The sequence below is a fragment of the Salmo salar genome, chromosome ssa10, assembly GCF_905237065.1.
Source record: "Salmo salar chromosome ssa10, Ssal_v3.1, whole genome shotgun sequence".
NCBI classification, from domain to species: Eukaryota; Metazoa; Chordata; class Actinopteri; order Salmoniformes; family Salmonidae; genus Salmo; species Salmo salar.
Window position 1 is genome coordinate 26,570,668 of NC_059451.1, and position 70,833 is coordinate 26,641,500.

The following is a 70,833-nucleotide window of genomic DNA, read 5'->3' on the forward strand; positions in this document are numbered from 1 at the left end:
ATGATGCTCGGCCATCGCTCATCCATATATTTATATGTACATATTCCCATTCACCCCTTTTTAGATTTGTGTGTATTACGTAGTTGCTGGGGAACTGTTAGATTACTTGTTAGATATTACTGCACTGTCGGAACCAGAAGCACAAGCATGTCACTACACTCGCATTAACATCTGCTAACCATGTGTACTGTCTGTGACAAATACAATTGTATTTTATTTGAGTCGTTAGGGTTTGGCCGGGGTAGGCCGTCATTGTAAATAAGAATTTGTTCTTAACTGACTTGCCTAGTTAAATAAAGGTTAATTAAATTAAATTAAATACCAGCCGGCTCCTCAGGGTGTAGTTCCCTGCCAACAAACATCCCAGGAGGACTGAACTACAGACAGACAGAGAATATTACTAGGAATAAATTATAGCTATAATGTATACATTTATGCACGAAGTTGATCATTCATATTCTTTAATAAATTCAAATATATTACATTGTTGTGAAAGGCTGACATTTGATTCGATTCAAACCAGTGACTGTATTCACACACAGGATATCACAAGTAGGAACCATTCGGTTGGTAATTGTTCCCAGACGTCGTTAATTTAGCGGACAACTGCGCATGACTTTCCGACTGTTCTCTCTTTTATGTCTCTAAAAACTTAACAGCGAGATAACTAACATACAAAACAAATTGTATGTTCCGTTGATAAAAAAAAAAGCTAAACTCCGACATGGCCCTACTGAAAGTATGGACGTCGCCGAGACTTTTAAACAGGTAAATAAACTACGCGTTGGTTTCGAAGACATTCAATGGGACGCACGTTCGCTAACTAGCAGCTCTGGTCCTGGTTGTTACGTACGGCTTGAGCCTTCTTCAACGCCCGCATATTTCCACAGAGTGGTGATGATGAGAAGTATACCGTGTCCGGAAGCGACTTCACCATTCATTTTCTGTATTCAGTGTTCACTCAAACATCGTTCTAAGCTTTGTTTTCCTATTTCAGTTACAGCTGATTTGAGACGGGTGCAACTGCATCCCGCAATTCGGGGTGTTCCTCGGTGTAGGCATTCCGGGATCTGCAGGAACCCATCTTTATACTTCTATTGGCCCATTTTTGACTCCAGTATATAGGCAGGAGGCAGTGGCGCTCCAGTACAGTAGATGGCGATAATGCACCACAACGTTGGATGCCACCCGCCTATACACCCCACAGAAGAGCCGGGGGGACAAATATAGCTATTTTTTTATATCACCTTTATTTAACCAGGTTGGCCAGTTGAGAACTAGTTCATATTTAAACCAGCGACCTGGCCAAAATAAAGCAAAGCAGTGCGACAAAACAACAGAGTTACACATAAACAAACGTACAATCAATAACACAACATCAAAATCTATGTACAGTGTGTGCCAATGTAGAAGAGTAGGGAGTTAAGGCAATAAATAGGCCATGGAGGTGAAATAATTACAATTTAGCATTAACACTTGAGTGATAGATGTGCAGATGATGATGTGCAAGTAGAGATACTGGGTTGCAAGAGGAAGTAACAATATGGGGAGGAGATAGTCGGGTGTGCTATTTACAGATTGGCTGTGTACAGGTACAGTGATCGGTAAACTGCTCTGACAGCTGATGCTTAAAGTTAGAGAGGGAGATATGACTCCAGCTTCAGTGATTTTTTTTTTTGCAATTCATTCCAGTCATTGGCAGCAGAGAACTGGAAGGAAGTGTTGGCTTTGGGGGTGACCAGTGAAATATACCTGCTGGAGCGCGTGCTATGGGTGGGTGCTGCTATGGTGACCAGTGAGCTGAGATAAGGCGGGGCTTTACCTAGCATAGACTTATAGATGACCTGGAGCCAATGGGTTTGGCGACAAATATGTAGTGTGGGCCAGCCAACGAGAGCATACAGGTCGCAGTGGTGGGTAGTATATGGGGCTTTGGTGACAAAACAGATGGCACTGTGATAGACTGCATCCAATTTGCTGAGTAGTGTTGGAGGCTATTTTGTAAATGACAACGCTGAAGTCAAGGATCGGTAGGATAGTCAGTTTTACCAGGGTATGTTTGGCAGCATGAGTGAAGGAGGCTTTGTTGCGAAATAGGAAGCCGATTCTATATTTAATTTTGGATTGGAGATGCTTAATGTGAGTCTGGAAGGAGAGTTTACAGTCTAACCAGACACCTAGGTATTTGTAGTTGTCCACATATTCTAAGTCAGAACAGTCCAGGGTAGTGATGCTAGTCAGGCGGGAGGGTGCGGGCAGCAATCGGTTGAAGAGCATGCACTTAGTTTTACTTGCATTTAAAAGCAGTTGGAGGCCTCGGAAGGAGTGTTGTATAGCATTGAAGCTTGTTTGGAGGTTTGTTAGCACAGTGTCCAAAGAAGGGCCAAATGAATACAGAATGGTGTCATCTGCATAGAGGTGGATCAGAGAGTCACCAGCAGCAAGAGCGACATCATTGATATATACAGAGAAAAGAGTCAGCCTGAGAATTGAACCCTGTGGCACCCCCATAGAGACTGCCAGAGGTCCGGACAACAGGCCCTCCGATTTGACACACTAAACTCTATCTGAGAAGTAGTTGGTGAACCAGGCGAGGTAGTCATTTGAGAAACCATTGCTGTTAAGTCTGCCGATAAGAATGCGGTGATTGACAGAGTCAAAAGCCTTGGCCAGGTCGATGAAGACAGCTGCACAGTATTGTCTTTTATCGATGGCGGTTATGATATCGTTTAGGACCTTGAGCGTGGCTGAGGTGCACCCATGACCAGCTCGGAAACCAGATTGCATAGTGGAGAAGGTACGGTGGGATTCGAAATGGTCGGTGATCTGTTTGGTAACTTGGCTTTCGAAGATTTTAGAGTGGCAGGGCAGGATGGATATAACAGTTTGCGTCTAGAGTGTCTCCCCCTGTGAAGAGGGGGATGACCGCGGCAGCTTTCCAATCTTTGGGGATCTCAGACGATACAAAAGAGAGGTTGAATAGGTTAGTAATAGGGGTTGCAACAATTTCGGCAGATCATTTTAGAAAGAGAGGGTCCAGATTGTCTAGCCCAGCTGATTTGTAGGGATCCAGATTTTGCAGCTCTTATAGAACATCAGCTGTCTGGATTTGGGTGGGGGGGGGGGGTCTTGGGCAAGTTGCTTCAGGGGGTGCTGAGATGTTGGTAGGGGTAGCCAGGTGGAAAGTTAGGCCAACCGTAGAAAAATGCTTATTGAAATTAACGATTATTGTAGATTTATCGGGGTGACAATGTTTCCTATCCTCAGTGCAGTGGGCAGCTGGGAGGAGGTGCTCTTATTCTCCATGGACTTTAGTGTCCCAAAACCTTTGGGAATTAGTGCTACAGGATGCAAATTTCTGTTTGAAAAGGCTAGCCTTAGCTTTCCTAACTGACTGAGTATATTGGTTCCTGACTTTCCTGAAAAGTTGCATATCACGGGGGCTATTCGATGCTAATGCAGTACGCCACAGGATGTTTTTGTGCTGGTCAAGGGCAGTCAAGTCTAGGGTGAACCAAGGGCTATATCTGTTCTTAGTTCTACATTTTTTGAATGGGGCATGCTTATTTAAGATGGTGAGGAAAGCAACCTTTACAGAGCAACCAGGCATCCTCTACTGACGGGATGAGGTCAATATCCTTCCAGGATACCCGGGCCAGGTCGATTAGAAAGGCCTGCTCACTGAAAGGTTTTAGGGAGCGTTTGACAGTGATGAGGAGTGGTCGTTTGACCGCGGACCCATTACGTACGCAGGCAATGATCACTGAGATCCTGGTTGAAGACAGCAGAGGTGTATTTAGAAGGAAAGTTGGTCAGGATGATCTCTAAGAGGGTTCCCATGGTTACAGATTTAGGGTTGTACCTGGAAGGTTCCTTGATCATTTGTGTGAGATTGAGGGCATCTAGCTTAGATTGTAGGACAGCCGGGGTGTTAAGCATGTCCCAGTTTAGGTCACTTAACAGTAATTATAGTTAGTGATGGGAAATCGAGGCTTTCTGAAGGTAGCCTTATGCGCTTTCACCAAATTCTGCAGGAGAACGTTGCATTACTCAGAACTTCTTTATCTGTTCACAATGCACGTTGGTGACATCGGCTGTTCAGCAATAAATAGCAGCATGTGTTTCTCAGATATTTTTTCTCCACTGTTCATCAACACTCTGTGGCGCGCAGTAAGTCGTTGGTTTTAGAAGCCTATTTAGCTAGTACACGGTGTCGCTCCAGCCTCCCGCCTGTCGGGCACTGTTTTCACGTATTTTATCAAGGGTGAGGGCAGGTGTTTGGTAGGCGGTAGCGAAAGACACTGTCTACCAGTGACCAGATAATACTTTTATTTCCCTAATGACCTACATTCAAAAGTATAACACAAGCATGCAAATGTCATGCTCGAAGGTAGGCGTTTAGTTTATTAATTCGACCATTTAAAAAAAAACAAGCACAAATAAAACTTAAAAGCCATACATGCACATGAATAAAATCAGCGAGGATAACACACAAAGTCTGAGACTTATTTCCATTGTGGTCCTCTTGAGACAAGATGGCTAGACAAGATCCAACACAGTATGGCAGTGAAATAATAAAACAAAAACATAGAAGAAGAACATCTATCTCATCATTCCAGTTACATCATAGGGGTTATTCATATGGGCACAGAAGACATCAAACATATTTTTACTTTATTTTTAAAGCTGTCCAGAGAGGACGTTGTTTTTATAGGCAGAGGCAACTCATTCCATTCTGAGGCTCCGGTATACAAGAAAGTACCTTTCCCAGCATTACTCCTGAACCTGTATAAGCACACATCAGCAACACCTGATCTGGTGCTGTGATTGTGTGCATCCCTAACACGAGGAAAGTAATCACTTAGATATCTGTGCGCAGGACCATAAATACTCCTGTAAACCAAACCTAGTCTAATCTGGGACACCCTAGCCTCAACAGGCAGCCAGTTTAGTTCCTGAAAGCAGCTCCTGCCTATGTGAGTATGTGGACTCACCTTCAATACTACCCTGATCAGCTTATTCTGGGCTATCATAAGTTTAGATAAGCCCCCAAACCAGGAAGTACTAGCATAGTCAAAATGGCATTGAATGAGGGCAGTAGCTAGCACTTTCATGGAGTCCTTATCAAGCAGCTTGGACTTTCTAGCCAAAAACTTAGTCCTGGCATTAACCTTCCCTAGCACCTTATTGGCCATGCTCACATCTCCCAAGCTTCCATCAAGGATACATCCCAAGTAGCTAACAGAGGTTTTAGTAGTCAGCACCTCACCCCCTAACTCCACTCTGATTTCAGACGACCCACACAATTTAGGTCTGGATCCAAAAATAATTGCTTCAGTTTTCCCTAAGTGCAGAGATAGCTTATGATCTCCAAGCCATTTGCTAATGTTAGTAAGCTCTGTGCTAAGTATGCTCTCCAACATAGTTTTACTTTTGTGAGACACCACATTTACATTTTAGTCATTTAGCAGACGCTCTTATCCAGAGCGACTTACAGTAGTGAATGCATACATTTCATAAATTTTTTTCCGTACTGGTCCCACGTGGGAATTGAACCCACAACCCTGGCATTGCAAACACCATGCTCTACCAACTGAGCCACACGGGATACTGTGTCAGACTCTACCAGAAGTGTAGAGTCATCCGCATAAAGAAAAAGACGGCAAGAACAAGCATCTTTTATATCGTTAATATACAATAAAAACAGCAGAGGCCCAAGCATGCTCCCCCTGCGGAATGCCACAACTCATTGGTTTTGCCTGAGACAGTGAACCATAAACCTCTACTACTTGCTCCCTTCCTGATAAATAGGACTTTACCCAGCCTAGAGGGATACTGCTTAACCCCAGTGACTCCAGTTTGGAGATTAGGTTAACAGTGGTTAACTGTATCAAAGGCCTTCTGTAAAGTCAAGCAGTACCAGTACGTTCATGCAGGAACCAATGGGGTGCTAATAGATCTCCTTAAATATAAGTCATCTGATTTACTTGATTTAGTCTGCAGTTGCTTCCTCCATTTTAGGACTACTGATTTAATTAAATGTACCCATTAATTGTTGAATAATATAAATGTCTCATGAGCTTAGTTCAACTGTTGTACCCCATCAGAACCCAAAATATAAGCTTGTTTCACTCCAATGTTTGGAAACAAAGCAGATGTAAACAAACAATATATAGCCTCAACATGGTTAAAACTATAATTTTTATACCATGGATTGTCCATCCTTGGATCCATAGCTCTGTCTATGAATTTGAGAGCCCTATCCCTCAGATTTTTACTGAAATGGGTGGGAGGATGCTTTGTTATTGTTTCAAACGCTGATTGCCGCTTTATTCAAACTTTTCGCCGGCATCTCCTGATATCAGAGCATAAAAACTACAATCTGTCTCCTATATTAGCCTAGTGCGCATGGGCCAAGCACGTTTTCACCGGTTTTCCCTGGCTAAACTAGCTGGCTAGATGAACTATGCTAGTTTGTCCTCATTGCCAAACTTCATAAATACATTTATTGATTTAAATCTGCCTTTATTAATATAATGAGTAATTCAGGAATGACAGGAATGAATTGGCAGGAGAACTGGAGAAAATAGCAACTCAATAGAGAGCAATGACTACAATGAATAGCTAAATAACTTCTGGGCACAAAGGGTCCGCAGAGCTCCTCACCACCACTCTATTCTCCCCATCATACAATATTTTCTTCAGATTTTGTTTTGTGATTGGCTTAAGTATATTCACTGACGTAAAGACGGTACTAGTGACAAACCTTCTCTGTATGCGTTGTCCAGAACAAGTCTGGCGATAAGCAAAGTCCTCAAAAGTGGTTTATTTCGTATTTCGGAGAAACGACGGCTTGCGCTTAGAGAGAAATTGGCCAGCACGGACAAACGAAGGTAAACTAAATATACATAGTATGTGGACACCCCTTCAAATTAGTGTATTCAGCTATTTCAGTCACACCCGTTACTGACAGGTGTATAAAATCGAGCAGACAGCCCTGCAATCTCCATAGCTGAATATTGGCAGTAGAATGGCCGCAATGAAGAGCTCAGTGACTTTCCACGTGGCATCGTCATAGGATGCCACCTTTCCAACAAGTCAATTCATCAAATTTCTTCCCTGCTAGAGCTGCCCTGGTCAACTGTCAGTGCTGTTATTGTGAAGTGGAAACATCTAGGAGCAACAACGACTCAGCCACGAAGTGGTAGGCCACACAAGTTGGCAGAATGGGACCGCCAAGTGCTGAAGCGTCTATCCTCGGTTGCAACACTCACTACCCAGTTCCAAACTGCCTCTGGAAGCAACGTCAGCACAAGAACTGTTCGTCAGGAGCTTCATGAAATTAGTTTCCACAGCCGAGCAGCCGCACACAAGCCTAAGGTCACCATGCGCAATGCCAAGCATCGGCTGGAGTGGTGTAAAGCTTGCCGCCATTGGACTCTGGAGCAGTGGAAATGCACTCTCTGGAGTGCTTCTACATGCTTCACCATCTGGCAGTCCGACGGACGAATCTGGGTTTGGTGGATGCCAGGAGAACGCTACCTGCCCGAATGCATAGTGCCAACTGTAAAGTTTGGTGGAAGAGGAATAATGGTCTATGGCTGTTTTTCATGGTTTGGCCTAGGCCCCTTAGTTCCAGTGAAGTGAAATCTTAACGCTACAGCATACAATGACATTCTAGATGATTCTGTGCTTCCAACTTTGTGGCAACAGTTTGGGGAAGGCTCTTTCCTGTTTCAGCATGACAATGCCCCTGTGCACAAAGCTAGGTCCATACAGAAATAGTTTGTCGAGATCGGTGTGGAAGAACTTGGCTGGCCTGCATAGAGCCCTGACCCCATCAAACACCTTTGGGATGAATTGGAACACCGACTGCGAGCCAGGCCTAATCGCCCAACATCAGTGCCCGAGCTCATTAATGCTCTTATGGCTGAATGGAAGCAAGTCCCTGCAGCAATGTTCCAACATCTAGGGAAAGCCTTCCCAGAGAGTGGAGGCCTTTATAGCCGCAAAGGGGGACCAACTCCATATTAATGCCCATGATTTTGGAATGAGATGTTCGACGAGCAGGCATTGAAGGCTAAAGCTGCACGTAACGCCCTGGATCAGAGCTAGCCAGCTAACATGTATGACTGACAGCTTGGGATGAACTAGCTAGCTAGTTTCTGAGTACATTTGCATTACGCTTTTATATTAGTTTCTAAATCTTAATCATTTGAACATTGCCAATGTTTTGTCTTTTTAGATGTCTACAAGAGGTGGTTGCCCAGAGGCATTTCCTTGCTGCATCAACTCTACACACAGCGACCACCCAGCACAACTCCAACAAGACATCAATTGTACGATGCAGTCGACAGAAGTATGAAAGAATGTTTCCTGTGTTGCTCATACAACCGGACGGTTCCACAATTAACATTAGGTACAAGAAGCCCAAGAGGATACTCATGGTAAGCTTCCTTGAACTGGAGACAAATTGAGAGAATGCCTTTTTGGATTGATAAACTCAGCAAAAAAAGAAACGTCCTCTCACTGTCAACTGCATTTATTTTCAGCAAACTTAACGTGTAAATATTTATATGAACATAAGATTCAACAACTGAGACATGAACTGAACAAGTTCCACAGACATGTGACTAACAGAAATTGAATAGTGTGTCCCTGAACAAAGGGGGGGTCAAAATCAAAAGTAACAGTCAGTATCTGGTGTGGCCACTAGCTGCAGTACTACAGTGCATCTCCTCCTCATGGACTGCACCAGATTTGCCAGTTCTTGCTGTGAGATGTTACCCCACTCTTCCACCAAGGCACCTGCAAGTTCCTGGACATTTCTGGGGGGAATGCCCTAGCCCTCACCCTCTGATCCAACAGGTACCAGACGTGCTCAATGCTATTGAGATGCGGGCCCCTCACTGGCCTTGGCAGAACACTGACATCCCTGTCTTGCACGAAATCACTCACAGAACGAGCAGTATGGCTGGTGGCATTGTCATGGTGGAGGGTCATGTCAGGATGAGCCTGCAGGAAGGGTACCACATGAGGGAGGAGGATGTCTTCCCTGTAACGCACAGCGTTGAGATTGCCTGCAATGACATCAAGCTCAGTCCGAGGATGCTGTGACACACAGCCCCACACCATGACGGACCCTCCACCTCCGAATCGATCCCGCTCCAGAGTACAGGCCTCGGTGTAACGCTCATTACTTCGACGATAAATGTGAATCCGACTATCACCCCTGGTGAGACAAAACCGTGACTCGTCACTGAAGAGCACTTTTTACCAGTCTTGTCTGGTCCAGCGACGGTGGGTTTGTGCCCATAGGCAACACTGTTGCCGGTGATGTCTGGTGAGGACCTGCCTTACAACAGGCCTACAAGCCCTCAGTCCAGCCTTTCTTAGCCTATTGCGGACAGTTTGAGCACTGATGGAGGGATTGTGCATTCCTGGTGTAACTCGGGCAGTTGTTGTTGCCATCCTGTACCTGTCCCTCAGGTGTGATGTTCGGATGTACTGATCCTGTGCAGGTGTTGTTACACATGGTTTGTCACTGCGAGGACGATCAGCTGTCCGTCCTGTCTCCCTGTAGTAGCACTGTCTTCGGCGTCTCACAGTATGGACATTGCAATTTATTGCCCTGGCCACATCTGCAGTCCTCATGCCTCCTTGCAACATGCCTAAGGCACTTTCACACAGATGAGCAGGGACCCTGGGTATCTTTCTTTTGGTGTTTTTCAGAGTCAGTAGAAAGGCCTCTTTACTGTCCTAAGTTTTCAGAACTGTGACCTTAATTGCCTACCGTCTGTAAGCTGTTAGTGTCTTAACGACCGTTCCACAGGTGCATGTTCATTAATTGTTTATGGTTCATTGAACAAGCATGGAAAACAGTGTTTAAACTCTTTACAATGAAGTCTGAAGTTATTTGGATTTTTACGAATTATCTTTGAATGACAGGGTCCTGAAAAAGGGACGTTTCTTTTTTTGCTGAGTTTACATTTTTGCCCCTTTTGACTATTCAGGAATCCTACATTTGAATGCTAATCAGACAAATTCTGAGAGTGAATTTGATTATTTTGTGTTGTATCCCTTCAGATGCCTGTGGACATCAGTACACTCTCAGAGTAAGAAAGGAAAATCAGGATGCGGAAGCGGGATCCCAAGAAGGGAGTTGTTAAGCAGAGGACGGTGGAATTCAAAGACGATTTCAAAGTGGATGATTACAGCAAGTTTTGGAGAAGTTATAGAGCCTGTTGTAGTTATTTAACTTTACTGTTCTGCCTTGACTGTGTGTGTATATATAATATTATTTGTAGATGTACATCTTTATCCCATATTGGTAATAAAATAATAAATTTTATTCACTTAGCTACATATATAATTTTGTGACCATATGTTTTTTTATTTTTTTATTATGAACACAACAAATACAAATTACAGAAATATACCAACAAGAGTACATAAACCTAACAGACGGGTATTACATATCGAGATTAATTTTCAATTTCGCAAACACTTTTATGGTGCGTATTCTTTTTTTGTTTTTACATTTACTCTTCATTTCAAAATAATATTTAAAGTCTATCTTAAATAATGTGAAGAGGGGTTTGTTCTCTGCCCACTTCATTTTATGGATAAACAAATGAACACTGAAAGTTATGTCAGGTTCCATATCATTTGGATCAAAATAAAACCTTATCAGATTCTCTCAGATTAACATTAATAGTCGTTTCTTTTCAAATTAAATCTTCTAACTCACTCCAAAATCTTCTAACATAAGAACAGTCCCAAAATAAATGGTCAAGAGTTTCTGGGTCACAACCACAAAATACACATTTGTTATCAATAGCTATTTTAAATCTGTGTATAATAAAGGTCTTTACAGGTGTCACGTCCTGACCAGCAGAGGGCGTTTTGCTTAGTCTTGGTCAGGATGTGGCAGGGGGTTTGTGTTTGTTAAATGTTGGGTTGATGATTGGGACTTCCAATTGAAGGCAGGTGTGTATAGTTGCCTTTGATTGGAAGTCCTATATAGGTGTGTGTGTTTGTCTTTGGGGTTGTGGGGAATTGTTTTTGCACTGCGTTTTAGATAGCCTGCAAAACTGTTGTAAATCGTGAGTACCGTTCATTGTTTTGTTTTCCCTGTGGATGCTTTTTTTTCATTTACCAATTAAAAGAATGAGTGTCCACACTTCCGCTGCGCCTTGGTCCGCTTCTCTACACGACTTAATCTGTGACAACAGGGTAGATTCTATGAATGAGTTTGTATGATACTTCTTTCACCTTATTAGATATACAATATTTACCAGACAACAACGAAACTTTGTTCCAGTTCACTTGTCCTAGGGCTGCATTCCAGTACATTTTAGCAGAGGGAATAGTAACATATTGACATAGTTTCCTTATATACATGTTATTACATTTATAGTTTATAATGTCAATTCCTTCTAATTGTATTGAGGCTACAAAATCTTCAACAGTTCCACTTGGAGTATTATATTCTCCTAAAAGAATAATAGCACCTTTAGGGATAGCTCTAACAACAATTTGATACTTCTCAGGAGTGAATGTAACATTGTGTGTTCTCATGAAGTCTTGATAATCATATAGTTGGCCATCATTATTCAATAATTGTTTAACCCAGATAATGTTGTCAAACCAGTTCTGGAACATAATAGTCAGTATGTTTGTTAGCTGTCCAACAGAGCATACAGCACACACACATACACATCCTATGGATTTTAGGAAAATGTCACCACTGAAATCTTTCCAGGAAGCATCCTTTACAAGCTGATAGGTATTTCTGAAGACTTTCCGGTTTATATGTGACCAATGAATGGGGTTCCTTACTGTCTTGATAAGCTGATTAATTATTGACTTGCTTCATGCTAGCCTCAAAGTTCACATGGTTTTCTATGTTTTCGTCAAAATGACTTCAACACCTAGTCTTGCGACAACGACTTCTGTGCCTGAATTACATGAAAAGTTTGCGTTGGAAGCTCTTGATATTGTTGTGGTTGTGGTATACTTCGTCTTTGTTCTTGTTGTGGGAATATGGGTAAGTAATAAACACTCCTATTACCTGGTGGATGCTTTCATTGTATGAAGAGGGCAGACTGGTACAATGACCTAACACTGAAGTAGTACTGTGGAGATTAATTCATCAGAATTCTTCCTCTCACAAAATCTGTTGTTCAAATAAATGCAATATTGACTAAATAAGAAGTACAAAGCAATGTCATTGAGAAGGCTTTGCTGTAACTAATATCTACAGACAGTATAGTTTGATGTATGATGTAAATGAACTCTTTATTGCAGTCTTCTGTCAGGGCAAACCGTGGGACAGTGGGTGGATACTTCTTGGCTGGAAGATCCATGACATGGTGGCCTGTAAGTAGCCTGAGATTTTGATGGTACTGAACTCAAACTCTATGCATTGAACTGAACATTAGTGATGAAATTAGTATGTCAACTAGATAAAAAGTTAATCATGATCCAGACTATTAAGTATTATCTATTTTAAATTAGGATTTTATTTTTATAACAGTAAACAATTGGGTGAAAATAGTTGATACTGATAATAGCTATCTATATCCAAAGATAAAAATGTATTAAATGAAGTAAATTTTGTTCTGCTGTCTCAGATTGGGGCCTCTCTGATGTCCAGTAATGTTGGCAGTGGTTTGTTAATTGGACTAGCTGGCACTGGAGCAGCAGGAGGCATCGCTGTTGGAGGGTTTGAATGGAATGTAAGTAATATGTTAAGAGCATTGTGAAAAAACATCAAGATGATAAACAATGGAGAGGAAATCGAGTTATTACAGTTTGGCAATATTTCCATCAGGAGGTGGACACCCTTTATTTTGAAGACCTATCCACAGTATTTCAGCTTAGAATAAGCTTTCATGTTTCACAGGCAGCTTGGGTCCTCATTGCTCTTGGTTGGATCTTTGTGCCTGTTTACATCTCCGCTGGTGTGGTAACCATGCCAGAGTACCTGAAGAAGCGATTTGGGGGCCAGCGCATCAGAATCTACATGAGTGTTCTCTCCCTCATCCTCTATATTTTCACCAAGATATCAGTAAGATTCTCATATAAAAAAAAAAAAAATTCATAAGGCAATTCAGGGTGTTAGTTGAATATTCTTGTTACCTCTGCTGACAGACAGACATCTTCTCTGGCGCTCTGTTCATTCAAGTGTCCCTGGGCTGGGACCTCTATCTCTCCACAGTGGTGCTTCTTCTAGTAACTGCCCTCTACACTATAGCTGGTAACTTTTCAACATAATCTACCAGTCATTTATTAATTCATTACATGGCATTGTTTGTTATTGATTACCATTGGCTGTTAATTGATTCCAGGGGGGCTGACAGCAGTTATCTATACAGATGCTTTGCAGACGGTCATCATGGTGATAGGCGCATTCGTACTCATGTTCATAGGTACTGTTTTTGTTTTCTATAGTATAAGTTCAACGGTATACAGTATATACATCTACATTTGAATTTGTCTAAAACTACTTTAGTATCATAGTATATAATTATTTTATTAATTAATGATTGGATGATTTATTGTATTCATTTTCAAACTGACCCTTGAACTTTATCTTTAGCGTTTGACAAAGTGGGTTGGTATGAGGGTCTGCTGGAGCAGTACAAGGAGGCCATCCCCACATTGACTGTGCCCAACACTACATGTCACCTCCCCCGGTCCGATGCCTTCCACATCTTCAGAGACCCAGTGACGGGGGATCTGCCCTGGCCTGGTCTGCTGTTTGGCCTCACGGTGCTGGCCACCTGGGTGTGGTGCGCTGACCAGGTATGAGAAGGAACTTTTGTAGTTGACTTGCATTACAGTCAAGTCTAAGGTGTTATTTTGACTTGTTATTTAGGTATGTTACAGTAGACCATTACGAAGAATCCCACATTTTTGCTGAGGCGGGAGATTTCCTCACGTAAGTGACCTTGTCCTAACCTGCTCCAGGTGATAGTGCAGAGGTCTCTCTCAGCCAAGAACCTGTCCCATGCCAAAGGAGGCTCTGTGCTGGGAGGTTACCTGAAGGTCCTGCCCATGTTCTTTATCGTGATGCCTGGAATGATCAGCAGAGCACTTTACCCAAGTGAGTTCTCACTTTGTCTATACTAAATCCAATATACAGCAATGGTATTGCCCTTGTTCTGAAGTTGTATAGTATGTTAATGTGCTGTGTATTACTATATTGTCTCTTTATGTCTGCAGATGAGGTAGGATGTGTTGACCCCATTGAGTGCCAAAGAATCTGTGGAGCCACCGTGGGCTGCTCCAATATTGCCTACCCCAAACTAGTGGTAGAACTTATGCCTGTTGGTAAGACATCTGCACACACGCGTGAACACACTGAAAACACACTTACTATTGATCCTATTTTTGAAAAGGTTCAAATGTGTCATCACTGTATGTGTGTCTATGTAATTTTCTGAGGATGTTTGTATTTTAAATTTGACTCGCCCAATTTCACTCTTCAATCTGTTATATCTGTGTCTATCCTCTCCAGGCATGCGGGGGTTGATGATTGCAGTAATGATGGCTGCCCTCATGTCCTCTCTGACCTCCATCTTCAACAGCAGCAGCACCCTGTTCACCATGGACATCTGGCAGAGGGTCCGGCCACAGGCCTCCGAGCCAGAACTCATGGTAGTGGGCAGGTAGGTAACGCCATTAAAGAAATGTACAGCAATGTCTTCTAAACATGAGTCAAAGCCAGTTGTTTGACAATAGCTGTGTCTAAACATGCCCAACTTCCTCAGGTTCTGCTTTTGTTTACTCCAGGCACTGTTGTATTTTGTGCTACAATTCCTTTGAGTCCCCTGTGAATAATAAGCTTAGTATAAAATCGCATAACTAAACCTCAGAAGACATTATACAAAATCTATACAGCTTAATAAAAGTGTCAAGAATTTTCATTTTTACCCAAATAACAAGTGAAATCATTTTTTTCTCTAACAATAATACAAAATGGATAGAGCAAGCATTTTTTGTTTTGTGGGATTCCCTGTTGCAAACATTGCCTTGTTTTGAATGCAAGACTAAAGGTATATATCCCATTAAGATGTCTGTTTTATGGAGGCAATTTAAGTTTCCCTGCCCCATAATCCAAACCCATGACCTCTGGTCCAAAGTCCAATGCTGAATATACTCAATACGGTTACATTTACATACTAGAAAACTTGATCAGGATTTTTCTAAATTAAAACTATTTTAGTAAGGCAACGATTCCTAACAAAAGTAACCAATGCAGGATTCATTATACAATACTTTAAACTGAAAGAACCCTCACCTCCTGTCTGTGGTCATCACATGCAGGGTGTTCATCTTAGTAATGGTGGTGCTCAGCATCCTGTGGATCCCCATTATCCAGTCAGCCAACAGTGGACAGCTGTTTGACTACATCCAGGCCATCACCAGCTACCTGGCTCCTCCCATCACTGCTGTCTTCATCATGGCCATCTTCTGGAGGCGTGTCAATGAGCAGGTCAGATCAAGGGTTTCATGCCATTATTTGTTTGTATGTCATAAAGCACATTGTTGAGATTTGATATAAAACACTGTCCCTTTGTGTGTGCGTTCAATGTGGATGACCGTTAACACAGGGAGCCTTCTGGGGTCTGATCGTGGGCCTTGCTGTTGGCTTGGTGCAGATGGTGCTGGTGTTTGTGTATGGCACCCCATCTTGTGGAGAGATAGACATACGGCCAGCCTTCATCAGGGATGTCCACTACCTGTACTTTGCTCTTATCCTCCTGGCTCTCACTGGCCTGGTCATCACTGCTGTCAGCCTCTGCACTCCGGCCATTCCAGAGCACCATGTAAGAGTGCCACATGTACTAATCATAAACATTAAACTGACTTGCAAAATATATGCTGTTACTTATGAGATTCATTTCAGTTAAAAGAAAAGAACATGTACACATTTTGTTACATGTTATAACCTATTCATTCTTCCCCTCTTCAATCCCGCTGCAGCTCCATCGCCTGACATGGTGGACAAGACACAGCAAGGAGCCACGCATTGACTTCAATGACCCATGGACCACAAAGCCCAGGACACCACCCAGAACTCCTGACCCCACAGTTGGGGAGGAGGCAGCTGTGGAGGCCGGGCCATGCTGGAAGCGTACTGGAATGTGGCTGTGTGGGCTGTCTGGGCCTGAGAAGAAAAAGTTAACCCTGGAGGAGAAACATGCCTTGGAGTTAAAACTGACCAGCATTGAGGAAGAACCAATCTGGCGGAATGTGTGCAACGCTAACGCCCTCATACTACTCTCTATCAATATCTTTATGTGGGGCTACTTTGCCTGAGTTAATATAACTCTCCTTTTGATTATAGATATTCTTGAATCACATATTGTTTATTGAATTACTGATCACACTCAAAATGCTAATTAGTTTACAATTAGAATGTCAAACAATAATGGTAATGTTGTTTTTAGTTGTTGGGATTTAGACTTTTTATTGCCAAAACTGTCATCTGTATGTGTACTCCTTGATCAGGGTCAGTAGTTAGGTTTCCATTCAATTGGTGACAGATTTTCATGCGGATATTCTAAAATCCGCATAAAATCAAAATGCACATTTTCCTACCATAGATGCGTTTCCATCAAATGGACTTGTTGCACATAAAAGGCGGTGCGTGATGACGTATTGGACATAAAATACCTTTTGCGGTTAAATCCCCCATGTACTGAATAAAAAATACACGTTAAATGGGTTTCCATCACATTTTCCAAATATTGCATTAAATAGCGAGTGTGCACACTGGTATTGGCACGTGCGTCTAGCCAACAGTGCTATCTGTGTACAAAACATCACAACCGCAAGGCTCTCCAGAGGGTGGTGATGTCTGCACAACGCATCACCGGGGGCAAACTACCTGCCCTCCAAGACACCTACAACACCCGATGTCACAGAAAGGCAAGACAATAACCACCCGAGCCACTGCCTGTTCACCCCGCTTCCATCCAGAAGGCGAGGTCAGTACAGGTGCACCAAAGCTGGGACAGAGAGATTGAAAAACAGCTTCTTTATCAAGGCCATAAGATTGTTAAACAGCCACCACTAGCACAGAGAGGCGGCTGCCTACCTACATTCTTGATATCATTGGCCACTTTAATAAATGGAACACAAGTCACTTTTATAATGCCACTTTAAGAATGTTTACATGTCTCGCATTACTCATCTCATATGTATATAATGTATACTGTATCCTTCACTATCTTCTTTACTATCTATTGCATCTTAGCTGCTCTGTCACTGCTCATCCATATATTTTATACTTATATATTCTCATCCCATTCCTTTACTAGATTGTGTGTATTAGTTTTGTTGTGGAATTTGTTAGATATTACCTGTTAGATACTGTTGCACTGTCGGATCTAGAAGCATAAGCATTTCGCTACACTCGCAATAACGTCTGCTAACCATGTGTATGTGACCAATAAGATTTTATTTGAGTTGCAGACCCCCTTTTGCCCTCAAAATAGCCTCAATTTGTCTACAAGTTGTCACAAGCGTTCCACAGGGAAGCTGGCCCTTTAAGATACCTCAATAGAAAATGACTTGCGTAAAAGTAAGTCACCCAGTAAAATACGATTTGAGTAAAAGTCTAAAAGTATTTGGTTTTAAATATACTTAAGTATCAAAGTAAATGTAATTGCTATAATATATTTAAGTATCAAAAGTAAAAGTGTAGATCATTTCAAATTCCTTATATTTAGCAAACTAGACTGCACCAGTTTGTTTTTAATTTACGGATATCCAGGGGCACACTCCAACACATAATTTACAAACGAAGCATGTGTGTTTAGTGAGTCCGCCAGATCAGAGGCCGTAGATGACCTGGGATGTTCTCTTGCTAAGTGTGATAATTGGACAATTTCCTGCCCTGCTAAGAATTGAAAATGTAAAGACTACATTTGGGTGTCAGGGAAAATGTATGGGGTAACAAGTACATTATTTATTTGGGGATGTAGTGAAGTGGGCTCTCCTCCTTGGCAGATGTAAGGCGTTTAAGCATGTTAACCCTTGCAAGGCTGCCGGCCCAGATGGTATCCCTAGCCGCGGCCTCAGAGCATGCGCAGACCAGCTGGCTGGTGTGTTTACAGATATATTCAATCTCTCCCTATCCCAGTCTGTTGTCCCCACATGCTTCCAGATGTCCACCATTGTCCCTGTACATAAGAAAGCAAAGATAATTAAACTAAATGACTATCGCACAGTAGCACTCAACTCTGTCATCATGAAGTGCTTTGAGAGACTAGTCGAGGATCATATCACCTCCACCTTACCTGCCACCCTAGAATTTCTTCAATTTGCTTACCGCCCCAATAGATCCACAGACGATGCAATCGCCACACTGCCCACTGCCCTGTCCCATCTGGACAAGAAGCATGCATACCTATGTAAGAATGCTGTTCATTGACTATAGCTCAGCATTCAACACCATAGTACCCTCCAAGCTCATCATTAAGCTCGAGGCCCTGGGTCTGAACCCCACCCTGTGCAACTGGATCCTGGACTTCCTGACGGGTCGCCCCCAGGTGGTGAAGGTAGGAAACAACGCCTCTTCGCTGATCCTCAACATTGGGGCCCCACAAGGGTGTGTGCTCAGCCCCCTCCTGTACTCCCTGTTTACCCATGACTGCGTGGCCAAGCACGGCTCCAACTCAATCGTCAAGTTTGCAGACGACACAACAGTAGTAGGCTTGATTACCAACAATGATGAGACAGCGATAAAGGGAGGAGGTGAGGGCTCTGGGAGAGTGGTGCCAGGAAAATAACTTCTCACTCAATGTCAACAAAACTAAGGAGATGATCGTGGACTTCAAGAAACAGCAGAGGGAGCACCCCCCTATCCACATTGATGGGACCGCAGTAGAGAAGGGGGAAAGCTTAAAGTTCCTCGGTGTACACATCACTGACTAACTGAAATGATCCACCCACACAGACAGTGTGGTGAAGAAGGCACAACAGCGCCTCTTCAACCTCAGGACGCTAAAGAAATTTGGCTTAACACCTAAAATCCTCACAAAATTTTACAGATGCACAATCGAGAGCATCCTGTCAGGCTGTATCACCGCCTGGTACAGCAACTGCACCGCCCACAACCGCAAAGCTCTCCAGAGGGTGGTGCGGTCTGCCCAACACATCACTGGGGGAAAACTTCCCGCCCTCCTGGACACCTACAGCACCTGATGCCACACGAAGGCCAAAAAGATCATCAAGGACATCAACCACCCGAGCCACTGAGGTCTGTACAGGTGCATCAAACCTGAGACCAAGAGATTGAAAAACAGCTTCTATCTCAAGGCCATCAGACTGCTAAACAAACAGCCATCACTAGCATATGAGAGGTGGCTACCAATAAGACATAGATTAGGAATCACTGGCCACTTTTAGAAATGGATCACTAGCCACTTTAATAATGTTTCCGTATCTAGCATTACTCATCTCACATGTAGAAACTGCACTCCACACTATTCTACGGTATCTTAGTCACTTTTAAATTGTTTTTACATATTGCATTACCCATCTCATATGTACAGTTGAAGTCGGAAGTTTGCATACACCTTAGCCAAATACATTTAAATGCAGTTTTTCACAATTCCTGGCATTTAATCATAGTAAAAATTCACTGTTCAGTTAGGATCACCACTTTATTTTAAGAATGTGAAATGTCAGAATAAAAGTAGAGAGAATGATTTATTTCAGCTTTTATTTATTTCATCACATTCCCAGTGGGTCAGAGGTTTACATACACTCAATTAATATTTGGTAGCATTGCCTTTAAATTGTTTTAAATTGTCAAACGTTTCAGGTAGCCTTCCACAAGCTTCCCACAATAAGTTGGGTGAATCTTGGCCCATTTCTCCTGACAGAGCTGGTGTAACTGAGTCAGGTTTGTAGGCCTCCTTGCTCGCACACACTTTTTCAGCTCTGCCCACAAATGTTCTATGGGATTGAGGTCAGGGCTTTGTGATGGCCACTTCAATACCTTGACTTTGTTGTCCTTATGCCATTTTGCCACAACTTTGGAAGTACGCTTGGGGTCATTGTCCTTTTGGAAGACCCATTTGCGACCAAGCTTTAACTTCTTGACTGATGTCTTGAGATGTTTCTTCATTATATCCACATCATTTTCCTCCCTCATGATGCCATCTATTTTGTGAAGTGCACCAGTCCCTCCTGCAGCAAAGCACCCCCACAACATGATGCTGCCACCCCCGTCATCACGGTTGGGATGGTGTTCTTTGGCTTGCAAGCCTCCCCCTTTTTCCTCCAAACATAACGATGGTCATTTTGACCAAGCAGTTCTATATTTGTTTCGTCAGACCAGAGGACATTTCTCCAAAAAGTATGATTTTGTCCCCATGTGCAGTTGCAAACCGTAATCTGGCTTTTTTATGTTGGTTTTGAAGCATTGGCTTCTTCCTTGCTAAGCGGCCTTTCAGGTTATGTTGATATAGGACTCGTTTTACTGTGGATATAGATACTTTTGTACCTGTTTCCTCCAGCATCTTCACAAGGTCCTTTGCTGTTGTTCTGGGATTGATTTGCACTTTTCTCACTAAAGTACGTTCATCTTTAGGAGACAGAACGCGTCTTCTTCCTGAGTGGTATGACAGCTGCGTGGTCCCATGGTGTTTATACTTGTGTACTATTGTTTGTACAGATGAACATGGTACCTTCAGGCATTTGGAAATTGCTCCCAAGGATGAACCAGACCTGTGGAGTTCTACAATTTCTTTTCTGAGGTCTTGGCTGATTTCTTTTGATTTTCCCATGATGTCAAGCAAAGAGGCACTGAGTTTGCAGGTAGGCCTTGAAATACATCCACAGGTACACCTCCAATTGACTCAAATGATTTCAATTAGCCTAACAGAAGCTTCTAAAGCCATGACATTATTTTCTGGAATTTTCCAAGCTGTTTAAAGGCACAGCAAACTTAGTGTATGTAAACTTCTGACCCACTGGAATTGTGATAGAGTGAATTATAAGTGAAGTAATCTGTCTGTAAACAATTGTTGGAAAAATTACTTGTGTCATGCACAAAGTAGATGTCCTAACCGATTTGCCAAAACTATAGTTTATTAACAAGAAATTTGTGGAGTGGTTGAAAAACGAGTTTTAATGACTCCAACCTAAGTGTTAATGTAAACTTCCGACGTCAACTATACATGTTTTTTGGGTATATGTTAAATATTACTGCACTGTCAGAGCTAGAAGTGCAAGCATTTCGCTACACCCGCAATAACATCTGCTAAACACATGTATGTTACCAATACATTTGATTTTATTTTATTTTTATTTGAAGTAAAAGTCCCACGTAGTTTGGCGTATTTTTTTTTTTACAACATTTTGAACGTTTACCTAAAAATGTTATTTTTCCATCAGACCTGTCACATTTTTTACCCAACATGTATGTTACTAAGCATAAAAAGGTTGGATGGAAACCTGGTTACTGGTGGTGATATTCATGTTGAATTAAAAAGGAAAATGTCTCTCTTGAAACAAGCTGAGTCATGATTAATGTACATTACAAGTGTCAGTACAGTCCTGAACCGTAACAACATATTGGTCAAAAGGGTGCTAAATTCCACATAAATCCATGCCGGATTTTGCACACAACGCACCGTTATAAGGTGGGCGTGCTCATAGCTATAGTTTCCACCAGCAAAATAAACTACCGGTACTTATGCAATTCAGTAATTCACAGAGGTACTGTTTTTGAAACGCGGTGAGTCCTGTCGCTAGCTGCAGAATTAAATAACTGGACAAGTTACTGGATTGCTTAAAAGGGTGTTTTACTACGATATATTTACTGACAACCAAGGACACCACATGGAAACTCACACCACCGGTGCTAAGGTGCTTCTCAACCATGCTACGACATTGAATCTGCACACGGGAAATTTAGTAAACCGTAGCCGACTCAAGAAAAAATGTCCGTCTTCACCTAGTGAAGAGGTAAGACTGACCATTGACTCTGTCATAACTAGCTAGCTAATGTAAGACGTTTGAAACGAGTGCATCACGGCTGGTCAGCTAACTGGCTAGATAATGTTGTTGCTAACTAGCTTGAAAAACCATGGCCTCGACGTAAATTAGTGCGTTTGGTAGCTCAACAACCATGCGTTGTCTTTCCTATATCTATCCCCATTACGTCATTAGAAAACATCAGTTCGCGTTATGTAGTCTGACGTTTATGGCTGTATTGCAAGCCCTGTCAGGGTCATGAGTCACCTGATAGTCAGATTCAAAGATTCATGAGGACATTTTAAATGAACAAAGCCAGGATTTGGCAGGACCTGGTTTGACTTATCTTGTGTAGATTATAGAAGGCCAGCTTTAATTCGGCATGGAGAACAATCATAAAACGATTTCCTTGAAGCTGTGCCCAACTTGACTCGTAAGTGTAGCGAAGAATCTCCATTTAGCATTTAATAGTGTTGATGTTGTATAGTAAGCCATAGCTCTGGATCAGAACTTAATAATGCGCACATTTTCATACTGTCCAAGACACTAACTGCCAGCAGTGTACAAAATAATCCTATACTTTCCATGTCTGGCAATCTTTCACAGCATCATTGAGTGATCTGTAGGCATCATTGAAAGCCCTACCTAGTTACGAAGTGTTGTTTATAGCAAACATGTTAAAACTTCCATTAATTTACAGTCCACTCTTTTAATACTTTTTTTTTTACCATTACAGATTCAAGACTGTGTTCGAGCTACACTTAGTGAGTGGTTTGCCACGATACCACCACCAACTTCACCAACGGTTAGGCAGTTTCCTTTTATTTATTTGTTTATTTATTGATCTCTAGTTGCTATAAATGAATGGGCTGAAGCACGGGTTGCCTATCTGCATCTAACCTATTGGACTAATAATTAGCTAGATCCCAAATGTGATCTTTTAACTAGTTAGCATCCTATTGATTTATAAAAAAAAAAAAAAACTTGCATCAACACAGTACATCAACACGCCTTCCCTGTGGCTCAGTTGGTAGAGCATGGTGTGTGCAACGCCAGCATGGTGTGTGCAACGCCAGGGTTGTGGGTTTCGATTCCCACGGGGGGCCAGTACCAATTTATTTATTTTTTTATCATGTATTCATTACTGTAAGTCGCTCTGGATAAGAGCGTCTGCTAAATGACTAAAATGTAAATGTATAATGTAGGCCAACCTGTTAGGATAACTTGGGGTCACCTAGGGTAACAGAAATGACTTCATGTCACCATTTCCCCCCCTCCCCCCCCCCAAACACTTTCCCTGATTGCCACTACTCTTGTTCAACTAAGCATGTAATCTGTTACCACAATTTAAGTCGCTCCCCAACAAATAATTACAGGTATTGTGTTTTACCCCAAGTTACCCTACAATTGACCCATGTTACATTTAGTCCCACTCTCCCAATGCACTCACTGCAAACTCAGGGTTTAAAATGGTGCAGTTCACAGATATTTAGGAGTTGAGAAATAAAGTAGGAATGGAAAGCTGGGATCCCCCTCTTTTTAATAAAGGCCATTAAAACTGCTGTTTTCCTTGCGATTGCCAGAATTGTTGTGCATTGACTGCTTATCGGAATGCATGTTTTCCTCCCTATGGTACTCATAACTTGAACACACAACAGGCTGACCAGGGAACTAGAAACTATTATACTATGGGTTGTCTGATTTATCTATTCATTTGTTGTTTTGTTTGCAGAGGAAAACTACATCTGGACTGCTCTAGCATCTTCAGAGTGCTCCTCGGCAGAAATATTGTTCATGTTAAATATTTTTTTGGCCTGGTGGCAATGATTTTACCGTGGCGCAGCGCCACAGCTAAATGACTGCAGCGGAAAAACTGGAGAGGCATCACACTCCATCCACCCACTCAATACCACATACAGTGCATTTGGAAAGTATTCAGACCCCTTCCCTTTTTCCACATTTTGTTACATTACAGCCTTGTTCTAAAATGGATTAAACAAATGTTCCTCATCAATCTTTGTTGCTAGATTGAATCCCCGAGCTGACAAGGTAAAAATCTGTCGTTCTGCCCCTGAACAAAGCAGTTAACCCACTGTTCCTAGGCTGTCATTGTAAATAAGAATTTGTTCTTAACTGACTTGCCTAAAAGGAATCTACACGCAATACCACAAAGCAAAAACAGGTTTTTAGACATTTTTGAAAATCTATTTAAAAAAACGGATACCTTATTTACATAACAATTCAGACCCTTTGCTATGTGACTCTAATTTGAGCTCAGGTGCATCCTGTTTCCATTGATCATCCTTGACGTTTCTACAACTTGGAGTCAACCTGTGGTAAATGCAATTGATTGGACATTATTTGGAAAGGCACACACATGTCTATATAAGGTCCCACAGTTGACAGTGCATGTCAGAGCAAATACCAAGCCATGAGGTCGAAGGAATTGTTCGTAGAGCTCCGAGACAGGATTGTGTCGGCACAGATCTGGAGAAGGGTACCAAAAAATTTCTGCAACATTGAAGGTCCCCAAAAACACAGTGGCCTCCATCATTCTTAAATAGAAGAAGTTTGGAACCACCAAGACTCTTCCTAGAGCTGGCCAAACTGAGCAATCGGGAGAAGGGTCTTGGTCAAGGAGGTGACCAAGAACTCGATGGTCACTCTGACAGAGCTCTAGAGTTCCTCTGTGGAGATGGGAGAACCTTCCAGAAGGACAATGATCTCTGCAGCACTTCACCAATCAGGCCTTTATGGTAGAGTGGCCAGACAGAAGCCACTCCTCAGTAAAAGGCACATGACAGCCAGCTTGGAATTTGCCACAAACACCTAAAGGGCTCTGACCATGAGAAACAAGTTTCTCTGGTCTAATGAAACCAAAATTGAACTCTTTGGCCTGAATGCCAAGCGTCATGTCTGGAGGAAACCTGGCACCATCCCTACGGTGAAGCATAGTGGTTGTGGCAGTATCATGCTGTGGGGATGTTTTTCAGCAGCAGGGACTGGGAGACTAGTCGGGATCGAGGCAAAGATGAACAAAGCAAAGTACAGAGAGATCCTTGATGAAAACCTGCTCCAGAGCGCTCAGGACCTCAGACTGGGGTGAAGGTTCACCTTCCAACAGGACAACAACCCTAAGAACACAGCTAAGACAACACAGAAATGGTTTCAGGACAAGTCTCAATGTCCTTAAGGGGCCCAGCCAGAGCCCCGACTTGATAAATTAGCAAAAATTGTATCTGTTTTTGCTTTGTCATGGGTTATTGTGTGTAGATTTGGGGGGGGGGACTATTGAATCCATTTTAGAATAAGGCTGTAACGAAAAAGTGAAGGGGTCTGAACTTTGCGAATGCATTGAAGTTCGTCACACTGATAAAGGCTATTGTAGCTGCATAGCATCTGCGTTTTTTTTGTAAAAAATATATATATATATATTATTGCTATGCATACGCTTTAAAGACTAATTTATCCACTACATGAAAGTGCTTTGATTATTTCTGAAAATTTGTTTGAACTAAGGTTTTTTTTCGGCATTTACTATCCAGCATCAACTACCTTTTTGTTCTATAGTCTTTATCCCATGGTATACAACTATACCCACAGAAGCACTCCTCTCCTGTGTGTCTACCACATAGCCTAGCTGTATTTCCCATGCATGTTTTATTTCTACATAGCTACAAAACAGCTATTAACCCAACTTCCAAACACCGATTATAGTGTCCATAATCTTTTTACCAAGTTCCCATGGTGACCAAGTGTCCACAGTATCTCTGATCAGCTAACATTTTACATCTAGCATAAATGAAAAGGGATGGCTCTATAATGAACAGTACTTGTGTAACCATTGGTTACTTCTACGCGATAGCGTTCTTCTCCTGGGAAAACAAAATAGCTGTCTGACTGCAAAGAATTCCTCAGACTGATGAAAGGGAACTGTCATTTTGATCGTTCATGCAAAGTTGCCTGCGAAAGGTTCTACATGTGCTTCTGCTGTGAGGTTGGCGTGGCTTTGCCCTGTGGTATTTCTGCTAATCTGCTTCAGCACGCTCAGTGAATACAGATGAGGGGGGGTCTAAGCCCTAGTTAAAACATATTTTAAATTCGATGCGGTGATAGTTCTGTCATTTTCTCATTGGAAGGGCGGGAATAGAGGGCTGTCTGAAACCATTAAGTGCACCTCGTCTGACTTTTGATGATAGTTCGGCAGCCTCCGCCGCATATTCGGCACCCTGCAAATGAAGCACACCTGTTTCATGCAGCATGCCAGAGCGAGCAGTTCTTCCACTGTCGGGAGAAATGGTAATTGCATGCAAATAAAGATTGCTTCGCTACAAACACGCACATTCATGGTCTCGGATTCGTAGGTGGAGGACATTGAGAGATCATTGTTATGCCTTAAAACCTTAGCCCCCAAACCAACGAGGAAGTCTGGCTGTAGTGTTGCCAGCCCGCTCTTCATTTCCATTCAGTTCGACTCGCCATAAATTCGGCGTCTGAACTGTGCGTTACGTACACACAGCCAAAGCTTATTGGAGCAATCCTGCAATGAAATCCCACAAGATTGTGAAACAGAAATTCTGGGTTCGTATTTGGACAAAGTGGAGGCACTATTGAAGTTTCTTCTTGTTCTTTATGTAATTTTAAGCTTCATTTTATTTTAATTTTTTTACAAACTTTTGTTGTAGTTTGAGTACATGTTCTAATATTGATTGACACCTATTTATTTAGGACTTACCAGACACAATTGACTGCTCCATCCCTCAAGCTACAGAAGCAATCACACCTGAGGAGAGAGAGGAGCTGAAGGTTTCAGGTGAGTTTTACTGTTACTTATGGCTTTCATGACAATGGACATAGTGAGGATATGAGACCGTAGTGTGGCATTGACATGAGGAGTTCTGAGCTCAGTATGTGAATTGCATGACAAAAATGCCTTTCCTGTTACCTTGCCGAAGGGTTGCTTTTATCATTAACATGTCCATATTCTTGCTTTACAGTCAAACTATTTATTTGCGAGGCAGACCTCTCTTCAATCAAAGATGCAGTAGATAAGGGTGAGTATTACATTTGTTACAAATAAGCAAAGAACCATATTGACTCAGTGACTGCCAAAAGTCATTTGGCATGTGCCATAGTCTATAAACCTGATCATGCTGTCATATCAAAATTCAACAGACCAAAGTAGACGTTAGTTTCAGTGAAGTTCTGTCTGTTCCTGGACCACACCCAATTCATGTTTGCATAACCTCAACCAATTTTGTGCTTTAAGTTTCATGCTCATAAGATGGACTGTTTCTGACAGCTTGCCAGGCCCTGGCTGTGTCCCAGCTGGACTCAGTGATCATTGCGCCCCCTGCTCTGCCTGAGGAAGAGAGCCAGACCCTGGCCAACCTGCAGCCTGCCTGGAGGGAACTGGAGGGTCTGGTGCAAAGCCACAAGATCGCTACCATCGGCACCTCCGACCTGGACAAGGAGCTCCTGGAGCAGCTCTACAACTGGGCCCAGGTGAGTGTTGATGAGGCCCTCAGATTGTTCTAGGATTGCTTTGGTGTATTTGGGGTTTTGAATTGTTTTATTTTCTCCTGGTCTAGGTGAAACCCAGTAGTAACCAGGTGAATCTGGCCTCCTGCTGTGTGATGCCCCCTGACTTGACTGCTTTTGCAAAGGAGTTTGACATTCAGCTACTGACTCATAATGACCCAAAAGGTGAAAACTCTGCTCTTGCATTTGAATTTGTGATATTTTCACTATATAATCAGATTGTTTTACATGAGTAGGGTACAGACAGAATGTGTGTGTGCTCTGAGGGGCAGTGAATTAACATATTGTCTCTTTTCCTGTAGAACTGATTACTGCTGCCAGCTTCCAGGAGGCAGTGCAGGAGAGCACTCAGGACCTGAAGGTGGCAGACTGGAGGTTGGAGTGGGTTTTGCGGTACTCCATCATAGTCAAAAGCAGGGGGATCATCAAAGCAAAAGGTTACCTTGTTCATGCAAAGAGAAGCAGCCTGTAGCGTGTCCTCTGAAAACCAGTTGTTCAGATGTTATTCATGACCAATGCATTCATAGTAATGAAACCACTTACCCTTCTGCATTGCAGTGGAAGCTGTGTTTTAAAGACTGATAGGTAGCTAAACTTTTATCCAACATGGTTTCAAAGCTGATTTCTCTTATTTTCTCCCTGCATCTACTTGATTTCTGCTGTATCAAGGATTATGGGGTATTATGAAAAAATTATGCATTGGTACCACAGAATTTGTATTTTAGTACAATGACAGAATTATTCTAAAGCAGTTTAAAGGGGAAACAGCCTCTAACCCACTATGGAAATGTCCTATGATATTTTTACATTGTAAATTGATCAGAAAATGTATTTGAGATGAGTCATTTGGATCTGTTGTTAAAGCTTGAGTCGTATGTAAAGTCCTAATGCTCTCTGTGTATGAGCAGCTTCTACTGTATAATACTGGCACCCTCTATTGGTAATGGGGGGGAATAAGGCCTAATTCCAATCGACATTTATGGTTAGTTCAGAAACTATTTTTGATTGTACACATTTTATTTTAAACAAATCTAGTGATACTTTATGGATGTTAGTATTGTCATGTCAAACATTTTAATATATGTTTTAAGCCCTGTACTTACTGAGCATATACTAGGACAGTGGTTCCCAAACTGGGCTGTGCCTCCTAGGGTTTAAATTAGTAGGCTCAACACCTTTATTGTGTACATAATAGCACTGAAAAATTCCAGATTGGCATGGAAAATGAATTACAAGCTCTGAAGTGTCTGGATTATAATGCCTTATTTATCATGGCTTTTCTTCCAGACATGGTCCAAAAAGTTTGATTTCTCTCTTGTACTGTAATTAATATTTCATGTTGCCATTTTCTGTATATCATGTCCTAGAATTGGGTTTATTAAATGATGAAACAGACTAAGTGTTTTATTTTAAAATGAATGTGTTAACTGTAAGTCTCTCTGGATAAGTGTCTGCTAAATTACCTAAATGTGTTCAGGTATAGTGCTAAGCCAGTTTTTCTCTTATGAGTCAGTCAGTCACGCAATTAGCAATGTCCGCTATCTGAACTTGTCGTAATCATGGCCGACTACCGACCGGGCACGGAAACATTTACTTTCTCTCTGTCATCGATAGAGGGGGGGGGCTAAACTGTTTTCCCTGCCAGAATGGGTGGCCATGATTCAGTTACCTAACCAAGGCCACCCTACCTCCTATACTCCCATCTGATGATTAACAGAACGGCAAGAGCGCAGGCTCCTGTGGTTTGCAGTTGCAGTAAAATCAAAAAATATATATATATATATAGTACCAGTCAAAAGTTTGGAGACACCTACTCAAGGGTTTTTCATTATTTTTACTATTTTCTACATGGTAGATAGTAGATTTCAATTAACAGGTGTGCCTTAAGTAAATTTGTGGAATTTAGCCCTATTTGGTAGAAGTCCAAGTCCATATGTTAAGAACAGCTCAAATAAGCAAAGAGAAACAACAGTCCATTTTGTTTGTTTTGTTTATTCCATGTGTAACTCTGTGTCAATGCTACGCTTTATCTTGGCCAGGTCGCAGTTGCAAATGAGAGCTTGTTCTCAACTAGCCTACCTGGTTAAATAAAGGTAAAATAAAAAAACTTTTAAGACATGAAGTCAGTCAATGCAGAACATTTCAAAAACTTTGAAAGGTTCTTCAAGTGCAGTCGCAAAAACCATTAAGCCCTATGATGAAACGGGCTCTCATGAGGACCGCCACAGGAAAGGAAGACCTAGAGTTACCTCTGCTGCAGAGGATAAGTTCATTAGAACTGAACCTCAAGATTGCAGGCCAAATAAATGCTTCACAGAGTTCAAATAACAGACACATCTCACCATCAACTGTTCAGAGGAGACTGTGAATCAGGCCTTCATGGTTGAATTGCTGCAAAGAAACCACTACTAAAGGACACCAATAAGAGACTTGCTTGGGCTAAGAAATCCATGAGTAATGGACATTAGACCAGTTTAAATTTGTCTTTTGGTCTGATGAGTCCAAATTTGAGATTTTTGGTTCCAACTGCCGTGTCTTTGTGAGACGCAGAGTAGGTGAACAGATGATCTCTGCATGTGTGATTCCCACCGTGAAGCATGGAGGAGGAGGTGTGATAGTGTTTTGCTGGTGACACTGTGATTTTATTTAGAATTCAATGCACACGCAACCAGCATTCGCAGCAATACACCATCCCAGGCTGTGTAAGGGCTATTTGACCAAGAAGGAGAGCGATGGACTGTTCAAATCAAATCACATTTTATTGGTCATACACATGGTTAGCAGATGTTGTTGCGAGTGCAGTGAAATTCTTGTGCTTCTAGTTCAGACAGTGCAGCAATATCTAACACGTAATCTAACAATTCCACACAACTACCCAATACACACAAATCTAAGTAAAGGAATGGAATAAGAGTATAAACATAAAAATATATGGATGAGCAATGACAGAGCGGCATAGGCAAGATGCAATAAATGGTATAAAATGCAGTATATACATATGAGATGGGTAATGCAAGATATGTAAACATTATTAGGCTCGCAGGGGCCGAAGGATAGTCACAGGCGGGGCGCAGCCTGAAGCAATAAAGGAAGAGGATGTGTCTGAGGTAGACTCTTGTTCCTCCTCAGTGTCTGGCTACAGAGGACCAAACATTCGCGGAGCCCCCAGGACTCCGAGGAAGACCGTTCTCAAAGACTGCCAAACAGGACCATAATAATTCTTGCAGCTCAGTGGTGTCTGAGTCCAAGGTTCTTGACTTCCAGACCAGTGTGACCAGGAGCACAAGGACTACTTCAAAGTATCATACTGAGGACACTGAGCTTTCAGATCCTGAGTCTTGTCTCTGCTCAGACATCCACGGTGTGTAGAGCTACCAGAAGCAGGACGGGTTGGTTTGTTGATGCTATCCCCATGCATTTAGCGGAAACCACTGATGGCTCTAAGTCCCCTCTACTCCACAGGAGAAGCAGAGGTGTGGTTAAAGCAGTTCCCTGTGACCTCCAGACTTGTGACTCAGGGCTTTGAGTCTGGGCCAAGTATGACTCCCAGGAGGTTCACTTGCAGGTGGCCTGTTCCTAAACTGACAGGCACCACTGTAACGGACTCTGAGTCTGACCAGACTGATGTGTAGATACCCTTCTGGGTAGCTTGGTGAGAGACAGGGGCACCCCCTGTAGTAGTCGCACTGGATCCAACCGCAGTTCCAGGGCAGCTCCACTTACCCGGCTAACAGCCAAGGCCCTGGATATACTAGTTGAGAAATCCCTATGCCAGTCAGATAAGGTGAGTGTATCTGAGTTTGCAGAGGATAGTGTGTCAGAGGACCATCAATTAGAGGACGCAATCAACGCTGATCCATAGTGCTCCGTGATAGAAGTAGGTGAAGAAAAGACGATCCTTGAGGATCAGGATGTAGTGATTGATGAGCCAGAGCCCATCCAAGTTCCAAAATCTGCTCTGGAGCAAACTGGGAGTGTGACAGTCTCTCAGGATGCAGAGGTCACTAGTGTACAACAGGAGTCCATAGAGAAAACCGTCCGTGAAGAGCCAGAGAAGAATACCTCTGAGGCAGATGTCCCTGCTCAGCAAAACATCAGAAAAGATGAGAAAGTGATCCCGGCAGTCTGAAGTCAGTGACAGTCTGTGAGAGTGCTGATGCAGAGATTGCTGAGGCTCTTTGTGAGCCTGCGGTGGAAGCAGAAGACCAGCAGAGGGAGCTGTCCACTGAGGATGCAGCAGATGCGGACGCCCCAGTGATAATAGAACAGGAGTCGATAACACCAGCTGATGCGCAAGTCTCTCTCGATCATACAGTAAAAATAACGGTGTGTGAAAATGCAATGTCCCCTGTTATAGTGGTGTCTGAGGAAAAGGCCATAGATGTAAACCCCCACAGAGGTCCTCAATCGGAGGTAGACAGCCAGGAATGTAAGGCATTGCCTAATGAGGAGACTATGGACATGAGCAGCACAATAGTACCTGAGAATGAAAGGGCTGATCAAGATGAAGCCCCTCACACCACAGAGCCCGTTGTGGTGACCTCTATCCAGGACCTGAAGGTCAGTGTATCTGACGCTGACAAGCTAGAGGAGCCCAGAGACACGGTCATCATACAGAAATCTGGCGTGATCAGTTTACTGGAGAGCAGTGATGAAGACGATGACAATAGCCAGCATTCTGAGGAGGAAGGGGATGGTCCTGATGGTGAAGAGGAAGCTGTCTATATAGAGGATGAAGAGGATGCAGGCCCATCCAGACCTCAAGCTGCTGCTGCTCAGTCCTCGGCTCCTGATGGCCTGTTTGTCATAGACACCCAACCTGGCCTTCAGTCAGATGAACAGTGCTACGTGGATGAGAAGGAAAAGGAGGGGGACACTGCGGGTGACACGGAGGCCATTGAAGAGCAAGATCAGGAAGAATGTGTTGATCAGAAGGGAGACTTTGATAAAGATGCACAAGTCCTCTTCACAAGCAGAAATCCACAATTGTAAGTATCTGTTTTTTGTTGTTGTTCATGACCATGTCATCTGTGCATTTAAAAATGGCTATAAGTTGGAAGGGCTACACTGCCATTTTTATTCTGAATGGATAGCACGATTTCGTTTTTTTAAATCTCAAGCAATGGAGCTATTTACTCAAATATTGAATTGCAATGCCAAGCACGTATAAAGACTTTTCACATTCATTTTCATTAACATATCAAGAGCGAACCAGTTGGAGACTAGACAATGCTTCCTCTCCTGGGTAATTATTTGAGACAATCTGTTATAGGAAAGAGTTGTCCAGCCGCATTGACCCGGGCCTGAGAGTGAAGGAGCTTGGGGGATTATACATCAATTTTGATGGCAGCAAATCAAAGACTGTCTCTAACTCCCTGAAAAAACTAAAGGAACAGAAGAGCCAAGATGAGGTAAATAACTTTCATTGATTTTGTTTTGAAGGTGATATATGGCGTAGAATTGGTAATGAATTGTGCAGTTATGCAAGGCTGGGTAATTCAATAACGAGAGGAAGTTTTTCATGAATTTCAACCCTTTGACTGCCATGGATCTCTGCGTTTTTCAGATTTTCTGCTTCTCCTACATTGTGATTTGTTTTCTCTGTTGGCAGTTGATGAAGAAAAGTGTTATTGGCCCAGAACTTGAGAAGAGAGATGCTGTGCCTCCATACAGGGAGTCCAAACAGGCTGCGAAACTGAAGCGCAAAGTGAATACATGTCCATGTACCCTTGTTTATTAATTTAGAAAAGGAAGTAGTGTGATACAAGGAGAAGTTATATTTTTACTACATTTAGCCATTTTTGTTCACTCATTGACTGGCATGTTTCCCCCTTGGCTTGCCATGCTCAGGAGGAGAGGGAGAAGACAACTGGAGCCGGCTGGTTTAACATGCGGGCTCCTGAAATGACAGAGGAATTAAAGGGCGACCTCAAAGCACTGAAAATGCGTGGAGCAATGGACCCCAAGCGGTTTTATAAGAACGATAGAGATGGATTCCCCAAGTATTTCCAGGTCAGTAATCATCTAACCCTCAACTGTGCTTGGTTTTCCCAGTGCTCCATATGTTGTGTTCAATGCTATGGGGGGAAAAAAACGTTGAGCCACTATTCCTCACTACTCTTAGCTAGAATTACTGTAAGGATTTACAATGTACTTTTTATTTTGGAACTATTTTAACCTTTTTGTGCTTGAATGTCTTTGTCCCAGGTTGCTACAGTAGTAGATAGCCCTGTGGACTTCTATCATTCCCGTGTCCCGGAGAAAGACCGGAAGAGAACCATGGTGGAGGAGTTGCTTGCTGATGCAGAGTTCAGACAGTAAGTTTCGTTTTACCTTTGTCATGTACAGCTGTTCATATCGTGTCTGAAACTATGGTTTTGGCATAGTGTATGGAAATGCATAACAATTGACAATAAATATTTGATATGAACTACTTAAATGGCTTGTACTTTCCCTTTAACCTCAACAGAACCAACAAGAAGAAATACCAACAGATCATGACAGAAAAAGCAGCCATTGGTGCTGGCAAGAAGAATAAGTTCAGAAAGTGAGTGACTGAGTAATGTTTGTATACAATGCAGTCATGGCTGTATTGAGACCATTATATGTTAATGCCTGATTGAAACCTGTTAAACACATACAGTACCATTTTTAAAGTGTCTGAGTGTCGATGCATCTATTAAATGTTTTATAAACATGAACGAATTATGTATCAACAGATTTTATGACTTTGTAATTCAAAGGTTTTTATCTTCACATTTTTGAGAAACAATTAAGTACCTTACTGTGATTGTTTTATTTTTTTGTATAATTTTAATTGAAATCAAATCTCTTCATAGCAAAGAGCAATTTCTCAAGCAATAATTGTCAGACTACTCGCAGACAATCCTAGGGGGAAAATTGAAAACTAGCTGTTATTGGCAGATTTGGAACTATCAACTAATTTACCGCCTGGCAGGCCAAAACTCCATCCCAACAAAACAGGCTGAAATGTATTTTCATACAGCACGCACTAAGGGTATTATCACAATTTCATTCCAAATGCATAGTGTGGATATATACTCAACAAAATATAAACGCAACATGTAACAAATTTCATAGATTTTTACTGAGTTCAATTAATAAGGCCCTAATCTATGGATTTCACATGACTGGGAATCCTTTAGCCACAGACACCGTTAAAAGAATGGGCCTCAGGATCTCGTCACGGTATTTTTGTGCATCCAAATTGCCATCGATAAAATGCAAGTGTCATTAGCTTATGCCAGCCCATACCATAATACCACTGCCACCATGGGGCACTCCTCAATGTTGACGTCAGCAAACCGCTCGCCAACACCATGTTGAGGCCGGCTGGACGTACTACCAAATTCTCTAAAATGACATTGGAGACGGCTTACGGTAGAGAAATTAACAAATTCTCTGGCAACAGCTCTGGTGGACATTCCTGCAGTCAGCATGCCAATTGCACGCTCCCTCAACTTGAGACATCTGTGGCATTGTTGTGACAACTCCATTTTAGTGGCCTTTTGTCCCCAGTGTAATGATCATGCTGTTTAGTCAGCTGCTGGATGGCTTATCTTGGCAAAGGAGAAATGCTTAACATTTGAGAGAAACAAGCTTTTTGTGCATATGGAACATTTCTGGATTCTTTAATTTCAGCTCATGAAACATGGGACCAACACTTTACATGTTGCATTTTTGTTCAGTATATGAAACACGTTTGACTGCACTGGGCCTTTTTACATTAATTGCCATAAACAATGGAAATCAAGATTTCAAATATATTATGCATAGCCACCATTACTATACTTGTTAGGAGTTTCCCCATTTAGTATACTTAAGTCAAGCTGAAGAGGCTTTGGACTGAAGTGCCAAGAAACACTGCTTGGGAACTATTCATACTTTCCCCTGACATATCCAATATGAATTGATATTTTAGGATGACCGGACATACTTAGTTCAAGCACTCATTTTTTCAACTTTCCAATGATTTATTGAACAAAACCACCTTAAGCCATTGGTCTACTGTACTTTGTCTTCATCCTGATAAGCCAATTGAGTTGAATGGGCTGCATTGTGCCCAAAGGGACTGTTTTACAAAAGCTATTCTCCGCAACCCTTTCCATTATGTGTATATTTGCTGGAACATGAAACAGATTTTTTTGTTGTCTGAGGGTACAAATCCACATAAAGAGATCAAATGAATTAACATCTGCTCAACCAGTTTCTACCCAGAGAATGAGTACACCAAATCCACAAGATAGACAGGAAAGACATTTAAAAAAGTACAGTCATTAAATCAGTTTAGATACATTCTTAGTACTAAAATATGTACAATTGGAAATAGTGCACACATGTAACCCTATAAATGAGCTAAAATCAGTGTCACCAGGGCACATATGACAAAGCTTTGGTTATAGTATAGCACAGGGTCAGTGTTCCTTCATCTTAGCAATCAAGTACCACCACAGTCATAATTGGAACCCAGCCAGGTGTCTGAAGCAATAATAGTGTAGGTCTCAGGTGGTGCTCAAGGCCCTCCTGTACATGTTCTTGTAGATGAGTCCCAGACTGTCCTCAAACACAGCCCTGTGGGGTTTCCCTGTGTAGCAGGCAACCTGACTGCTCCAGAATGTCCCATTGTCCAGGTGGACAGATGTCTCTCCAGGAGTGTCCCTGCAGCAGGAGGACATCAGAAAAGGCCTCAGGTTAAGAACATTAATGCTACAGTATAGGTCATTAATGCACATTGTTCTAATTATTGTTCGAAGATAACTAACGTACAAATAATACTGGATTAATTGCTACATAAATATATATTGTCAAAACAGTGGAAAGATGGTCTGTGGGAAAACTTTCTGGTTATTATGATGACGAAGATTTCAGTGATTAGGTGTTTCAAAGTATTATGACAGGCCTAGAGTGTGTACCTGTCCTGGAAGGCCTGGCTATCACATAAAGAGTCTTCGGCTAAGCGGGGGCCTCCGCTCTCCTGTGAACACCCATCCTCGTCCTGAAAATATACAAATATTTTGTTTGTTACTATTATTGAGCGTTACTGAAAAGATTAACTAATTATGCACTCCAAGTGTGTGACATGACATTAGCGAATCAATCAATTGCACAAACCCCAAAAATATAGCACTGTTTACTATAATTCAAAATATCCTATTTAAAGTCAAGCTCTTTTAGTTGTTTGATTTCATTCTCTTAAGTAAATCCCCCTCAATGTTTCCTTTTCATTATGTGTGGATTAAGCATCTCTTCCTCTTGAAGCTCTGCTTCAGTCATGTAGCTGTTGGCACCATGCTGAGGCGCCTTGGTACCTTCTCTCTTTTTGTGCTGGAGAAGATGAGCCCTTAACAGAAGCTTACTGCCTGAAGATCTCCCACCCACAGAACCCCGTCTCCCTTTTATTTCATAGCCGCTTTCAGACAGCTTTAGGGTAATTAAACAGATTTCCCTTTGGTTTCGCCATCAGGATATTTCAAACAGCAAAGGGTGGGAAGTGATACGTCTTATTAACAACACCTGCCAACTCGACAGCTTTTCCCATTTGAGGTAAACCGAGCCGAACAGGTATTTCAAGGCTTTAAATTTAAATGAAAATGGGGAACAAAAATGTAGAGGTGAGAGGAAGTTCAGCTCACCAAATGAGTAAAATCAAAGTGTGCCTAGACAAAGATGTAGTGCAGAACTAATGTTCCATAACATGCATATTAATCTTCATAACCAACAGAAGTGTTCCAAGCTCCATATTATAAATGCGTCTTAGGCATTGATCTGTCAATATCAGTAGGGGCCTATACTTTGTCTATCCTAAAAGGTCATACATTACTCACAAAGTGTAGTTTCCTGTCAGTAGAATGGGTGTGGAGAATCTTCTGGACTCGACTGTGGATCTCCTTAGATGGACTGGACTCACTACTATGGAACCTAGAATAATGACATTACAGTCACATCCCCTTCACACAACAAAGTATGTAACATTATGGTAAGCAGGAAACAAAATCAAAATGTATCTACAATATTGTCCCCTTAACTCAAAAAAAGAAAATAATCTATGTTTTCTGAACAGCACTCCTTTTCTCCACTAGTCTGTGCTGTATGCCAAGGAAAGTCCTGGGATAAAAATATCAGTGGATATAAAACAGGCATAAAACATGTAGACAAAAGACGTACCACAATAAAAAGCTAAATGTACCCACTGTAGCATGTAGGTAACTACTCTATATTATTGAGGCTTTGAATGTTTCACATTTCTTTGAATTCAACTCTTCTAAAAGAGTGTGATTGGATTCTGTGTTCCGATCCTAAACGGTGGTATGTCAACAGTGACAATACTGTCTATTAGTCTAGGGACAGACTTATTTTTTTAGTACAACATAAAAGTATTGCTGTCCGTAACTGGAAAAAGGGCCATATAAAATAAGAGGCTTACAAAAGACAAAGTAAATACTTCTAAGTCCTGTATTACTTCCAATTCACATCTGATTGGTAAGGGAGACGTGCTGTCTTGCCATTTGGTGCTGCTTTTATCTTTAATCAGCTAAATGTAGTCGCTGCTTCAGACAGATAGTCATAAAGGACAAACCATCACAACATAAATAGACTGAGGATGGAGGGCAAAGTTGATGTAAGGATCTATCATTTGCTTTTCCATCAAAGACTTCCATAAGACGTGCTCCTTCTCCTGTTGTTGGAATCTACAAAGCCCAGCTTAATCTCCAGCACTGTGACTTCTGTCGCGTTTTCAATTGAGGGAAGCATCATTCATTTCCTACAATTTACTTTCCAGTTTAAAATTGCCTATTGATTTTAATGTTTACTTATGAACTGAAAAAAGGGAGGTGGCGTAACAAACAACCAAACATTTGTTGGTTTAGCTCGCAGCTGTTCGATCAATGACAGGGTCTCTCAGAATTTATTAAAGTGTGCGTCAGGTCAAATGCATTCGGTCTCGCTGAAACACAATCAATACCATTTTCCCTTGTTTTCTCAGGGATCCTTTTTTTCTTTTAAGTAATGAACAAACATGACAAGACATCAGATCCTGTCATTTGAGAGAGGGGGATATTCATCTTGGCTGTCGAGTGTTATCAAAATAAAGATTACAAGTACAAAGTCTGTTGTATCTGGCCAGGTTCTCATGAGGTCCAAATTGTCAATACCATATAATTGGAAATATGGGAGAGGTAGTTTCTCCCGCAATCCTTTCAACATCTGAGCAAACACAAATAGCTTAGCCCCAAGCATGACAAAGTCTAGTCAAATTCTACCAAAAACGTATTTTCTTCCCCTTTTTACTCATCTGGGAGAAAAACCATAGAGATTTCAAGCTAAAGAAGATACCCAATGACACACAGCTTCAGATCTTGTCATTGGTGATCTGCACAAACTACTAGGGGGACGGAAGAGACAAAACACCAAGTCATTAGCAGGAACTTTAATTATGCTCCTGATTATCTAACTTTATCTCAGGAGTACGTTTGTGTGGGAAACTAAAATAGCAAAAACCCCACAGGAGGCCAGGACAGAAAAATACGTGTTGAACTGTGTTCCAGTAGCGGGTGTGTTGTTACCGCTCTCTGAGGGAGGAGCGGCTGAGCAGGGGACTCATCGGGCCACACACTGGGGTAGAGGACTGGGCAGCCAGGGCTGACCGGGCCTTCCTGACTGTGGTCCTGGAACAGTCCTGTCTGGAAGACTTCCCTGGTGATTTCTGAGTCTTCAGACAGCCAGTGCCTACCTGGAGAAAGACAAGAAGACCTATGATCAGCACTGTTGAACACACTGAATTATCTCTCCTAAAAAGCCCAGTGCAGTCAAAAACGTGATTTTTCTGTGTTTTATATACATTTCCACACTACGAGGTTGTGAAATTGCAAAAAATTATGATTATACCCCTTTTGACTACGAGCTGTTTGAAAATATGTCCTGAAATTTCAGCCTGTTTAGGTGGGATGGACTTTTGGCCTACCTGTTGACATCACCAGGTGGTAAATTAGTTAATAGGCCAAGAAGCGAGTTCCAAACCTCCCTGCCAATAACAGCTAGTTTTCCCCTCCCCACTCAGACCACTCCCAGAAAAGTCCTTGCAAAATTCTTATTTGAGAAATTGCTCTTTGCTAAGAAGCTATTTTTGTTTCTTTGTGACCATTTTAATTTAAAAACAATCCCAATAAGGTACTTAATTGTTACCCAGAAATTATTTGATATTGAGATAAAAACAGCTGCATTGGACCTTTAATAACAAGACATGCAGTATTTGAAATACTATTCATTTCCATTCTTTCAAGCACCAAATAATTAATGTAATGTTTATTATTCATGTGATATTGTCTTTCATGTGTTATATATATATTCAATATATTGACTTACTTTAACAGGCTTTGGTCTATAGCTGCCAAGGAGAGAGGAATCTAAGGAGAAAATAAGAACAGTACTGTACCATATAGTGCAAAAGTTGTAATCTATAAGTTAGTCAGGTATATCAAAAAATACAATGTATTTACATCCACCAACACAGATACTGCTACACATAATTACTCACCTCCTAAGGGGTCTAGAGCAAAGCTGGTGGACCTGCTGTGGGGAAGGCTTATTTTAGAGGAGAGACGAGATGAAGGAGTCTCGATCATGGAGACACGCCGAGTACTGGTGACCTGTAGCATATAAAAGACAAAACAATCAGCTAAAGTCAGTCATTATTAGAGTAATAATAGAGGTGCTAACCAAGCAGCATGTAATGACACGTAGGGAGCTCATTTATCCTGCTATATTTAGATCTTTCATTCCAGAGTTAATCACTCTATATAAAGACTATAAAAAAAGGTTAAACCAAAGAGAGAAACTTTTGAAGGCTGACCAACACCACTAACTCAACCTCTATTCAGGTACTGATGTGTCTACTGAACCCCACACTCTTCAATTAAACATGAATATCATCACACGCACTGAAGAAATTAGCTATTTGCTTCCACATACAGTACGTGCGCAGTGCAGGCTTTAAACACACATTGATAATGCATTCAGTGCGGGGCTCAGCTACTTCAATAGGTAACTATTTGTTAATCAAGGTCTGACTCTTAATTACCTAGGTTAATTGCAGCCCCGGGATTTCCTCTGTTAAAACGCTCCCTTTTTAAAGGCTGCATTGCTGGAAAATGCCACACTGATATCACAGCTAAATCCCAATCTTAACTTTAATGACATGACAGCTTTGATATTTACACCTCAGGACTGGATGTTATTTAAATGAACAATCAAACAGAAACAGGAGGAGCCAGTGAAAGGCCTTCCAGTTGTTCTCAATCCATGCCCAGGGGCTTGGAATCTATTGGGTTTGATCATAGCAATAACCTCCCCATGAAAAGATATCCATATCCTTCAATCCTGGTACATCTACAATGTTTGCAGCAAACAAGGGCAAACTATTTATACTTACAGCGATCCTTAAAGAAAGAGTGAAATAAGTGCTGATGGAATAGCCTAACTGAGAAGTAAGATAATAGGACATTGAAAACTGGGCTATATATCTACACACATAGACAAACACAGTCAGAGAGCAAGAGAAATAAACACCAACCACAAAGGGGATCTGGGCCTCTGTTTCCTTCTTGAAATTGAAGGGCCCAAGTTGGAGGTAGCTGAGTCTCTGCCTGGCCTCCTCAGACAGTTGACACATCCTGCGGTGGGTGTAGGGAGAGAGAGCACGGGCCTGGGAGGCCACAGTGGGCTGCTCATAACCACTGGATTGACCAATCAGACTCAGATCCTTCCCTTTCAGCGTCTGTCTAGGGCTCCCGACAGCCTCTCTGACTGGTCTACGCCTCGCTGGGGACTGTTTGGCTGGGGATGGTCTACAATACGGCTGCAAAGGGAGAGGCAACAGGTTGGAGTCCACAAGAATCATGTGACCACAACTGCAACTAGGCTGTATACTGCAATTGCATAAATAAGCTACTTTTTGATATTTCAAATATTGTGGTTGATTTGTTTGTTTGTTGATAAAACATACAGTTCAATCAGAAAGTTCAGACCCTTTCAATTTTTCCACTTTGTTACAGCCTTATTCTAAAATTTATTCAAATTCCCTTTTTTCCCCTCATCAATCTACACACAGCACCCCATAATTACAAAGAAAAAACAGGTTTGTAGACATTTTTGTTAATGTATTACAAATAAAAAAAACAGAAACCTTATTTACATAAGTATTCAGACACTTTGCTATGAGACTCGAAACTGAGCTCAGGTGCTTCCTGGTTCCATTGATCATCCTTGAGATGTTTCTACAAACTTGATTGGAGTCCACCTGTGGTAAATTCAATTGATTGGACATGATTTGGAAAGGCACACATCTGTCTATAAGGTCCCACAGTTGACAGTGCATGTCAGAGCAAAAACCAAGCCATGAGGTCGAAGGAATTGTCCACAGAGCTCCGAGACAGGATTGTGTCGAGACACCGATCTAGGGAAGGGTATCAAAACATTTATGCAGCATTGAAGGTTCCCAAGAACACAGTGGCCTCCATTCTTAAATAGAAGAAGTATGGAACTATCAACACTATTCCTAGAGCTGAGCAATTGGGGGAGAAGGGCCTTGGTCAGGGAGGTGACCAAGAACCCAATGGTCACTCTTGACAGAGATCCAGAGTTCTTCTGTGGAGATGGGAGAACCTTCCAGAATTACAAACATCTCTGCAGCACTCCACCAATATGGCCTTTATTGTAGAGTGGCCAGACAGAAGCTGCTCCTCAGTAAAAGGCACGACAGCCCGCTTGGAGTTTGCCAAAAGGCACCTAAATGACTCTCAGGTCTGATGAAACCAAGATTGAAGTCTTTGGCCTGAATACCAAGCGTCACGTCTGGAGGAAACCAGGCACCACTCATCACCTGGCCAATACCATCCCTACGGTGAAGCATGGTGGTGGTAGCATCATGCTGTGGGGATGTTATTCAGCAGTAGGGACTGGGAGACTAGTCAGGATGGGGGGAAAGCTGAAGGGAACAAAGTACTGAGAAATCCTTGATGAAAAGCGCTCTGGAGCAGGTTAGGACCTCAGACTGGGGTGAAGGTTCACCTTCCAACAGGACAAAGACCCTAAGCACAGAGCAAAGACAATGTAGGAGTGGCTTCGGGACAAGTCTCTGAATGTACTAGAGTGGTCCAGCCAGAGCCCGGACTTGAACCCGATCTAACATATTTTGAGAGACCTGAAAATAGCTGTACAGTGACGCTTCCCATCCAACCTGAGAGCTTGAGAGGATCCACAGAAAAGAATGGGAGAAACTCTCCAAATACAGGTGTGCCAAGCTTGTAGCGTCATTGCCAAGAATACTCAAGGCTGTAATCACTGCCAAAGGTGATTCAACTAAGTACTGAGTAAAGGGTCTGAATACTTATGTAAATGTAATTTCAGTTTATTATTTTTAATACATTTGCAGAAATATTTTAAAAAACCATTTTTGCTTTGTCATTATGGGGTATTGTGTGTCGATTGGTGAGGGAAAAAAAACAATTGAATCCATTTTAGAATAAGGCTGTAACAAAATGTGGAAAAAGTGAATACTTTCCCAATGCACTGTAGTTATGTGGATTTAAAAGCATAGGCCAAGCATACTATATCTAACCAGATATTAAGGATGTAATGATTCACCAATATACATTGGTTCAAATGTTTAAGAAAGGAGTACATCAGTCTGCGGGAGCCCAAACTGTCCAAAAATGAAGAATGAATCGGTCAGAAAACTGATTCAAACGTTACATAGCCGGTTCACTAATGTTTTTTACTCATTGTTTAATTCAGAAAATACCTCTTATCTGTTGTGACCGAATTGAGGCATCCCTTCTTTCAGTTCAGTAGCCTAACTTTTATGCATGTAACTGCATATGACTGTCAGTTAAACCTCTTTAGGGGACCTGCGTGGTTCTGGTACCGACCGACATTTTTCGCTTCTAAATCGATCAATGGATACTGTAGATCGAAATGGCTTACCGCCTGGCCCTGGATCCCATGGACACGTAGGATATGAAATCTGAAATCACTTCAAGCTGGGATTTCCCTCCTACCATTTCATTCGTTCTTCATTGTACATCAACTCCTGGTTGAACCCTACATCACAGCCACGGACAAAGCACATGCCTGCAATCTTTACATCATAGCACAACAGGAGAGAGTGGCCAGCAGCATACCACCCTGCATACCACTGCTGGTTTGCCTCGGAAGCTAGAGCAGTGATTGGGGACATTGCCCTGTGTAGGATGCAGTCTTTCGTCTGGGACGTTAAACGGGTGTCCTGACTCTCTGTGGTCACTTAAGATCCCATGGCACTTAAGAGTAGAGGTGTTAACCCTGGTGTCTTGGCTAAATTCCCAATCTGGCCCTCATACCATCACAGCCACCTAATCCTCCCCAGCTTCCAATTGGCTCATTCATCCCCCCTCCTCTCTCTTGTAACTATTCCCCAGGTCGTTGCTGTAAATGAGAATGTGTTCTCAGTCAACTTACCTGGTAAAATACGGGTTAATAATAAAAATTGTAGTTTCATCACAGTAGCACATTCAGAGATCAATTTATAGCCATTCATCTAAAATAATTCATAGATTTTAAGCAAAAAACACTTTCCGTTTGTCATAGATTAATATGAGATGAAAGGTGAGTTCCTAACGAGTTCAGGAAGCCAAGCAAGAGCTCTGAGACATTCACAGCGAAGGGGGCAGATGTTTTGATCAAGAGAGACCTTTTGAAAATATACCCATTTTCTCTAACACTAAACATAAATGTATTTTACAGTTAAGGTGAAATCTTAGCAATTTTATCACTTGATTATGCTATATGTAGAAAGCTTGTCATTTCAAGCCTCATACAGTTTTGTTGAATAGGAAATACATAAGATTTCATATTTGTACTGTGTACTTGAGCCCTTGTTCTCAAAAGTGACTTCACCACCAATTTATAACTTATTTTTACCAGAAAGGTGAGATTTTAACCTTTGAGTATGCAGAATTACTAGTTATTGATTATGGCCCTCTAATGATAAATAAGTACTTTTGGGGATTACGTTGATTACATTTAACTGGTTAACAACTACGCAGTGTGGGAGACAGCTGCTCAGATTAACGAGAGGTAGGCCTATCCCTGTTCTAGTAGGCTATTTGTACATCTGCACGACACCTTCAGCATTCAGATGCTTGTAAAATGTATTTCGCAATGTCAAATCATAGGCTTTAGTAGTTGAGTGACCTCCAATGTAATTTGCTGGGTCATTGTTACCAAATGCCCTGTAGAAAATTGGGTTTTAGCCTACCGGAGTGGACACAGCTAACATCCAGCTGCTGATTGAAAACCCCAATCATTCAGATTTTATTTAGACTGTTCACCATAAATAATTAGTTTTGGTCATTTTGCTTTAAAACAGTCAAGTGTATATTTGGTCATTTCTACATGAACAGTGTAATTTCATAAAGGAAAGCAATCATTGTTGTGAGCCGTGCATGGTCACATTCATTATCAGAGTGGGAGAAGCTCTCCTTAAAGTTCCAAACCATTCACTTTTGAGACGGGTAAAAAAAAAAAGCTGCTTTATATTGAATGCCATGCTACTTTCTAAAGATAATTATTGATACAGTACTAGCTCAAAACTATTTTTATCTGCAAAAATGACAAGTTAATCAGTAGGTGATGGTGATTTCAGATAAAGTGGGGGGCCAAAAAGCTATATTGCTATATTATAAAAAATGTGATTCCCTCCATTAAAACTACGCAACGTAAATAACACCTCTGTGCTTGGATATCACCTTGGTTGCAAAATGTCTTCAATGATTCTAATGGTCGCTAACAACATAATTCTGAGAAGCAATATCTTAGTTCCTGTGGGCAATGCCCAGATAAATACACTTAAAAAAAAAAAAAATTGATGGCCAGCTTCAGACTAATAATAGCATTACACGGTTGTATAATAAATATAATTGAAATGCTAATTGGGACATCCTGGCATATTACATTTTTAGGAAATGGAATAAATAAATCCTGATCGAGATTGCCATTTGGAGTGGACCGATAATGAAATGAAACTAAGTCATTTTTCCCCCAATTATTTTCTCTCTTTTTTGGTTAAACACAAAAGGCCCATTTTCCACCAAGAGTTATGCTTGTCTGATGTGATTAGTGGGCCTGGTGGTATTGGTAATGGGTGATAAAGCAGGGTGTCCTTGAAACAACAAAGCCTGAGCCACAAGTAGCTTATAAAACAAGAAACGAGACCCATTCAAACAGATGCAAATCATGTCGAGAAAACCAATTTAAAAAGAATGCCATGTCAAGTCCACACCATGAGACTTCACAAAGAGTGACATGCACACAAACACGGACAAAAAAGGAGTGACAACAGTGGAAATAGACAAGACAGCTGTCTGAGAGACTAGATACAAGAGACAGAGGGAGAAGAGAATTACTAAATTCTCCATTACAGGGCAGGACATTTTAAAGGGTTCCTATTGTAAAAGTGGAAAAGAGGAGCCTTAGTGCATTACTCAACCTGCCAGGGTAATGAGAATCCTGAGTATCCATTAGCATCATATGAAGAAAGGCTAAAGGCAGCATCAATGATGCTTCTCCCTATCACTTTACTCTGATTCACATCTCCTTGGGGGTCACGACAGAATACCTACACCCATCCAAATCCAGCCATTTTGTCAATAATGCCCATTAAAATAAATGGCTCTGGTAACAGCACCTGGAGAATGGTCCTACATTTCACAACACTGACTTGATAGATAATACTCAAAGGCCTGAGGTTTGTAATTTGTTATTGGAACAATAACAAATTCTTTTTTTTGGTCTGACTCTGCAGGGGCTTTTAAGTTCTCAGGGAAAATGGATGACTACCTTGCTCTCGCTCTCCTGCAGTCTGTCTGCCAAATACCCCTTTAAAGCATAGCCATCAGAGCGGATTACACTAGCAAAATTGATAGCACCCGTTATGAAACACAAATCCTGAAAGGAGCTGCAAATCTTCAGTTTGAAAAGTGAATGGAAATATTATGCAACTGAGCACAACTTGCCCTTTAAATCCAAAGGACACAGTGAGGAGAAGCCAGGTGAGAACAACGGATATGAACGCTGATTGACTGGCTGTTCCTCTAAACAAAGCACAAAAAGACACCAGAAACCGGGATATCAATTCCACTGATCTGCTTCTCTATAATTAACTTCACAAGGAGAGGATACCTTTAAATGTGCTGCTAAACTACCGGGATGTCAGTAGCCACGGCAACAAAATAGGTATATGATGGAAAGTGACTAGAATGATAGAAAAAGCCATTCTGTAGAAGTCCAGAAATAATTAGTCAATGTCAAACTAGGGTGATTATTGAGCTCTTATGTGTGCCACGATCAACCTCTGCCTTTAGCTGTTAAAGGTACCAATGTTGATATAGTAGCACTATACATTATTAGCCTGTGTTTGTATTTTTCAACTACGTGTTTTATCAAGGACATACAAATCTGAATGATAACATGTAAAGCAATTTACATATGATTTAACAAGACAAGAGTCTTGACGGGTGTAAGGATAATTGATACATGTTTATGCATGTTCAGCTCACAAAATATGGAGCCTACCGTACAATACAATACAATACAATACAATATAGGCTGTAAACCTAAACTGACTATACAAAATATGTTAGGTAGTACTCCCACCGTTAAGGAAGCCTATAATGAATCAATTATTGTGTACTTTTGAATCAATTCAAAAGTACACAAGAGCAAAGATAACAGGACATATGCTATAAGACATGCTTTAAAACCAAATAACAATTTAGATCACTGTCTTGTCTGGAAATGAGAAACCCTCAGCTCCTTCCTCTTAACTATGGCTGTCTGGGTATCATTCAAATCTCTCAGCTGAACACAATTCATTATGAACATGGAAACACTGGGCGTGATGAGGGCAGTAAGGAGAGGACACACACTTACAGGGGAGGCAGGCTGAGGCTGGATATCTTTCCCATCACATTCCTCAATGACGGACATGGTTGCAAACTCCACTTTAGGAGATATTCCCTGAGGGGACAGTAGAAAACAAAAGCCTTTAACAAGGAGCTGGAAACCCAACCAGAGAGTGACTTCAGATAACACATCACTTGCAAGATCAATTTGAAAACACAAAATCTACAATCATTGCGTTCTCAAGAAAACAAAATGAAAGGAAATTGGCTTTGGAGATGTTTAACATATGACAAAGCATGTGGAGGAGGTGGTGCACCCACAGGGAAACAGATAGATCTCCTCATCAGCATCTCTCTCTCGGGACCCCCGGCTCTAGGTGTCAGCTTGGGGCCTGGATAGAGGAATTCTCTGGTGTTCTCTTCAATAGTGGCCAAAATATCTCCCTCTAAAACCACAGAGCAATATATAGCTTAAAGTAATACTCCACACAATAACTATTAGTCCATTGTTGATATAGTCCCAAAATGTTTTGCATGTCAGCAATCAAGTTTTAAAGATATAACTTTCAAAATACAGAAGGTATGATGCATTTTTTGCATCATATGATGCTGCGTTTTGCATCATATGATGCATCATACCGGCTGTATTTCGAAAGTTATATATCTTCAAAATTTCATTGCTGACATGCAAAAACATTTTGGGACTATATCAACAATGGGCTAATGAAAGAAATACAAAAAGATATGCTGAACAAAAATGTAAATGCAACCATTTCAAAGATTTTGCTGAGTTACAGTTCATATAAGGAAATCAGTCAATTGAAATAAATTCATTAGGCCCTAATCTATGTATTTCACATGACTGGGCTGGGGAGCAACCATGGGTGGGCATAGGCCCACCCACAGGGGAACCACCCCCAACCCCTCAGACAATCCCGCAGGTGAACAAGACAGATGTGGAGGTCCTGGGCTGGTGTGGTTACACGTGGTCTGCACCTGTGTAATGATCATGCTGTTTAATCAGTTTCTTGATATGCCACACCTGTCAGGTGGATGGATTATCTTGACAAAGGATAAAATGCTCACTAACAAAGATGTAAACAAATTTGTACACAACATTTGAGAGAAAAGCTTTTTGTGCATATGGAACATTTCTGGGATCTTTTATTTCAGCTCATGAAACCAGCACTTTACATGTTGCGTTTATATTTTTGTTTAGTGAAGTTTTTGGTATTTGTTTCATTAGTCCATTGTTCTATGTACTGTATAGCCATGCTAATTTACAACAGGGAATATACACTGAGTATACAAAACATTAGGAACACCTTTCTAATATTGAGTTGCACCCCTGCAGAACTGCCTCAATTCGTCGGGGCATGAACTCTACAAGGTGCCGAAAGCGTTCCGCAGGTGGTCTTAATGTTTTGTTTACTCAGTGTAGGTAGTGTGAAAAAAATAAGTCAAGAGATGTTTTGTAAACAGGTTACTTTTAGAAATGATGAAATGCATGTCCCTATCATGCTTAAAAACCAGGAACTGTTAAGACATTTCATTTTTTTCTTCTGGAAAGTCATACCTGGAGGCACAAGCTGAATCAGTTCAAAGGATGTTGTGTCAGCTATGGGAAGATAGCAGAGACAGAAGATATTTTATGTTATAAAATTATATCACAAAAAGGCTCAAAATGAGAAATGACTACCTTCAAGGAGGTCCACAATGTGACCTGGGTCAGCAGCTCCTGTGAACGTCTTCAGATGGAGATAAAGAACATATGAAAGCAAGTTTGAGGGTGACAACATTATTGTTTTGTGTTGCTGTAAGCAATGTTGTGGGTCGGGGTATAGTGTGTGTTTTCTATCCTTCTTACCTTCACAAATACCATGTTCTCATGGAATAGAAGAGGGAATGCAGGCGGCAGACAGAGAGTCTTCTTGAACTGTCCCATGACGCAGACGCTCAGGTATATGTCTTCCTGATTGGGTAACACAACCCCTGGACAAGTAATCTGTAATCAAACAAATAAATTGTAGATCGTTACTGGGCTAGATAGCAATTGCTTACTTTGTGCAACAAGTTGCTACTGTAGCTCGTAGCTATTATTAGCTAACGTTAAAAGTGGCCTGGCAAGCCTAACGTTATTGATCTAGCTATTTTGCTAGGGAGTTCACTTTTGTGCAAAGTAGGAGCAGTTGGCTGCAGTAGTTTTGGGCATTTGTGTGTGTATATTGATGGTTGGAAGATGGATAGCAAGCTAACGTTTGCTAGCGAAGATTATTGAGTGGGTGGTTTTGGGTTAGCTAGCTAGCGTTAGCCTAGCTAGCTCATTTGCGAATATATTATTAGCATTATGGATCAAGTAAAAACTTAGTGAGAGAAAATAACATATCAGGTTGTACTTACAGCTTGGATTTTAATTTTCACGGTGCATTTCAGAGCTTTCTGCGACATTTTAGAGGAGGAGCGCTTTTTCTTTTGTGGTGTCAACCCACCCATTTTCAAACGTCGTTGTCATAACTACCAAACACTAACAGGGAGCGGAGAGATTCTTCTTCTTCTTCTTCCTCCTCCACCTCCTCCTCCTCCTCCTCCTCCTCCTCTTCTTCTTCTTTGGGATTTTAAGGCGGTTAGCATATAATATGTTGCATTACTGCCACCAACGGGAGTATAGTATACATCCATTATACTTTCTGATACAAAATGGGAAAAGCAAAAACTAAAAACGAACAAAAAATATACAGTACCAGTCAAAAGTTTGGGCACACCTACTCATTCAAGGGTTTTTCTTTATTTTGACTATTTTCTACACTGGAGAATAATAGTGAAGACATCAAAACTAGGAAATAACACATATGGTATCATGTAGTAACCAAAAAAGTGTTAAACAAATATATATTCGATTTTTTATACCCCAATTGGTAGTTACAGTCTTGTCTCATCTCTGCAACTTCCATACAGACTCAGGAGAGTCAAATGTCAAGAGCCGTGTGTCCTCTGAAACACAACCCAACCAAGCCGCACTGCTTCTTAACACAATGCCCACTTAGCCTGGAAGCCAGCCGCACCAATGTGTCAGAGGAAACACCATACACCTGGCAACTGTGTCAGTATGCACTGCACCCAGCCCACCACAGGAGTCTCTAGTGTGTGATGGGATAAGGACATCCCTGCCAGGACAAACCCTCCTCTAACCCAGACAATGCTGGGCCAATTGTGCACCACCCCATGGGTCTCCTGGTCACAGCAGGCTGCAACAGAGCCTGGACTTGAACCCAGACTCTCTAGTGGCACAGCTAGCACTGTGATGCACTGCGCCACTCAGGAGGCAAATATGTTTTATATTTGAGATTCTTCAAAGTAACCACCCTTTGCCTTGACAGCTTTGCATACTCTTGGCATTCTCTCAACTAGCTTCACCTGAAATGCTTTTCCAACTGGCTCCTGAGTGGCACAGTGGTTTAAGTCAGTGCATGAGGTGTCACTACAGTCTCTGGTTCAAATCCAGGCTATATCATATCTGGACGTGATTGGAAGTCTCAAAGAGCGGTGCACAATTGGCCCAGTTTCGTCCGGATTTGGCTGGGGTAGGCTGTCATTGTAAATAAGAATTTGTTCTTAACTGACTTGCCTAACTAAATATACTGCTAAAAAAAATAAAGGGAACATTTAAACAACACATCCTAGATCTGAATGAAAGAAATAATCTTATTAAATACTTTTTTCTTTACATAGTTGAATGTGCTGACAACAAAATCACACAAAAATAATCAATGGAAATCCAATTTATCAACCCATGGAGGTCTGGATTTGGAGTCACACTCAAAATTAAAGTGGAAAACCACACTACAGGCTGATCCAACTTTGATGTAATGTCCTTAAAACAAGTCAAAATTAGGCTCAGTAGTGTGTGTGGCCTCCACGTGCCTGTATGACCTCCCTACAATGCCTGGGCATGCTCCTGGACAGTCTGTGGTGCAACGTGGCGTTGGTGGATGGAGTGAGACATGATGTCCCAGATGTGCTCAATTGGATTCAGGTCTGGGGAACGGGCGGGCCAGTCCATAGCATCAATGCCTTCCTCTTGCAGGAACTGCTGACTGAGGTCTAGCATTGTCTTGCATTAGGAGGAACCCAGGGCCAACCGCACCAGCATATGGTCTCACAAGGGGTCTGAGGATCTCATCTCGGTACCTAATGGCAGTCAGGCTACCTCTGGCGAGCACTTGGAGGGCTGTGCGGCCCCCCAAAGAAATGCCACCCCACACCATGACTGACCCACCGCCAAACCGGTCATGCTGGAGGATGTTGCAGGCAGCAGAACGTTCTCCACGGCGTCTCCAGACTCTGTCACATGCTCAGTGTGAACCTGCTTTCATCTGTGAAGAGTACAGGGCACCAGTGGCAAATTTGCCAATCTTGGTGTTCTCTGGCAAATGCCAAACGTCCTGCACGGTGTTGAGCACAACCCCCACCTGTGGACGTCGGGCCCTCATACCACCCTCATGGAGTCTGTTTCTGACCGTTTGAGCAGACACATGCACATTTGTGGCCTGCTGGAGGTCATTTTGCAGGGCTCTGGCAGTGCTTCTCCTGCTCCTCCTTGCACAAAGGCGGAGGTAGCGGTCCTGCTGCTGGGTTGTTGCCCTCTTACGACCTCCTCCACATCTCCTGATGTACTGGCCTGTCTCCTGGTAGCGCCTCCATGCTCTGGACACTACGCTGACAGACACAGCAAACCTTCTTGCCACAGCTCGCATTGATGTGCCATCCTGGATGAGCTGCACTACCTGAGCCACTTGTGTGGGTTGTAGACTCCGTCTCATGCTACCACTAGAGTGAAAGCACTGCCAGCATTCAAAAGTGACCAAAACATCAGCCAGGAAGCATAGGAACTGAGAAGTGGTCTGTGGTCCCCACCTGCAGAACCACTCCTTTATTGGAGGTGTCTTGCTAATTGCCTATAATCTCCACCTGTTGTCTATTCCATTTGCACAACAGCATGTGAAATTTATTGTCAATCAGTGTTGCTTCCTAAGTGGACAGTTTGATTTCACAGAGGTGTGATTGACTTGGAGTTACATTGTTTTGTTTAAGTGTTCCCTTTATTTTTTTGAGCAGTGTATATTTAAAAAACAGTCTTGAAGGAGTTCCCACATATGCTGAGCACTTGGTGGCTGCTTTTCCTTCCCTCTGCGGTCCAACTCATCCCAAACCATCTCAATGGGGTTGAGGAGGCCAGGTCATCTGATGCAGCACTCCATCACTCATCTTCTTTGTCAAATAGCCCTTACACTGCCTGGAGGTGTGTTGGGTCATTGTACTGTTGAAAAACAAATTATAGTCCCACTAAGCGCAAACCAGATAGGATGGTGTGTCGCTGAAGAATGCTGTGATAGCCATGCTGGTTAAGTGTGCCTTGAATTCTAAATAAATCACAGACAGTGTCACCAGCAAAGCACCCCCACACCTCCTCCTCCATGCTTCATGGTGGGAACCACACATGCAGAGATCATCTGTTCACCTACTCTGCGTCTCACAAAGACACGGCAGTTGGAACCAAAAATCTCAAATTTGGACTCATCAGACCAAAGGACAGATTTCCACAGGTCTAATGTCCATTGCTCGCAGCAAAGCTACCATGAAGGCCTGATTCACGCAGTCTCCTCTGAAAAGTTGATGTTGAGATGTGTCTGTTATTTGAACTCTGTGAAGCATTTATTTGGGCTGCAAATTCTGAGGCTGCTAACTCTAATGAACTTATCCTCTGCAGTAGAGGTAACTCTGGGTCTTCCTTTCCTGTGGCGGTCCTAATAAGAGCCAGTTTCATCATAGCGTTTGCGACTACACTTGAAGAAACAAAGTTCTTGAAATGTTCCCGATTGACTGACCTTCATGTCATAAAGTAATGATGGACTGTCATTTCTCTTTGCTTATTTGAGCTGTTCTTACCATAATATGGACTTGGTCTATTGCCAAATAGGGCTATCTTCTGTATACCACCCCTACCTTGTCACAACACAACTGATTGGCTCAAACGCATTAAGAAGGAAAGAAATTCCACAAATGAACTTTTAACAAGGCACACCTGTTAACTGAAATGCATTCCAGGTGACTACCTCATGAAGCTGGTTGAGAGAATGCCAAGAGTGTGCAAAGCTGTCATCAAGGCAAAGGGTGGCTACTTTGAAGAATCTCAAATATAAAATATATTTTGATTTGTTTAACACTTTTGTGGTTAATACATGATTCCATATGTGTTATTTCATAGTTTTCATGTCTTCACTATTATTCTACAACGTAGAAAATAGTAAAACATAAAGAAAAACTCTGGAATGAGTAGGTATGTCCAAACTTTTGACTGGTACTGTATATACAAAAAAACACCCTTCCAACTAACCCTACACACTGTTCCTGCACCATGCAAATGGCTTGGGAGAAAGGGACACCACCACTCAACACATCCAGTAACTCTTCTAAAGTCAAATCTCGGCTCGTATACCCAAATACTTCCCTGGAGCTGCCACCACAACATCCATTTTCTGCGATTTACGTTCCATTTCTGCAGCACAGTTGATAACCATTGCTATGAACGCAGAGAAGCCAACCATACTGAAGCATATATTACTAGACATAGATCCCTCACCCTTGGACCCATCCTCCTCAATTTTCTGCACTGCTTCAGCATACAACACCTTCTGCACTACTCTGACTCTAGCAAAGCAAATATATTGGTGGTCATGTGACTCTTGGGGGAAAATAAAACTGGAATTCAATCAAATCTGCATTTGTAGACTGTGTTCAGTGGATCCAACAAAAGTCCAAAACCATTTATTGGGCAGATTGAGAATAAATAGTTACAATGGCCTGATAAATGATGAGAGCTGCAGAGCGATCAAATAAGTGGACTTTAGATCATGCCACGCATTTATTTTATTTGAGTAATGCTTAGAAAAACAAACTTCCAGTCTTGGACCCCACATTAGTCTTGCATTCATGATCATCCTTTGATGAGTAGTTATACACACCAACCTCTATTGGCTTTGTTATATACAGGGTGATGCTGACCACAGCAGGGCTCTAAACAGACTTGTTTGCAGTGCTTTTACATTTCAGTAATTTAGCAGATGCTCTCATCCAGAGTAACTTGTGTTAAGTGCCTTACTCAAGGGCACATTGACAGATATTCACCTAGTTGTCTCGGGGATTCGAGCCAGCGACCTTTCAGATACTGGCCCACTGCTCTTAACCATTAGGCTACCTGCAGCTGCAATTAACCATCCTCTTAGATAAACAAGAGCCTCTCGGATTTGGTAAGAGGCTAAATAATGCATAACAAATGTAAGGAAGGCTAATTAGAAATATAATTTTCTTGACTATTGAAGAGAAAATGTATTAACAATTCTCGCCTTCTCGCATGCATAGCTGTGTACAATTAATTAGAAAGTAATGTGCCCAGTCTCATTGAGAAAGCAATAGAGAATAATGGCTCTAGATAAAGCTTCAAATGATAGCAGCACAGTGGGGACCATGCACTTTGAATAGAAGGAAGCATTTTCCTGTGTGTGTGTATGTGCGCATGCAGTTTGTGTGTGTGTGTGTGTGTGTGTGTGTGTGTGTGCGTGTGCGAGAGAGAGAGAGAGAGATGCGCTAACATACACTTTAGTGTTGGACAGGTCCAGGTCTGACACATGTTCAGTGAAAGCATCAAAAGACAAATGTCTTTCGTCATTCTCGTACAGCCTCTCCATCTTCTCGTCAACCATGTAAAAGTCCTTTGTGTATGCTTTTATGCTGACAGATTGCCTCACTTATTCCAAATGACTGGTCTGAAAATTACATGTTGTTCTTCACGCCACACTTGACTAATGTACCATTCTCTCTCGCTCTCCTACTTATGCCTTTGTGTTGAGCAAATCCCATGGAGGGTGTTTTACATAATGCAGTGAAAAGCACTCTGTGCTCTGAACAGATAGGTTGAATAGATGTTTACATTGCAGTAAGATATGGAAATGAATGGATATCAGTCAATTCAGGGCAAGTTCATACTTGATAGATACCCATAATTTTCTATAGGGATTTCAAATTCATGAATTTTCTTCTATATTCTAATCCATGAAATGACTTCAGTTGAAATCAAATTGACCCTAAGTCTGTTTCCTTTAAATCGCAAACACCTGTGTAAACTAATGCACTGACAATGACTGAACATCAATTTCAAAAACTTACAAATGTGTGTTATATTTCAATGTTTTTTATCAACAGAATACTTAGATACCAATAAGGTCATAACTAAACAAAAATGGGTTACCCCTCCCATTAAACCCCTCCAAATAATGTAAGATACAGAGCGGCAAGATAAACACAAAATAAGTTACATACAAGAGAAAACACATGCACTTATTTTCAATGACATGCGTGAATACATTTTCATAAAAAGCAATACCTAAAATGGAAAAAGCACATTGTGGTAAAATATATGAATGATGTATGAAGGCCTCAAATGGAACATGAGATGTATATGTGTCAGCTAGATTCGTCCCATACACTTCATACAGTCAGAGCAACTTGCTCTAATGAAGTTCCATGGGTAAATATCCTCCAATTAACATGCTATCCAAAAGTGATCCGTTTGTGAAATTGCATCCTTTGTCTTGGGTTGATGCATCTAATTTTCATGAGGGCTGTGTGGATATAGTGTAGGGCTGTGAGTCAGGAGCCCTATACAGTGGTCAGACGGGACTGGTCTCTCCAGTATGTTATTGCCAGGTGTCTAGTACTCTCCTGTGATACTCTGGTTCTTCCTCTCTGCTCCTCTCTCACTCCCAGAAGTCCTCCCGTTCCCATTTCCATTCCCCTGTCGACCCTGGGACAATACCTCCATACTGAGGACACAAAAACATTAGTGAATATTATCAAGTTATAAACAAATAGGATGTAAACTGGACAAGTTATAGAAATGTGTCATTAGAAACACTACCTGTTGATGTGATTTGGGATTTGTAGTTTGGTGTCATCAATGAAGTTGTTGTGCCTGTAGTAGTCGAGGAAGGTGCGGGCAACATTTCTTCCCAGCTTCATGTCTGAGGGGACCGTGTTAAGGTTCTTTCCTATAACATGAACATATGGCGCTGTTAGCCTTTAGTTTAGTCAACAACAAGGCAATTTCTCCCTGGCTGGGAGGCATATACTGGAGTTACACTGTTTCATTTCACAAAGCCTCTAAATCCTGCCTCTGACGCTCTACTATTAATTGAATAAATAAATAAATAAATAAATAAAGCCCTAGTTTCTTCCTCACAGAACAAATAGAACCATTTGCAGTAAATAACTAAGCAATAACCAGTAGAGAAATGTGGCGTATAAATTACCAGGCTACAACACACTGTGTTCCGCACTTAGTGGAGGTAAATCAACTGCATCAGCCAAAAACACGAAGGTGGAAGGCATCACAGTGGCAATTACTTACCGCCTAGGCTTTTTTTAAATTCACAAGTCTAGCCCCCAGCCCCCACCACATTATGGAAGGCATGAATAACTTGAGACACTTGATCATAAAACTGGGTGGCCACTCTACATGCTGTTGCCATGACGCCGAGCTGGATTAGATCACAAACACAGATAATAACAAAATGATTTAGATTAAGGCAAAATGTAGATTTTTTTTTTTTTTTTAAACCACTGGTCAATCTAGACGAATCACTACACACATAACAGTATTTAAGACAATAGGGAAAACGATGAGAAAAAAATTCCCTCATGTACGATTATAATTCATAGGGCCAGAAAAAGAAAAAAAATGAGTTAGAACTACCAGTAATCCATATTTCATCAAAGATGGACACATAGGTTCCCCAGTCAAGGTGCTTTGCTGTTATGAATATATTCTTTACCAGACAGACCAAAATGATGAAATGACACAGAGACATAATTGTTCACCTCTTGTCATTTCCTTGTTGATGTTCAGATATGACCTGTCTATCTGTCACACCTCTGTGATTGAAACAAGTGCCCGTGAAAAAAATATAAAAAGAAAGTGATTGTGTATTTTTTGTATTATTATTCCTTTCAACGCTCAGATATTACCTAGGAAACATAAATCCAAGGCCTTATAGGTGAAATCCTATTATCCAAAGCTGTTAACTCAAACAATCCATCCTTGGGCTGAATTGAGTGTCTGGGTGGAGGTCCATGCCTTTGTGTCTTTTCAGTGAACACACGCACATGCACACACATCACACTGTATGGAAGCTAACATGTCATAGATTAACAGAGAATACAAGTCAAATCAAATTGTATTGGTCACCTACACATGGTTAGCAGATGTTAATGCGAGCGTAGCGAAATGCTTGTGCTTCTAGTTCTGACAGTGCAGCAATATCTAACAAGTAATCAACAATTCCACAACTACCCAACACACACAAATCTAAGTAAAGGGATGGAATAATAATATTTCCATATAAATACATGAATGAGCGATGACTGAGCGGTACAGGCAAGATGCAATAGATGGTATAGAATATAGACACTCTTGCTGACAGTTGTGGCTGCTTTGTGTGATATATTGTTGTCTCTACCTTCTTGCCCTTTGTGATGTTGTCTGTGCTACCATCATGCTATGTTGTTGTCTTAGGTCTCTCTTTATGTAGTGTTGTCGTGATGTTTTTTCCTATATTTATATTTTACTTATTTTTCATCCCAGCCCCCTTCCCCGCAGGAGGCCTTTTGCCTTTTGGTAGGCCGTTATTGTAAATAAGAATTTGTTCATAACTGACTTGCATAGTTAAATAAAGGTTAAATGAAAAAAATGAGATGAGTAGTGGCCAATGATTTCGAGTTTGTATGTAGGCAGCAGCCTCTCTGTGTCAGTGATGGCTGTTTAACAGTCTGATGGCCTTGAGATAGATGTTTTTCAGTCTTTCGGTCCCAGATTTGATGCACCTGTACTGACCTCGCCTTCTGGATGGTATCGGGGTGAACAGGCAGTGGCTCGGGTGGTTGTTGTCCTTGATGATCTTTTTGGCCTTCCTGTGACATCGGGTGCTGTAGGTGTCCTAGAGGGCAGGTAGTTTGCCGCCGGTGATGCGTTGTGCAAACCGCACCACCCTCTGGAGAGCCATGCAATTGTGGGCGGTGCAGTTGCCGTACCAGGAGGTGCTACAACCCAACATGATGCTCTCAATTGTGCATCTGTAAAAGTTTGTGAGGGTTTAAGGTGACAAGCTAAATATCTTCAGCCTCCTGAGGTTGAAGAGGCGCTTTTGCACCTTCTTCACCACACTGTATGTGTAGGGTGCCTCCCATTTGCCCTATTTTGGCTTTGAGTGCCAGCACCTTCCTCATCCCCCTTCCATACCCCACTGTTGCTACTCAGTCACCTTAGCCTGGATAGGTGGTGTCTCCGTGGGCCTCCATTCGTCACTCAGCCGGTCGATGGGCATTCTCTGCACAGCTCTAGCTCTTGTATTTACACCCATCTGTCTGGCGCTACAACCTCTGCATCATGCCATAAACTATTTTAGGCTCATAACCTGCTATGCATCTATAGTTACAATAATCTTCTTCTCTAGTTATTTTAGAAGGGTAACATGCAGTATCTTAATTCTAGCCTTATGTCATGTTGACCATCCTCTGAAGTGAGCACCATAATTTTGAGGATTCTTCTGAAGACATGATGCAGTACAACATACTTGTCCTCCATACACAATGACTGTTATAATCCAATACAGGTCTGTTTTAACCCAGAGTGCTCTCCATAAGGTTATCCTACACCAGCCTCTCCAGCCACTGAGAGACCACCATCCCTCATGTATCCCTGACATCTTCATTTTGACCTTGGGAAAGTTGTGTTACCCCGTGATCAAACGGTGCCAGCGCAAACGCATGCTCTGAGCAATGACAGAAATATCCCAGAAACCCGTGGAGTGCAGATGGCCTCTCAGCTTGTGATGTCACATCTCACATCTATTACAGGAAGTTGGTGATGGATGGCCGCTTCGGAAGGAAAATACTTCATCTGCATCACAGCTGCGGGCGGGACACTCCAACACCCTGATTGGCTGCTGACCTGTTGCCAAGGGCAACCAGAGCGGTCGGGATGAGCTGCTAGCGGCAGGAAGTGAGGACTCTGCCAAAGCACAGCCTGAGGGCAGCCCGCGAAGGAGGGCGGAAAGTTCCAAAACATCAACTCAACACACCAGGCAGGAGGAAAAGGTGTTGCATAATCAAGGGGGGGTGGAAGTTTGGCAGCCCTTCCAGCAATGGTGCATAAAGCAAAAAATGTATGCAGTTGGCAATATGTAAGTATTTTACTGACACAAAATGTCACATTCCACCTAGACAGTACATTTTCCCTTTCAGAATGAAGGTGCACATCAGAATATCTATATTACTATCAAAGTTCCTTCCAATTCCTTGTCTCCATAGAAAACATGGCTGCCCAATATAAGTAGGCCCATTGGCACAGTCAGGCAGAGAATAAGCCTTCCCTGAAGGACCTTCCCTGCCAAGATGGACAATATCTTCCTCTCAGGATAATTTCTATACTAAATCTCCCTGCCTGGACGCAGGACATCAGGCTAAACGACTGGACACTAGACAGCTGGCTCTGAACTCAATAACAGTCCATTCTACTGTAACTCACAAAGAGGACAGGCCAGGGAATACAGGATGTCCTCAGGAAACATGGCAAGAAATTTGGTGGTAAATTAGGGTGCTTCATTGTGTTATCAGATGGAGAACTGGACAGCAGTGGTAGACTACAGTAAAGCTCAGAGAGGACCTCTTTGTGGGGCTTGTTGGGTAAGGTGATGGGAACTCAACTTTTGGTACATTGGAATGTCAGGTCAATGAGAAGAGGAGAGTTGTGCTGGGTGCTCTGGCCTGCCAGATCTACAGTGGGGCAGAGAGGATACTGCAGCAGCTTTGGAGCATGAGGGGCTTTAATATCTCCTCTACCCTCTTGTAGGATCGATAAAGGCCTTTGTTGTGACTCAAGGACAAGCCACCATGGGGCTGATGAGGTGACGAGACAACGGGAAAATGGACACTCCACAGCAGATACGACAGATGATTTGTTTACCAAGCTGTTTATCTGCTTTCAGTGTAATGTGCCCAGTCTAAACAGACAGACGGACAATGATGCCCCAATGACAAGGAACAAAACACCAGCGTCCACAGCAGACCATCCCTAACAAGAAGACAAATTAGGGACATCAGCGCCATCAATACCATCAAGTGACAGGCCTGTCACCAGGGTGATACAAAGAGCCAATTAACAATGCTAATTAAAACAGTAAACAGCGGTGCACAAAGGGAGCATGTTTTCCCCCCGCAGCTAAACTATGTTCAAAGACCTTGTGTCCTTTTCCTATAAGAAACTTTGTAGCTAATGTGTAATGCTTCATTCATTAGACATCCAACACCTGTTCTCCCCCTTAAAGACATCCAGACACAAAACACAGGCATCCATGCAGTAACGAAGACATGCACACGCATGAACACACACACACACACACACACACACACACACACACACACACACACACACACACACACAGCTATCAGATAGGGCCTCATCTTCAGCAGACTCCTAATGGGGACTGACAGCAGTGATAAGGAGTAGCCCTGAGTGCTGCAGGTCTGGAGTCTGTCCAGTGTCCGTCACTTAAGAGGTGCAGAGGGCAGGCAGCAGATATGTCCAGTGGCTAGATTGGTAAGTACGTACATCTCATGCCATAAAGCTCTCAGAGCCACTGGCTGAGCAGCATCAGATGACCTCTATCTAATCTGTCTGTCTAAAAGCCAGTAGGGATGATGAAGGAAACTTCATTTAAGACTCCATGTATACTGTCACGCAAGTCAACTAATAGGGTTTTGAATGGCTTCAAATTCCTAATTATATTTGTTTGTGGATAAAAGTAAGACTACCCTGTGATTTAATGGAAAGGAGAAAGAAAAGAAGTCAACAATTGAGAGAATCCTACCACGTCTAATGATGATCTGAGGAGCATATTACTGCAACTGTGGGAGAATATCTGCCTACTTGTCACTGTCCATCAACTAAGTGTCATGATTAGCGAAGCCTGAAATGTTCAATTGGCAGGTTTGGTATTCAAATGTCCCTGTGTGAGTCACGCTCCCATACTTTGCGTGTGCCAATGTATTGCTGTTGTCAAAGTGATCTCCCAGACTGCAGCTAGCTGTCAGGCCGCGCCGTCTTCTGTGGGCTGGTGATTGATGTTGAAGCCAGGAGGAACCACCGAGCTGTCCGGTTCCACATTGTGCTCCTCGTGCTGTATCAATTTATGTGTATGGAACGTCTTCAGGACAGCACAACACTTAAGTGAGGCAGTGATACCAAACTAAGGGTTTGACAACATGGCCATGCTTGATTGAGTGAGACTTTTATGGTGAGGTCTTTCAGTAGCCGTCTGGACTGGAGTCTAAAGAACAGGGGGAAATGGCACACCGCCGGGACATGGAGCAGTCTCTCTTCAGTGGATCACAGCCCAGCGCTGGACTTGTTAACTCAAGAGTAAAAAGGGCAACGCATAGCTGCCTCTCACCACTGGCATGTCTGGTCACATGACATAGCTAGCGCTGGAGTCCATTGTCCAATCAACCCTCATCATCTTACTTTAAATAGATGGAAGGCATTGTGTAAAGTTCTATAAAAAAAACTAAAAGTGGGAAGACATGAAAGTCACAGATTACTTGCTCTCCCAGTCAAAGCATTAAGCTGGGTTTTGAATAAGGTCCCAGATTCTCTTAACATTCACACTGTCTGGTCTCTCTGTTAATGATGCTCTGACATTACAGTGTGTATACCACATCAAAAAGATCAAGTTTGATGGAGAAAATAGAATAACCTGAAAACCTCCACAATAACATAAAGGAGAAAATAGAATAACCTTGACAGAAAGGTAGACCAAATGTGTCTGCTCTGTCCTACTTCAGATGTATTACAAATAACATACTTGAAGTAAGACATAACATTTTAAATAATATCTTTTTTGAAGTTATTTTAAGAAAACAGCTCCATCACAAAGTCTTTGAGCAAGAGGTTGGTATTGTACCTTCCTCTGTTTGAGTGCTCATCTCTTCACAATGTTGCCAATCCCTATCCATGGAGAGCCATAACAGACCAGCACACAGAGACTATAGACTCAGAGGGACACCAGTCCTATGAAGCCACAGTGGAATCTTCCCAATAGGACTCCAGTCTAAGAACAAAGCAAATGCCTCAGTGAATTCTCAGCATGAAACATTGTTTCTCTCCATTTTGTGCAAGATTACAGGTGGTGAAATCATTAAACGACCAAGAATATTCCAACTGCTCTGGCGTGGAACATTCACAGCTTGCTCATCCAATATAATGAGCCTTTTAGACCTGGGTGACCATAGACGGGGGAAGGAAAGCAAGGAAAAATCTGTGAATTTGAAAAATATGAAATTCGCATTGACGTAGGGAGCAACAAAATACCCTCCCTCTGGCTAGAAACCTTTTGCAGGTTTTGAAAATAACCGTTTGTCTTACGTTTGATCCTACCCTCTGATGACACAGTGAAGCATTTTTTAGGACCTTTCGTCTTATCTTTTTAATCACAGAAATGGGCCTTTTTCACATATGTAGATACTAGTATTGTGCAGGAGATAATGAATATGATGTTGAAACGTGGCAGAATTGCCCTTTAAGATTTAATTTATGGTGACTACAAGGTCCTTCCATCAAATTAGTCCATTTTGGGTAGTGTAACTTGGTGATTTTGGTATTGTTGATTTCACCAAATTATTACATTCTGTCATGAAGAGCACATGTTCAACTTAATAAAAACATGTTTTCCCACCTTAAGAGGTTAAATAAAATAAAAAAGACTATAGTAAGTTCCTGTTAAATGCCAAATAAATAAAGCAAAATGGTTGACCGTAACAGGGTTGACCATAAAAGGGTTGACCGTAACAGGGTTGACCGTAAGAGGGTTGACCATAATAGGGTTGACCATAACAGGGTTGACCGTAACAGGGTTGACCGTAACAGGGTTGACCGTAACAGGGTTGACCATAACAGGGTTGACCGTAAGAGGGTTGACCATAATAGGGTTGACCGTAACAGGGTTGGCGGAAATAGGGTTGACGATTTCATCTTAAATCAGCCTTACATCCCCTTGTGACAGGGGGAATAGAAGCTTGTTGTGTGCAGGGAGAGGCAACTGAATGCAAGCTTAACAAAAAACAATGTATTGGTAAAATTATGGGTAACAGGGTTGACGTGTTATGCTTGACCCACCACAAAACACCAGAAAATGTCCGAAAAGAGTAGAACCAGCTCATCTGCTTTTACACTATGATTTTACTATTAGATGTTCAATGCTTGTTTAAAAAAATATTTAAAAAGGAATAGTTTCACCATATTAAAACGAGAATTCAGTTCACGTAATAGGGTGGACAACGTAAGGTCAGGTTTTTGTTTTCATTACCTTAAAAATTAATCACTAATCATATGAAATAAATAATAGCCTTCAGAAATGACTTTGTCAAAGCATCCAAATAACTAGGGCTTTACAATGATGGTGAAACTTTGAGACATTTTTTGGGGGGGTTAAGTGTGTTAAATCTTAATAGAAGTCACAGAGAGTGCACAGAGGGACGAGTCAAAATGGGCACTTCATTTAATATAACAGGCTTTAAACAGGAGAAGGGGGGATTCATTTGGGGGTCCAGGTAATTATTTATTAATAATTCATTCATTTTTAGAGCGGGAGGGGGGTTGCAAAGCATAAAAGGTCTTTGTTGATGATTTGTACGCTCAATAGACCAGATCACCGGGGTGTAAAAAGCGACATGGCTGGTTCCTTCAACCTGTCTGACCCCAATCTTTGCTCTACACGAAGTCCCCGCTGCCCTTTCCCTGCATAGTGCTGACACTCCCCCTCCCCAAGCCCAGCTACACGCATCCCCCAGGCCTGTTCCTGCCTGACCACCAGCAGGGCCCCCACACCCTACCATGACTCAGTCCCCCCTCCACATCCCGACCGCCCACTAGGCTCGCCGCCATGGTATTCCTATATAATGTTCTTCCATTTACATTAATACCTCAGCTCATCCATCTTGTTTTCAGCCAGCATACTTTAGCGCAGAGAGACCAACAAAGACAGCCAGTAAACACTGCTACTCCAGAAGCATAAAGGGGGTGTGACGGACCGCAGCAGCTCTGTTCTGTTTTCTTATCTCTTTCTTTAAGCCCACTGCACAGCGACAAATAATCAAGGGACTTGTTGTGCACTTGCAGTGTGTGGCTATCACCGTGGTTATGCTATGTGCATACATATTACAGCAGCCTCTCTGTTCCGACTGTCTCCTCTGTACAGCACAGCTCTTTTATGTGGGAAACAAAGAAAGGAACATTTTCAAGGAGAGGAGCATCACGGGTAAATTATGACTCTTTCCACACACAGTAAATTGATTTTTTTTGTTTCCATCCCCTCTCTGACACTAAGGGAAAAGAATCTCCTGGAGGCAGTGTAATTCTACATGGATGGGTTTCTTATTATAGCGAGCCAGCCAACTAGGCCTTGGACTTGACAGTTCAGCGGAGCACTGGGTTGGGGGAAAACATTGAGTGAGATGAGAAGGCTTTACAGCCCTTTTGATATAAACACAAGATAAATAAATAATTAAACAAAGAAGTGAATGGATGCCCTGTATATAAGGGTCGCTGGCAGTGGGTTGTCTACAGTGTGACAGAGTGATACAAGGCAGGCAGGGACAGAGCCACAGACAGACACCTCACCCTCCTGGCACTAGAGGGCACTTACGCTGCACAGAATATCTCCTCTCATCTCAAAACAGGGAATATGGGCACTGTATAGTACACCTTACTGCCTGTAGGCTGACTCCATACCACTCTGGTTTTCTGCTTCTTCTCCATCCCATGGATCTGAGATGTGTCTCCTCTTTTCCAACAAATTTGTTAAAATGGTTAAAAACAAGTTAATCTGAAGGAACATTTTAGTCTATAGAGAATGTCTATTTAACTATTTAATGTCTATTTATCTTTTAAGGCTCCTGAGTGGCGCAGCGGTCTAAGACACTGCATCTCAGTGCACGAGAAGTCACTAAAGTCCCTGGTTTGAAACCAGGCTGTATCACATCCGGCCGTGATTGGGAGTCCCATAGAGCGGCACACAATTAGCCCAGCGTAGTTTGGGTTTGGCGGGAGTAGGCCGTCATTGTAAATAAGAGTTTGTTCTTAACTGACTTGCCTGGTTAAATAAAGGTTACACATTTAACCCTGAATGCATTTGGAGTGTACAAAAGACTATGCAATTAACAGGCCTGCTATTCTATTCTTCATCACAACAAAAGCAGAACACACATGCTCTCTACCTCTTTTGTAAACAAAATCAATGGGGCAGGTGCTGCCTTCCCACTGTCACTACGTATCTGGCTGAACAAAAGAGCAAGGCAGCGCTCAGGTGGATAAGGGCTGACCTGACTCGTCTACATCTCAGCCCTGTACTGCCTGTCGATCGAGCCAGGCCTCCAATAATGACTAGGAAATCAATAGGCTCTCGTCTGGCCCTAAATGAGGTTGTTACTATAGGGGCAGGCAGAGTGTGGATAAACGCTGGGGGATGGAGAACCAGTACAATAGACTGACATTATCACCGTCAGCCCTCATTAGCGGGCTCTACAGACGGCTGTTCTGTTGCATGGTGTACAGACACGGCCCAGATAATTTCACTGGCCAAGACATCTGCACAGGGCTGGCTTTTGTCTACTCAGGAGTAGCATTGATTTGGAGAATCAGACCTTTTGTAGTCCGGAGTATCTCCCTCAAGAAGACACAAATTCAATCTGCCCACAGTGCCCAATCGCTGCGCACAGACTGGGCTCTCAGGGAGAAATCGGATTCTGTTTTCGATGCGTGTTGGTGTCCACAAAAACACAAAACACTGTTAGTGTTTGTACACTGGTTTGCTGGCTCAATGACATGAGCCTTTCAATATACGACAGAACCTCACACTCAATTTCCCTTTAAACCAATCTGTGCTGTAGCCTGCATCCCACAAGTCCCAGGCACCAGTAATATACCCTCCCTTTGCAACCCTAGTCCCAGGCACCACAACACACAATCCCCTCTGTTCCTGTTGCATATCTTGTCCTACATGGATGGACAGGGTGTATTGATGTAACTATCAATCAACTCTGACACCAATACAGCATGCTTTCTATGGGATGTGAAGCTCTGAAGTTTGGGGAAGTTAGTGGAGGGAGAGAGGAGACATACACGTGTCGTGTGCTCCATCTCTGTCTCTCCCCCTGATGCCTCCTCTCCTTTCTCCTCCATCAGCCAGCGGGGGAGGCTGGGAAGGCGTGGGCCCGGCCAGGCTCCCTGGGAACCCTGATGACAATGAGAGAGAAGGATACAGGTGTCCTCGGTGTAGGGAACGGGCGACGTGCTCCCCGCTGCCATGTAGCTGTAGAAGGACACCTCCAGGGTGTAGCAGTAGGACGTGTCGTCCAGCAGGCCACCCAGGAAGCGCCTCCCGGTGCCAGCCTTCACCACGTCACGGTTAAATGACGTGTTGGACTGTGAAGTGAAAAACTGTTAATACAGAGTATGTTCTATTATACCAACATTATAAATCAATAATTAGTCAGACAAGTGACAAAGTATATGTGTATAGAAGCCGAAACACGTCAGAGTTTTAAAACTTTGTTTCCATTGAACATGCCATTCAAATAAAGGTATTTTATTTAATTATATGAAGAGTGCCTTGGTCCTCCTTTTTTTGGTGTATATAAGTATGTTGGTGAATTTCAATGCTTAATTCTAATAATTCCCACACAACTCATTGTGGTCTTGTTGTAATGCATATATGTCCAATCAAACGAGCATTTTAGACCAATGGGACATTTGTGTTGATATACTTATAAGAAAGCCAATGGTCCAAACTTCATGTCACTATCATAATCCTTTCAAAAGTTATTGGAGTTTTTAAACTTTTAAATTGACAGAATTAGGGTGACTAAATCAATGGAGGCCAGAGAACACGTGGTCAAAAATCTGGAAAATTTAACTGCGTCAATTTGGCTGGATTCTGTGTAAGAATTAAGCCTACTTGGTTAACATTACCTGACAGGCTCACTTTCCAATTGAACTCATCTTTCTCCTCAACTCCACAGGATATAAAACAATATAGAGGTAAGATGGATATCGATTTTGAATACATGACATGTAGTATTTTCATATTTTATTATACGCTTTTCATATTATTTCGAAATTCCTGTTTTTCGAAGATTTCTCACGAAAAGAATCTCTGAAATATCAACGGAGCACTGAGCGTATACTAAGATTTTTATTTTCAAAGCCTTTTACATTTAATTCAGCTCGTCATGTTAATTTAGCATTTTGCTACCCGCGCAACAACTTTGAAGATGACAACCTCAAAATGTTAAATTATCAAACGTTGTTACGACAAACCTGCACCGCCATGTCAACAGAGCTCGATATAGACAGGTTAGCTGACAAATGGGGGCAGAAGTCCAATCAGTTGTGATTCTGGATGGCCAGATAGCTTGCAATAATGACACGAAGCTGCCATGTGGAGAATTGTAGGTGGCTCGTTTCAGCTAGTTTTTATCTTGTCCTTGATTCCATGTCTTGTTTTGAGGTGTTTTTACTGATGTCACTTCTATGCTAATATGGCAAAAATTCACTAGCTAGCTAACCATGAACTGTAACGATGTATTTGAGAGACAAGTACTCATTGTCAAATCAAAAATCAAATAAAATTGTATTTGTCACAAGCTTCGTAAACAACAGGTGTAGACTAACAGTGAAATGCTTACTTATGGGCCCTTCCCAACAATGCAGAGAGAAAAATAGAAAGATAATAACACAAATAAATACACAATGAGTAACGATAATTTAGCATAGGGGTAAAGTGTCCGGGTAGCAACAGTGCCCTGAAAAAGTATTTGCCCCCTTTTAAAGTCTCTACTTTTTAATTTTTTTATATATATATACTGAATGTTATCAGATCTTCAACCAAAACCAAATATTAAAGCTGAGTTAAAGCAGTTATGCATTCAAGAGTGGGCTAAAATACCTCCACAGCGATGTGAGAGACTAATAAAATTTAAATAATCAAAAACTAAAGGAAGCATTTGTTTGCAGTCATTGCAGCTCAAGGTGTCACAACCAGTTATTGAGTGTAAGGGGGCAATTCCTTTTCACACAGGGGAATTGGGTGTTGCATAACTTCATTATTTAATTAAGTATCCATTTTTGTTATTTGTAAACTCAGGTTCACTTTATCTAAGGTTTTGGTTGAAGATCTGCTAACATTCAGTATCAAAAATAAGTGAAAATCAGAAAGGGGCAAATACTTTTTCACGGCACTGTATTTGGTTAACTATTTAGCAGTCTTATGGCTTGGGGGTAGAAGATGTTCAGGATCCTGTTGGTTCCAGACTTGGTGCAAATGTACACTGAACAAAAATATAAAACGCAACATGTTGGTCCCATGTTCCATGAGCTGAAATAAAAGATCCCGGAAATGTTCCATACATACAAAAAGCTTATTTCTCAAAAATGTTGTGCACAAATTTGTTAACATCTCTGTTAGTGAGCATTTCCCCTTTGCCAAGATAATCCATCCATCAGACAGTTGTGGCATATCAAGAAGCTGATTAAACAGCATGATCATTACACAGGTGCACCTTGTGCTGGGGACAATAAAAGGCCACTAAAATGTGTAACTTTGTCAGACAACACAATAGAGCCCCACAGTGGTGTCATAATACCCATAAAACCTAGCGGTCAAAAAGGGAAATGGTTCCAATCGTTTTTCCACCATTCATTTTCCCATAGGGAATTTTAGAAACACTTAAAATAAGAGTTGTGTTTCGTGTAGGATTACCCTGACATGACGTTATGATAACAATGTAAATCTCTCTCGGACAAGGTGACTTTTGTCAATATATTCGTCTCTATTTACAGATTGGAAAATGCTAATTAGTATCAAAGTAGACATCATGCAAGACTACAAATCCCTGCAAGCTCCTGAACGTCATCTCTAGCTGACACATTTGCTAACATGTAGTGTCAATTTAAAACTTGCACAAGACAGTTTGCAAAATTGTAAATTTAAAGACATTTAGCCAATGTATTACTACATTTAGCTAACATTAGATAGTTAATCCAGAGATTCTTACCTTTGCCTTGATTTGGCAGTCTCGTCCAGATCACCATGGCATTTGTAGCTCTTTATGATAGCCACATTAGCAGCTAATTCGCATTTCATTTTGGGGGGGGGGGGTAAATACAGATTAATATATTGATAAATCACCTTGTCCTAGAGAGATTGACACGGTTATCAAAACGTCACGCTAGGGTAAGCCTACACGAAACACAGCTTTTATTTTAAGAGTTTCTAAAATTCCCTATGGGGGAAAAAAACTATTGGAAGCTTTTTCTTGTTTGACCACTAGGTCACAGATGTCTCAAGTTGAGGGAGTGTGCAATTGGCATACTGACTGCAGGAATGTCTACCAGAGCTGTTGCCAGAGAATTTAATGTTAATTTCTCTACCATAAGCCGCCTCCAACGTCATTTTAGAGAATTTGGCAGTATATCCAACCTTCCTCACAACCACAGACAACGTGCATGGCGATGTGTGGGTGAGCGTTTTGCTGTTCACAACGATGAATTTTGAGTTCCCCATGGTGGCGATGGGGTTATGGTATGGGCAGGCATAAGCTACGAACAATGAACACAATTGCATTTTATCAATGTCAATTTCAATGCACAGTGATAACGTGACGGGATCCTGAGGCCCCTTGTCTTGGCATTCATCCGTCCCATCACCTAATATTTCAGCAGGATAATTCACGGCCCCATGTTGCAAGGATTGGTACACAATTCCTGGAAGCTGAAAATGTTCCAGTTCTTCCATGACCTGCATACTCAACCAGATATGTCCCGATTGAGTACGTTTGGGATGCTCTGGGTCAACGTGTACGACAACGTGTTCCAGTTCCGTCCAATATCCAGAAACTCTGCACAGCCATTGAAGTGGGACAACATTCCACAGGCCACAATCAACAGCCAGATCAACTATGCGAAGGAGATGTGCTGCATGAGGCAAATGGTCACACTAGATACTGACTGGTTTTCTAATCCATGCCTGTACTTATTTTTTTAAGGTATCTGTGACCAACAGATGCATATCTGTATTCCCAATCATGTGAAATTCATAGATTAGGGCCTTATACATTCATTTAAATTGACTGATTCCATATATGAACTGTAACTCAGTAAAATCATTGA

General features: G+C 41.9%; 6 protein-coding genes across 8 annotated transcripts in view; 4 read left to right on the forward strand and 2 right to left on the reverse strand.

The window, feature by feature from the left end:
- Positions 1-600: 600 nt before the first annotated feature.
- LOC106614019 (39S ribosomal protein L55, mitochondrial) lies at positions 601-10,792 on the forward strand. The gene is made up of 3 exons (XM_014216911.2): positions 601-768; positions 8,246-8,447; positions 10,087-10,792. The coding sequence occupies exons 1-3, from the start codon at positions 725-727 to the stop codon at positions 10,117-10,119; spliced, it is 279 nt and encodes a 92-aa protein (XP_014072386.2). The 5' UTR covers positions 601-724; the 3' UTR covers positions 10,120-10,792.
- A 1,077-nt stretch (positions 10,793-11,869) lies between these two features.
- slc5a9 (solute carrier family 5 member 9) lies at positions 11,870-16,734 on the forward strand. Its single transcript, XM_014216612.2, has 13 exons — positions 11,870-12,049; positions 12,310-12,381; positions 12,636-12,740; positions 12,908-13,072; positions 13,156-13,261; positions 13,353-13,433; positions 13,604-13,809; positions 13,975-14,110; positions 14,230-14,337; positions 14,525-14,675; positions 15,334-15,502; positions 15,621-15,836; positions 15,994-16,734. Exons 1-13 carry the CDS (start codon positions 11,897-11,899, stop codon positions 16,327-16,329), a joined length of 2,004 nt encoding a protein of 667 aa, XP_014072087.1. The 5' UTR covers positions 11,870-11,896; the 3' UTR covers positions 16,330-16,734.
- A 5,003-nt stretch (positions 16,735-21,737) lies between these two features.
- On the forward strand, positions 21,738-28,938 carry gsh0 (Glutamate--cysteine ligase regulatory subunit). 2 transcript variants are annotated; one of them, NM_001173943.1, is given in 7 exon segments: positions 21,738-21,993; positions 22,739-22,807; positions 26,731-26,815; positions 27,000-27,056; positions 27,305-27,507; positions 27,594-27,708; positions 27,846-28,938. In NM_001173943.1, coding segments are annotated over 7 exon segments (825 nt in total). In that variant the 5' UTR covers positions 21,738-21,867; the 3' UTR covers positions 28,016-28,938.
- Positions 28,939-32,799: 3,861 nt separating this feature from the next.
- Positions 32,800-34,244, forward strand: LOC106613476 (deoxynucleotidyltransferase terminal-interacting protein 2-like). Its single transcript, XM_014215750.2, has 5 exons — positions 32,800-32,954; positions 33,155-33,250; positions 33,394-33,555; positions 33,751-33,860; positions 34,013-34,244. Exons 2-5 carry the CDS (start codon positions 33,158-33,160, stop codon positions 34,092-34,094), a joined length of 447 nt encoding a protein of 148 aa, XP_014071225.2. The 5' UTR covers positions 32,800-32,954; positions 33,155-33,157; the 3' UTR covers positions 34,095-34,244.
- A 1,272-nt stretch (positions 34,245-35,516) lies between these two features.
- Positions 35,517-50,098, reverse strand: spata6 (spermatogenesis associated 6). Of its 2 annotated transcripts, XM_014216613.2 has the most exons (13): positions 49,902-50,098; positions 49,369-49,506; positions 49,201-49,249; positions 49,078-49,119; positions 47,823-47,947; positions 47,530-47,616; positions 41,135-41,419; positions 40,100-40,211; positions 39,928-39,968; positions 39,129-39,295; positions 37,389-37,482; positions 36,477-36,559; positions 35,517-36,222 (listed from the first exon to the last, which is right to left on the reverse strand). In XM_014216613.2, the coding sequence occupies exons 1-13, from the start codon at positions 49,992-49,994 to the stop codon at positions 36,066-36,068; spliced, it is 1,473 nt and encodes a 490-aa protein (XP_014072088.1). In that variant the 5' UTR covers positions 49,995-50,098; the 3' UTR covers positions 35,517-36,065. The 2 variants fall into 2 exon arrangements, with proteins under 2 accessions (XP_014072088.1, XP_014072089.1); XM_014216614.2 differs by lacking the exon at positions 49,078-49,119 and having other exon boundaries at positions 49,902-50,086.
- Positions 50,099-54,310: 4,212 nt separating this feature from the next.
- Positions 54,311-70,833, reverse strand: part of LOC106613892 (cytosolic carboxypeptidase 6) — a 402,565-nt gene continuing 386,042 nt past the window's right edge. The window contains exons 11-13 of the mRNA XM_045687571.1: positions 66,927-67,089; positions 56,476-56,578; positions 54,311-56,380 (exon numbers count right to left, since the gene is read on the reverse strand). Of these exons, the coding sequence (XP_045543527.1) occupies positions 56,269-56,380; positions 56,476-56,578; positions 66,927-67,089 (378 nt within the window). The 3' untranslated portion in view covers positions 54,311-56,268. The remainder of the gene's footprint in view (positions 56,381-56,475; positions 56,579-66,926; positions 67,090-70,833) is intronic.

Bases quoted from the DNA above. Each gene is read 5' to 3' on its own strand.
- LOC106614019 (XM_014216911.2), top strand. From the start codon at position 725: ATGGCCCTACTGAAAGTATGGACGTCGCCGAGACTTTTAAACAG. The intron at 769-8,245 runs GTAAATAAACTA...TTGTCTTTTTAG, and splicing joins TCGCCGAGACTTTTAAACAG to ATGTCTACAAGAGGTGGTTG. The intron at 8,448-10,086 runs GTAAGCTTCCTT...GTATCCCTTCAG, and splicing joins AGCCCAAGAGGATACTCATG to ATGCCTGTGGACATCAGTAC.
- slc5a9 (XM_014216612.2), top strand. From the start codon at position 11,897: ATGGTTTTCTATGTTTTCGTCAAAATGACTTCAACACCTAGTCTTGCG. The intron at 13,073-13,155 runs GTAAGATTCTCA...CTCTGCTGACAG, and splicing joins ATATTTTCACCAAGATATCA to ACAGACATCTTCTCTGGCGC. The intron at 15,837-15,993 runs GTAAGAGTGCCA...ATCCCGCTGCAG, and splicing joins CGGCCATTCCAGAGCACCAT to CTCCATCGCCTGACATGGTG.
- gsh0 (XM_014215735.2), top strand. From the start codon at position 26,548: ATGAAATCCCACAAGATTGTGAAACAGAAATTCTGG. The intron at 26,816-26,999 runs GTGAGTTTTACT...CTTGCTTTACAG, and splicing joins AGAGGAGCTGAAGGTTTCAG to TCAAACTATTTATTTGCGAG. The intron at 27,508-27,593 runs GTGAGTGTTGAT...CTCCTGGTCTAG, and splicing joins AGCTCTACAACTGGGCCCAG to GTGAAACCCAGTAGTAACCA.
- LOC106613476 (XM_014215750.2), top strand. From the start codon at position 33,158: ATGAAGAAAAGTGTTATTGGCCCAGAACTTGAGAAGAGAGATGCTGTG. The intron at 33,251-33,393 runs GTGAATACATGT...TGCCATGCTCAG, and splicing joins CTGCGAAACTGAAGCGCAAA to GAGGAGAGGGAGAAGACAAC. The intron at 33,556-33,750 runs GTCAGTAATCAT...TCTTTGTCCCAG, and splicing joins GATTCCCCAAGTATTTCCAG to GTTGCTACAGTAGTAGATAG.
- spata6 (XM_014216613.2), bottom strand. From the start codon at position 49,994: ATGGGTGGGTTGACACCACAAAAGAAAAAGCGCTCCTCCTCTAAAATG. The intron at 47,948-49,077 runs GTATGACTTTCC...CTGTGGTTTTAG, and splicing joins GATTCAGCTTGTGCCTCCAG to AGGGAGATATTTTGGCCACT. The intron at 36,223-36,476 runs GTACACACTCTA...CTCCTGCTGCAG, and splicing joins AGCCAGGCCTTCCAGGACAG to GGACACTCCTGGAGAGACAT.